Source organism: Desmodus rotundus, chromosome 12, assembly GCF_022682495.2.
Source record: "Desmodus rotundus isolate HL8 chromosome 12, HLdesRot8A.1, whole genome shotgun sequence".
NCBI lineage: Eukaryota > Metazoa > Chordata > Mammalia > Chiroptera > Phyllostomidae > Desmodus > Desmodus rotundus.
The window spans coordinates 87,749,657-87,810,822 of NC_071398.1; the positions used below are offsets into that span (position 1 = coordinate 87,749,657).

General features: G+C 38.4%; 1 protein-coding gene and 1 long non-coding RNA gene across 2 annotated transcripts; one reads left to right on the forward strand and one right to left on the reverse strand.

The window, feature by feature from the left end:
• Positions 1-46,155: 46,155 nt before the first annotated feature.
• Positions 46,156-50,619, reverse strand: LOC123478832 (uncharacterized). Its single transcript, XR_006654193.2, has 3 exons — positions 50,539-50,619; positions 50,186-50,384; positions 46,156-49,140 (listed from the first exon to the last, which is right to left on the reverse strand). It is a non-coding gene; the product is annotated as an uncharacterized lncRNA (long non-coding RNA).
• A 141-nt stretch (positions 50,620-50,760) lies between these two features.
• On the forward strand, positions 50,761-57,890 carry PTGS2 (prostaglandin-endoperoxide synthase 2). The gene is made up of 10 exons (XM_024551487.3): positions 50,761-50,920; positions 51,757-51,873; positions 51,995-52,138; positions 52,665-52,808; positions 53,233-53,414; positions 54,135-54,218; positions 54,345-54,591; positions 54,855-55,141; positions 55,537-55,684; positions 55,838-57,890. Exons 1-10 carry the CDS (start codon positions 50,869-50,871, stop codon positions 56,245-56,247), a joined length of 1,815 nt encoding a protein of 604 aa, XP_024407255.2. The 5' UTR covers positions 50,761-50,868; the 3' UTR covers positions 56,248-57,890.
• The last annotated feature ends 3,276 nt before the right edge of the window (positions 57,891-61,166 follow it).

Genomic DNA, 61,166 nt, shown 5'->3' on the forward strand with positions numbered 1-61,166 from the left:
CCAAGGGCAGCGTCTTCATGACCCCACCCCTGTGTCCTCAGCCACCCAGCTCGGGGCCAGGAGCAGCGCTAGGGCTGGGTGTTTGTGTGAAACAGGCCGGGCTGGGGCGGAATTCCCTGTCTCCAGGGCTGGATCTGACGGTCAGAGGGAGGCGCTAGACCTCCTGGCTCTCTGCCTGGCCCGCAGGGTCTCAAGTGCTTCTCTTCTGCTTCTCAGCCCTCAGACCCTTTAACAGATTTTTCTGGAGACTGTATGTGAGATGAGACAGGTGTGTCCAAGAACAAGAATTCTGTCTTAGTCACCTTTATGCCCACAGCCACCATCGCCCTCTCCTACCTGTGAGGCCTTGCACAGAGCAGGTGGACCGTGGCCCTGGCTTGTGTCCCAGGCTCGTGTCCCAGGCTCGTGTCTCAGCCTTGTGTCTCAGCCTCGTGTCTCAGCCTCGTGTCCCAGCCAGCCTGCTCCTTCGGTGGCCAGGGGCTCGGACACAGGCCCGCAGTGCTGCCACTCATTTCTTCAGAGAATGTGTATGGAGGCCCCTGACCCATACTAGACCCAGGGCTAATGCTGGGGATACGGCTTCGAAAAAACAGGGACCCAGCCCTCTTGGAACTTTGCTCTAGTTGAAGGCAGGGGTGGGTGGTGGGGAGACGGTGAACAGGGACAAACAGTGGACACAGTAAGAAAGAAAAATGTATAGCAGATCAGATGACAATAAATGCCATAGAATAAAATAAAATGTGTGGGGGGAGACAGGCGGGGTTGGAGGGATTGAGAAAAAAGAGAGAGAGAGAAAAATGCATGAACAAAGGATAACAGTGAGGTGATTGACAGGGAAGGGGTGTGGGGCAGGTAGAGGAGGGTAAATGGAGACTTGACTCGGGGTGGTAGACATATCGTGTGGAGTAGTGCACCTGAAACCTGTATAATTCTGTTAACCAGTATCACCCCCCACCAGTAAATTCAATAAAAAGGAAAAGAAATAAAACTGTGGAGGGGAATAGAGGGTGAGGGGGAATGAGTTGGAGGGTTGTCATTTAAATAGGGTGGTCTGGGAAGGCTTCCCTGAAGAGACAACATCTGAACAAAGATCTGAAGGATGTGAGAAGCACACCTGTACCTGGGAGAAGAGTGCTGCAGGTAAAGGGAACAGCCAGTGCAAAGGTCCCGGGGTCGCAGATCGGTGGTATGATGAAAAAGCAGTGAGGAGGCCCATGTGCCTGGAGCAGGTAAGTGAGGGAAGAGAGGTAGGGAAGAGGCCAGATCACCAGGCCTTCGGGACCACAACAAAGACTTTGCCTTTACTTTGAGGGAAGCAGGAGTTGCAGGAGAATTACCCCTTCACTGAGCTATAATTTAGATGCCGTTGTTAGTCTGGAGTTCAATGGCTTTCGGGACTGACAGGCAGTTGTGCGGTGCAAACATCACCATACTCCTGCTGGAACACTTCCAGCCCCTGAGAAAGGTCCCTGCTTCCTTTTTGCGCTAATTCCTGCTCTCACCACAGCCCCAGGCAACCTGGAAGGGGCATTCCCTCTCTGCGGTTTTGCCTTTTCTAAAGGTTTCTTATAAATGTAACCAGACAATAATAACAAAGTCACATCATAGTTAATATGGCTTTTTTTAGTACTCAGGCTCCAGTACTGAATCTCAAAAATTAACTAAGACATAACTCAAAACTACTGCAGTAATTTCTTACAAGTTTGCTTTGTGAACTGAGGCATGAAGAGGCCAAATGAGCCACTATGTCAAAAAATGCTAATTACAACCAGAGAAGAGAAAAGAGGATGAGATATGGAGACCTGTTCTGTATTGCTCCTTACTGTTTGAACTTTTCACCCTTGCTAGAGCTGGCTCCAGTGAATGTAGCCTTGGGTAGGAAATCCCAATGGGCGCAGACTCCCGGGGCAAAAGAATGCCTGGTATGTTTACATTTGATAACATTGTTATAGTTACTAAGGTAGCAGCTGAGGTTTCTGCAGTCTTATAGGATCTCCCATGCTGGTGGCAAGGTTATTTGTGAGCTTCTCAGTTCAATATATTTTTAATGTTGGGTTGCTATAGCATAATAAAAATCAGTGAATTTCCTGGATATCCAGGCTAGTCTAAATTGGTTTTAAATATGATTACATGTGAATGAATAATATTGTGCAGCCCTTTTTTTTTAACCTGTAAGCTGTTTTACAAAAGAAGAATATAGACATATGATTGCACAGTAATAAATGATAGAGGACTAGTTGAATAAATAGTCTTTGTTTCCAGATATAACTATTGGACACATATATTTAAATCTGTAATAGGGCAGACATCAAAAAAAGCAGAAATCTCAATTATTCCCTTAGCTAACTGATTTCTAAACTTTCATCTTTCCACTTATATTTTTTAATGTATCATACAACCTTACAAGGTATTACAAGACAAAACTCAAATTCTGGTATAGAGGGTCTATTTTCAAGAATTCATAGAATGATCAAGATATATATTAATCTCATAGCAAAAGGGAGGCAACACCCTGATCAAGTCCAAACTGTCGAGTCCAAACAGAATAAGATCCAATAAGAGTTCTGCAAAAACAGCACAGCAATAAATGTTAGTCATATTTAATAGACTGTATGAATGGATCGTACAGTCTATTAAATTGTAAAATATTGGAGTAGGGAAATTTGTTTTTGCAGAATTTTCTGCTATCTATTTTGATACTTGGTCCACCAAGAACAACCCTGAGAGAACATCAAGATGGAAGACAGAGTTCATAGAATTAATCGTTTTACTATAAGATACTCAAGAGCAGAGCAGTGAGTTATTCTTAATGGAGAGGGGTGCATGTTGTACCCTTACAACAGGCGAGTTTGGACATTAGGTCAGATCTAGGGAGCCCACAAAGTAATGAGACCATCTGTGGGATGTTTCTGAAGCAAAATGAAGAGTCACATCTAGTAGTTAGTAGGCAGATACTTCAGCATCTTATCAGTAACAATATACATCAATAGATGCATAGTACTGGGTTTTAGTGGGTTTTTTTTCCACCTGAAAAGTAGAGAGTACACTACAAAAACCATCAAGACTCACACTAGAAGGTAAAGCTATTTCTTACATGGAAGATAGCACTTTCCACTATCCCAGAGCTCCCCCTGGCCAGTAGTGGTATCTATTTCCCATGATAGGCAGGGTGGCGTATCACTGAGACCAAGGGATTTGTCATCAGATAAATCTACATTCAAATCCAACTCTGCAGCTTGCCAGCTGAGCTTCCCGTGGCCTGTTGCAGAAGCCATTCCATCCGTATGGCTCAGTTCCTTCTTCAGTGAAATGGAAACCTGAGAGTTGCTGGAAAAATAAAATAACTTGTTCAAAGAGCACAGGGTAGCCCTGGCTGGTGTGGCTCAGTGGATTGAGCACCAGCCTGAAAAAGTAAGGGTCACCGGTTCGATTCCCAGTCAGGGCATAGGCCTGGGTCACAGGCCAGGTCCCCAGTAGAGGACACGCAAGAGGCAACCACACATGGATGTTTCTCTCCCTCTCATTCTCCCTCCCTTCCCTTCTCTAAAAATAAATAAATAAATATTCCTTAAATAAACCCTTTATTAAGGTCTCATTAAGTCACTCACTTGATTGTGCAATATTTCTTACTGGGCCCCAGCTGATAAACTGTGTCCCTAATGACAATTTCTACACACAGTTTACTCGCAGGTATAAGGGAGTGTGTATTTGTGTGTGTGTGTGTGTGTGTGTGTGTGTGTGTGTGTGTGTGTGTGTGTGGCCCTGGATATATTCAGGTTCTTCACTTCCCAAAGGGCAGGAGATTCTGAGCCCAGGGGTTAGGAGCTGGCAGACCAGAGTTCTCAGGTGGACTCTGCCTCTGCAGAGGGGTTTTTGAGCCCAGCTTGCTCCTGCAAGGGGCCCCGCGGCTGCCGGTTGCCAGGGGGCCCAAATGAAGAAAGCTGAGTTGTCAAGGCTGTGTCACATTCAGGGGTTTCAGTGCGCTGGTGGCTTTGGTCAATTTTGCCACGAATACAAATATAATAGCTTCTAAATAGTCTTTAGAATAAAGTTAAGAGTTTATGGAACAAGAATTTTTCTAATAAACGATTTAATAAAACTATAGAAGGAACCAGAAAACCACCAAACCCCCCCAAACATAAAAAGCAAAAATGGGACAAAGACTGGAAGTTCTGTTACTTAACTGGTGTATCAACTCCAGTTAAGGTCAGCATGGGGAAGCAGTGGAAATCTGGAGATCAGTCGGTCTGCACCTGCTCAGGCACACCGGAGTTTCTACAACAAGATTAAACAGCGCTAGCATTTAGAGAGCAGTTAGCAGGGGCCAGCCAATTGTCCTAAGCATTTTGTTTGTTTGTTTAATTCTAACATGAAAGCAGACCCTAAATGTCATCCCTGGACCACTACTGGAGAAACTGGGGCAAGGTAGGGAAGGGTTGAGTAACTTAATAAATAGTAGAACTCCAATTTGAACCCAGGTAGGTCTGCCCGCGGAGTCTGTGCTCTTAACCACTGCATCGTGCTTCTTTTTCCACCTGAACAGTGAGATGCTTGGTGCCACGACCTCCAGGGTGCCTTTTAGCTTGAGTTCTCTATGTCTCTGTTTCATTCCCCACACAGAAAGTTAATAATTTCCCTTTAACATTAGGAATACCCTGATTTCTCGCCGCACTGTCACGCAGTACTGTGCCCATGAGTCCATTAGCCCCACCACTCTCCCCCTGCCTGTCCCGGGGCCATTCATCATAGCGCATCTCCTGTGGTCACGGGCTGTTTTAAATCTTCCCGGGAGCTTACTTCAAACAATGCCCCTACGCGCTTATTTCCAGTCAGTCTAAAAACTTTCTAGTGTTGTCAGAGCTGCTGGGGTACCAAATTTCCACGGGAACCTAAAGGTCCACTAATCCTATGACGACAGGCCACCTGTCGCACGGAGCTCGTGTTCAAGTGCACTTGCTTAGGAGCATCAAAGCTTTCCTATATTTTTCTTTAGATTTAATCTGTACCGTATTTTTTTTCCCATTACCTCTTCATCCCCTTATACCCTCCTCTCCCCAGCAATCATCACACTGTTGTCCATAACCATGAGTCCTTTTTCCTTTTTGCTCAATCCCTCCAGCCCCTGACCTCCCCCACCAACTAGCTGTCCGCCTGCTTTCCATCTACAAGTCTGTCCCCATTTTCCTTGTTAGTTCAGCTTGTTCATTAGACTGCACATAGGAGTGAAGCCACATGGTATTTGTCTTTTCTCTGCTTATTTCACTGAGCATGGTTTTCTCCTTATGTTTTTCATCTCTTCCTTTTATGCCTTTTTACCTGATCCATTCTTCCATTGTTTCCTTCTCCAGACCTTGCTATAGCAAGCCTAAAACTCTCAGCTCAGATGAACAAATTCTTCCTCCTTCCTCCCCAATCGCAGTTTAGTAACCACTTTTTTGAGCTGCCCACTTTTGACCCAAAGCTATATCCACTGCAGCAGAGCTTCGGCATAACTTCTGGACAGGTGACGCCAGTAAACCAAGTGAACCGGCCCATTTTACAATGAGTGTAATCTCTCCTCAGGAGCTAGATTAAAATCAGCTCGCTTATGGGTTAAAAATAACTCAAATATTCCCCTTTCTTTAACAGAACCAGCCTGTACACAAGTTCCCCAGCTGACATAGCATTTTGGAACTTGGTGCTTCCTGGAAAATACAGATGAGCCGCCAAACATTTAATCTGATCAGACTTGAGATAGAGGACAAGTATTTTAAATATAAACAGATGAATTGTTGAGCAAAAAATTTATGAACAGCAGTTATCACAGACTTGAGAATGATTCATTTATGTTCTTCACGTTTCTTTAGATGTGTGGCCAGTGCTGGTGTGCACTTCTTCCAGCTCTGCCAGACGAGTAGGTACAGCATATTCTGACCTATGCGAAGTCGTGTTCAAGATAAGAGTTCAGGAAATGATGGTTCCTTGCTGGGGCCTTTGTATTTTCTTTAACAGTCATATTTTTCAAGCAAACTGAAAAATAGTCTGGAAGCTTTGCTAGAAATAAATGAGAGAGATGCATTCAAGGTCTCAGAGTAGCCCTGGCTGGTGCGGCTCAGTGGGTAACTGGGAACATGCCTAGGCGAAAACACAGAAGTGTTCCAAAGACGGGGAAAAATGGTAAAAGTTTGTATAGAAAAAAGTGCATTCTGAAGAATAATCAGTTCTGCATTCTTAGCCCTGAGATGGGTCCAGACGTCATCAGCTAGACATCAGGCAGTCAGGCTCAAAGGACACCAGGTGATGTGGAAGATGGTGCCAGGACATCTAGTCAGTCCCGGTGGTTTGGATAACAAATGTCAGGTGGATGTACCGGTGAGTCCTTCGGGGTTGATCATTGCCTCAGTGGATAATTAGAAGGTTAGCTGGAGGTCCAGACGTGTCCAAGCATCGACACAGGATGGAACGTTTTTAAAAAGTTGATGCTCCCAGGCTAGTTAGAATAAGAGAACAGTCTGTTGTCATACTTCAAATTTCATAAAGTTAGTAATTTTAGCACCTTGGTTAAAATGACTCCATTCTATGTAGATAGTCCCTAGCTTTGGTCTTCACTCACATTAAAACTTTTTCTTTGACCTAAGTTTGAAGGAAATTGAAAATGTTCTTGGGACCCTAAGCACTGTGGTTACTGTGCCTAACAATAAATTGCCCTCAGAAATCATCTCCCATATTCCATTCTGTATTTTTTCTTTCTTTTTTTCTTTTTTTCTTTCTTTTTTTTTTTTTTTGCCAGAGAATAGCTCTAAAAATTTTCCTTTCATTGGATCACAGAGAACCTTCAAGGACAGCCAGTCATTCAGTGTGGTGATTCCCAGATCCTCAGCCTAGACTTCCAGGCTTCACCAAGTCTTGTTTTGCCCAGCAATTCACCCTGACTCCCAAATGCACCTTTGACTTCTGTTAGGCCTAGTCCTTCCGTTCCAACACTGTGTATTGAAATAGCCTGGGAGGTTTTTGGGTTTTGGTTTTGTTTGGGTTTGAATTCTGATTCCAAAGCCAATCAAATCAGAATATCTGGGTATGGAACCCAGAAAGCAATGAAGCAATACTTTATAAAGTTCCTCAGATGATCCCAATTTGCATACAAGTTTAAGAAGCAGAGCTCTAAGTGGCAACAACAACAGCAAAATCATTCTCCTGTAATGTGCTATGAAGCACAGGATATGATTTTATATATATATATATATATATATATATACACACACACACACACACACACACATAAATATATATATTATAATATATATTATATAATGTAATATATATTGTAATATGTATATATTATATAATGTAATATATACATTACATATATAATCTCTCTCTCTCTCTATATATATATATACACATATATATAGAGAGAGATTATATATGTAATGCATATCTCCCAGATAATATTGTAATAACCTGTTTATACATGAATCTCTTTACCACATGAAAAATTCCAAGCATCATGTCTCAATCATTTTAGTTTGACCCATCACCTAGTTCAATGACTAGCATAGAGTAGACACTCAATAAATGTTTTTATTAAGTGAGTAAGGCTGAATCGGTTGCCACCTGGTCTTAAACTTTTACTTTCCCTTTTCCTTTTTTCTTCCTACTCCAAGGTTCTCAACCCTGAATTCACTAAAATCACCTGAGAGTTTATTACACTATCCTGGGCCCCACCCGGGGCCAATTAAATCAGAATTTCTGAGGGTGGAGCACAGCTAGTTTTTAAAAGATCCTTAGGCAATTCAAATGTACAGCCAAGGTTGAGAACCATTGACTTTTACTCACGCTTTAAGGCCCTCTTTAAGGCTCTACTTTTTCAAGAAACTCTTTTTGATACTCTTCCATATGTGCCTTTCAATTTCTTAAAACCTGTTTGTTCTTAAGAGATGAGTATGTTATTTTAGTCTTAATTATTTTCTTGCAGCACTCGTGTGTAAGTTTTCTCTTTGAAGCTAGCCTTTGAAGACAGGTTTCATACTCTACATGCCTCTGCTTTCCTGGGAGAGAAGAGAACAGTGCTGAGTCTAAATTCCAAAACTTAAAGCTAAAGGGTATGGATTTTAAGTCGAAATGTCATGTTTCTTTAGCCAGGTTTGCCACACACTATTCAGTAGATCTTAGGAAATCAATAAATTGCTGGAAATGTTCAGTGTGCTGTAGTAACCAAGTGATTTTCTCAAGCGATTTTCTCAAGTGATTTTTCTTAAAATCTTTGATTTAAACTAGAACTTGGTTTTGACACCCCACTCATAGTCACTTCCCTGAGAGGCATCATTCAACTTATCAAATGAGAATCAACAGCCTGGTTTCAGCCTGGTTTGTGAAGACCAGCAAAGAGATTCGAAATTCCAATCACATTGCTATCCTCTATATTTCTAACCCTTAACTCATATTTTCCCAGGGGAAGTGAAGGTGGTGCAAGAATTTGGGAGGTACCGACTAGCACTCACCTTGGGCATGTGGACACCTGCCTATGTTATGACCACATCAGAAAATACCATCATGCTTATTAAAAGTGCTGAGTTTTTATTAGTCAGCAAGCTGAGTGGCATGGATTTGGTAACTTAGCAGTTAATAAATACACATTTACTAATGACTGTGAATAATTTTAGTGCAGTACTTTACATACATATTTCAGCTACATATTTGGTAGGACTCTGATGTTTTGAAATTTCCCTTCTCTATTTTTCTCAGCAAGAAAAAATGCACACACCTCATCTGCATTGGAAAGGCAAAACACAAACAAAATGTATGGAAGGATTTGGTCTGTCTGTGATTGACAAATGGACTGGGTAGAACGAACTCAAGAAGAGTCGGAGGCTTTGGCTAGAAAAGAATGATACAGGTTGACCGAAGGGTCTTAATGTTTGCAAACTCTGAACACAGCTAGGCACAAACCCAGAAGTGTTCCCAGGAAGACAGAAAAGTTAAAAGTTCTTAGAGTATAAAGCACATTCTTGAGAACAATCAGCCCTGCCTGCTGACTGATAACCGAGATTGTTATCCCTCACGTGTCAGGCAGTCTGGGTAATGGGTGTCGGGCTGTGTGGACATGTGAGTCTCTCACATGGCTGATTAGAGGGCTGTCTGGAGGCCTAGCACGTGTCCAGCTGTATATCCATGTGCTGACACAGACTGAAAAGTTCAAAAAGTTTCAGTTCTCGGGCCAGAGTCAGAAGAGTCTTTCCTCATGTCTCAGCCTTCATGATGTGAATAATTTCAGCAGCGTGGTCAAAGCCACTCCATGTTATCTATCCCCTATTTCCACTCTTTCCTCAACAGCATTCAACACTTAAGAGGAAAAAGTCACTCATGCATAATGGCATGATGCAGACAAAATCGGAGTTAATTCACATTCAAAAATTTTACTTACCTGAAACTCTTGCTAAGTAAAGTCACCAGAAATGGTGACTAGCGTAACCCTCTATAAAACCTGTGAGTTCTCATCAGGTCTAAAGAATTATATTTTTCAAAGGGAATTTATACATTTCTTCTTATAGTAAAGATACCTGTTTTCCATCATAAATGATGTTCTTTAAATTAGTTTAATCATGATAAGTACAAATCCTTGGAAGTGGCTGATGAACATCTGCTTGGGGAAAAAAATCTGCCAAGTATCAAATCTTTTTAAAATACTCAAACACACAGACATACACAAACATGCATAAATACATCAAAAACAGGAGTTTTGGTTTGTATTTTGACATCCTAGTGGAAAAAATGAATGTGTAATAAAAAGTCCAGTTTGACACTGATCATGCAGATGTGTTTAATGGAATACCAATCCAATTGCTTGTATTAAGTTAAATATTTAGAATCCAGGGTCTTTGCAAACCCACAATTTTTATATACCAAAGGAAATAACGAAAACATAGGAGTTTCTACTGAGTCATTGGTTTCAGTTTTCTTAGAAGAGACTAACCATGGATGGTTTTGTTCATGATTAAGCAAATCAGCAATCTTTTCACTGGTATTCTACACATGGATTCGGTGGCAAAAGGAGGGAAAAGAAAAGATGAGAAAGCAATCTCGTCTCCTTCTCATGTACCTACCAGATAATATTTCTGGAAAAAGATCCAACATGAGCTTTACAATTTTCAGAGCATTTTAATACACATTGTTTTTTATTTCTCTTACAGGATCTGTGAGATGTGCATCGTGTTCCCCATTTACTACAGATAAGGTAAATGAAACTTAAAAAGCGTTAACGATGTCCCCCCAATTACTGCAATGTTTAACCTCAAGTATAGTCAATTTTATAGCTACATTATGCACACCACTTCCTTATAACAGACGTCTAGAGAAAGGTAATACATTTTCATTTCTGCCAGAGGACACACAGTACCAATTGCTTTCCGATTGAAGCCTGGCCACTGTATGATACGGTCAATACCTCTCACTTCTGAAATACCCTGTGATGAGCAAAGCCTTTCACCAAGACTCTCAAACACTCCTGAAATGTCTAGCCCATCCTGGCTGCCTGACTTAGCTCTCTGGTGAACTAGTTAATGACCGTAGTCACCGCTAAGCTGAAGCCCAAAGGTGACTTCACTGAGGACAAAGCGCGTTCATGCTCAGCACAAACGAGTTCCTTCAGTCTTCAGCGGGCGTCAAGTTGGCAGTGTTTCTACACAAAGTGGTTTTTAATAAGTGCTGGTTCCTAACATCATGGTGGTTGTAAATGCTAATAGACTTCCTACCAGGGAAGTAGAAGTGGAAAGTTCTATTTGTCAAACATTTTATCACAGCTCTCGGTCAGCACGGACAATTACCCCAGTTCCCTGAGGCACCTATTTATTCCCTGAGTGTTTAGCAGTTAATGAATATAAATAATACCAAGCCAGCAATTTTCAAAACCGTAAATAATTATTCTTTGGAGAGCTCCTGCTAATGGAAAAAAAATGTAACTGAAAAAGAACTAACATAGCAAAAAAAAAAAAAATTACTGATTAACCAAGACCAAAGCAGAGGTCCAAAACCTTACAACCTGTGTCATCCTAGGATACTATAAATGCAGTCAATTAATCCACAGATGGAGCTTTAAACATAGATGCAAGTTTTAAGCAATTATTTCTTTTCCATCTACGATATTTTTTCTTTTCTTTTTACAATGTTGATTCCTTCTGTAACTCCTTTTAAAAACAGGCTACAGTTAATGTGTATTAACAGGATACCATCTATGGATGATCAGCCAATTTGTCTGGCTTGATATTTCTATAATCATTCTATATTACTTTTTTCAATTAAAAATATTCCATGAAGACTACAAGCTGGTGTATCAAATTGAACAATGAGAAGTCAATAAAGAAAAGCTAACAATTCTCTCCCCTTCTCTCCCCATCGATAGAGTAGTCATTGATTTAACACTCTTCACTAGGGACAAACATATGAAAGTGTCAAAAATATTAAAATGGCATGTTAACTAGGGATTTTATGGATGTCCTAAGAGCTCCTAGAGAAAGGGCAACAATCAGCTAAATACACAAGACCTTGGCTCATAGAAATGACAGTCCTTGTAGAATTGTTTAATTTGCTGATTACTGGAGGACATTTGCCATGGTATGTGTACCAGATTCTTATATTGGTTATTATCTCCCCAGAAAAGACTTTTAAGTTGTATTTACCCCAGAAACAGGGTTATAAAAAGTTGTAATCTTTTGACATATATCTCTGCAAACTTGTAGGAGACATCAAGCTAGAATTCAGTAGCTTTTCTTTAACATAATCTTTTTAAAATGATAGAATAGTTTTAATTTATGTAAAGTTGCAAAGGTAGTACAGAGAATTTCCACATATACCACATCTGGTTTCCCCAATGATTAACATCCTAGATTATGACGGTATGTTTGTCACGAGAACCAGCACTCACATACTGCTACCACTAAACTCGAGACTTCTTTCAGATTTCACTGGGGTTTTTTTTCCTCTAATGTTCTTTTCTGTTTGTTTGCTTTAGGATCCTATCCAGGGCCCCACATTACATTGGGTCATTATGCCCCCTTAAGTTTTCTCTAGTAGGTGACAGCTTGTTTTGCCTTATTTCTGATGACCTGGGCGGTTTTGAGAGGAAACTGAGGTATTTTGCAGAATGCCCCTCACTCTGGAGGGACCACATTTTTTTCGCTGTTAGATTGGGGCTATGGGTTCTGAGGAAGACTACTACCGAGGTGAAGTGTCATCCTCATCGCACAACAAGAGCGCGTGCTATCAACATTAGCATCAGTGAGGATGTTAGCCTTGACATGAACCTTAGCATAGTGTTAACCCATTTCTTCCACTCTAATGTTGCTTTCCCCTCTTCCCAAATTCCGTTCTTTGGAAGCCAGTCGGGAAGTGCAGCCCACACTCAAGGAGGAAGTGGGGAAGGGATGGGATTTAGTACCTTTCTAAAAAGTTTGTTTACATATGTGTTTAGTTGCAAGAAAGATAATTCAGGAGCGTGTAGGGATGGAAGAAAGGCAGAGAGGAAAGAGAAACAGGGGAAGAAAAGTTGAGATACTGGTCTAATTTTACAGCTTTGTAATGTAGACCTTATTATGAAGATGTGGTTATTAGAGAGTGTGTTTAAAAAGGAACTGGGGAGGTATTTGGGAATGGACGTAGGGAAAAGCAAGCATAACCTGATGTAAAAATGAAAAGCCTTGAAGTTGCTATGCAAGTGATTACAAAATATTATTGGTCTCTAGTATCTTCTCAGAAGCCAACTGCATTTTGAAAGAAGCAATAATGTAAATAGCACTTTATTTATTTATTTAGTAATTTATTTCCTCATTTATTCAACCCAAATTCACTGAGCACTTAGTGTATACTAAGCATTCTTCTGGGCACACAAGATAAAGGAGTGAACAAGTCACATCTTCACAAGAAGCAACAGGCCTTGGGAAAAAGGAAAGTAGCAGGGTCACAGAGACAAGGAGATGACTTTGATGGAGCAAGCCTGACAGCAAACTACAGAAAATAAAACAGGGATGGGCGTTAGAGAGAGGCTACTTTATGTTGGGTAGCATAAACTCTGATAATAAGGTCATAGTTTGTGTTGTTATTACTGGTGTTTTGGTTTGTGGATGTTGCCATTCTTGTCTCTATGGCATGAGTCCTGGACCCAAGGCGTGGGAAGGAGGGAAAGCAATATAAGCAGTATGGATCCTACAGTGAATTCTACTGATACTGTTTCTCAATCTCATCCAGATAGAATGATCGAAGATTCTATTCTCAAGCCAGAACCCCGCTATAGAGATATTTAAAGAAGTCTCCATAATTACAAAGACATAAAAGGATTTTTAACACTCCTACCAATGCATCTGAGTGAATATTTTCTAGTGCATTAACACACTTAGTATCTTAAAAAAAAACCCCTAAAATGATACTGCACTACTCAAAATTCCCAAAGAAGTCAGACAATGTTGAACAAACAATGGATGAACTATGGAACTGTATAGCCACCAAAGTTATTTCTCTGAAGTGCCCAATATTCAGGCAGAGGGTAACTTATGGTAATTTGGTTTTGAAAAATGAATCTTTTTACATTGTAGTAACTCTTGATGTTCTTCTACAAATCCCTGTTAAGTAGTTTTAGAGAACTTTTGCTTTTATAGTTTATTATTTTTTGTCACACTGTACGATTACGATCAACCTAGCAAGTTTTATAGGTTTAATGTACGTATATATCTCCATCTGGTCTCTTCCCCTTGCTCCAGTCTCTTTATTCTGGTCTAGCTATGGTGAGTGGTCCCTGGAATTCTTTGACAAGACCTAACCTGTGTGTGCATGTGTGTGTGTGTGTGTGTATGGATATAAATTATATATGTTACTCATACATAATAATGTAATCACATAACCATTACATAATATATATATATATATATATTAGGTCTTATATATCATATATTACATATGAGATATATGTTAGATCTTATATATATCTCATGTCTACATATGAGAGATATCAGCACGAGAAATTGGTATAATTGAACAGATTTGTAATGTAAACCTTAGTATGATGAAGATGCTTTTTTTAAGAGAATCACTTAGCCTATTAAAAATTAACAGTAAATGCCATATGATTTTACTTATATGGTATGTAAGTAAAGAATCTAAAGAACAAAATGAATAAATAAAATTGAAACAGATTCATAGATACTGAGAACAGACCGACAGCCATTAGAGAGGAAGGCCGTTGAGGGACTGGGTAAAAGAGATGAGGGATGAAGAAGTACAAATTGGCAGTTACAAAATGGTCACGTAAAGTACAGCCTAGGAAACATAGTCAATAATAGTGTAATAACTATGTACGGTGCCAGGTGGGTACTGGAAATATCAGGGGGAACACTTCATAAAGTATGTGATTATCTAACCACTATGCAATACACTTAACACTAATAAAAATAATTTTGAATATAAATAATTGAAAAATAAAAATTAAATTAAATATAAAGCATGTAGACAAATGATGTGATCAATAACAAGGGCCTACAGTAAAGCCAAATAAATAAACGTTAACTTCTATAAAAGTTAAAAATTAAAGGTCTGCTCTCGTCTATAGAAATAAATGTAACTAATCTTCAGTGAGTCCTATAAAAAAACCTATAGAGTCAGAATAGTTTTCATTACCAGCACATAGCATTTCCTTTTCTTAAAATTAACATGACCTATACTAGATCCCTATAAAAAATAAAATAAAATGGCCCACGATAATTATTATTGTTGGGGTTTTTTCTGAGTTTCTTTCCTTTGCTTAATTCTTTCACCTTTTTCACCCAACCCACCCCCAAAGCCCCTCCCCTCTGACAGCTGTCAGCCTGCTCTCTGTATCTATGAGTCTGTTCATTTTGTTCATGAGATTCCACATATGAGTGGAATCCTGTGGCATTTGTCTTGCCCGGACTGGTTTATTTCACTTAGCATAGTGATCTCTAAGTCCATCCATGCTGTCACAACATGTAGGATTTCCTTTTTTGTGACTGAGGAGGATTCCACTGTGTAAATGTACCACAGCTTCTTTATCCACTCACCTACTGATGGACCTTCGGGCTGCTTCTAGATCTTGCCTGTTGTAAATAACACTGCAGTGAACATAGGGGTGCTTATATTCTTTCAAATAGGTGGGGTTTTGGGGGGGGGGGGTTGGCTATATACCTAGAAGTGGAATTGCTGGGTCATAAGGCAGTTCCATTTTTAATTTTTTGAGGAAACTTCATATTATTTTCCATAGTGGCTGCACCAATCTGCCTTCCCACCAACAGTGCATAAGGGTTCCCTTTTTGCCACATCTTTGCCAATACTTGTTTGTTGATTCATTGATAATAGCCATTCTGAAAGGTGTGAAGTGATATCTCATTGCTTGAATTTGCATTTTTGATGATTATTGACACTGAGCAACTTTCTTATAAATCTATTGGCCATCTGCATATTCTCTTGGAAGGAATATCTGTTCAAATCCTTTGGCCAGTTTTTAATTTGATTGTTTGATTTTTGGTGTTGTTTTATAAGTCCTTTATAAATTTTGGATATTAACCCCTTATCAGATGTATCACTGGGGAACATGTTCTCACATTCAGTGGGTTGTCTTTTCATTTTGTTGATGGTTTCCTTTGCGGTGCAAAATATTTTTAATTTGATGTACCCCATTTGTTTATTTTTTCTTTTGTTTCCCTTGTGTGAGGAAATGTATCAGAAAAAAAAATATTGCTACAAGATATGCCTGAGATTTTATTGCCTATGTTTTCTTCTAAGATATTTATGGTTATGAGTCTTACATTTACATCTTTAATCCATTTGGGGGTTATTCTTCTGTGTGGGGTAAGAAGGTGTTCTAGTTTCATTTTTTTTTTGCACATATCTGTCCAATTCTCCCAACACTATTTATTGAATAGACTATCTTTACCCCATTGTGTGTTCTTGCCTCTCTTGTCAAGTATTAATTGACCATGTTGGCATGGTTTTATAGCCGAGCTCTGTATTCTGTTTCCTTGGTCTATATGTCTGTTTTTATGCCAGTGTCATGCTGTTTTGACTACTGTGGCCTTGTAGTATAATTTGATATCAAGTAGCATGATTCTTCCAACTTTGTGCTTCTTTCTCCAGATTGCTGTGACTACTCCGGGTCTTTTGTGGTTCCACATAAATTTTTGGAGTATTTATCAGAGTATTTATTCTAGTTCTGTGAAATATACCGTTGGTATCTTAATAGAAATTGCACTGAATCCATAGATCGTTTTGGGTAGTATGGACATTTTAATGATGTTAATTCTTCCTGTCCATACATATAATATATGCTTCCACCTATTTGTATTTTTTTTTCAATTTCTTTCTTCAGTGTCTTATAATTTTGAAAATACAGGTCTTTTACATCCTTGATTAAATGTATTCCTAGGTATTTTTCATGCAATTTTAAATGGGATTATTTTCTTAGTTTCCATTTCTGATATTTCATTATTGATGTATAAAAATTCAACTGATTTCTGGATACTTATTTTTGTATCCTGCTACTTTATTGAATTCATCAATCAGTTCTAGTAGCTTTTTGGTGGAATCTTTAGGGTTGTCTAAATACAGTATCATATCATCTGCAAATAATGACAGGTTTAAATCTTCTTTTCCAATTTGAATGCTTTTTATTTCTTCTTCTTGTCTGATTGCTGTGGCTAGGACATGCAGTGCTGTGTTGAATAGAGTGGTGAAAATGAACATCCCTGTCTTGTTCCTGATCTTAAGGGAAATGTTGTTAGTTTTTACCTGTTTAGTATGATGTTTGCTGTGGGTTTGTTATAGATGGCCTTTTTATGTTGAGGTGTGTTCCCTCTATTTCCACTTTGCTGAGAGTTTTTAGCATAAATGGGTACTGAATTTTATTAAAAGCTTTTTTCTGCATCTATTGATATGATCATGGGATTTTTTTATCCTTCATTTTGTTTGTGTAGTGTACCACATTAATTGACTTGTGGATATTGTACTAACCTTGCATCCTTGGAATAAATCTCACTTGATCGTGTTGTACAATCTTTTTAATATATTACTGGGTTTGGTTCACTAATGTTTTGTTGAGAATTTTAGCATCTATGTTTGTCAGGGATATTGACCTATAATTTTCTTTTTTGTAGTGTCTTTATGTGACTGTAAATAGTGGATAGCTGGTAAGTGTCAACTAATGAGTGACCGTGATAATGAGAGTTTTAACATAAAAATATGACAGACTATATACACTATCTCACATGAAGGAATGGAGAAGAAATGCCCATTACTGACCCTCATCATGTTTAACAACAATTCTGGGGTTTTCACATGAAGGTTAGAATTTTATAAATTAATTTTACATGTGCAATAAATAAGTTTATCTTAAGGAGAGTCACAAAGCTGGGCAGTGCCAGAACTGGAAAAGGTATTCTAAAAATGATCGGTTACATAGGCGCAGCACATGCCTCTGAATCATCTGAGGGTGCCCATCTGAATCATCGTTGACCAAAAGTCAAGGTATGCCCAAGTAGAAACAAGTCTTTAAACACCTAGGACAGGTGGGAGTGAAAGACAGATGCAGCAGAAGAGTACAATTTCTCCCTATTAAAACTAATTATACTGCATAAAATGTCATTGGATAGTTAATTGAAGCAGCTCCTATCATATTCTAAATTTAATTTTAGTCTAACAATTGAAGATGAAACTTATTGTTTTGCTCTACTGACAGGTATGTTACTTCCGATTCTAGAGCTGGCAGGAAGCGTAACGTTCATTCATTCACTTAATCAATCATGCATTATTGAGTCAGCAAACATTTACTGAACAGCAATATTACATCAGAAACCAGGAATTCAGACAAATATGAACATGACCTTTGCCTTCAAGCATTTCACAATCCAGTCTAGCACCTCGCATTCCAGTTGTGAGTGATTTTTTAATTGAATAGTAGTCATTTAATTAATATCTATATGAAAGATTCATCGTTCTGAGTTTGTATACTTAACACGATTCTCCAACTTTCCAGTTCTGTTAATATTTTTTTAATTTTGAGAGTACATTTATAAACCTGGAGACAGTGAAACAAGGAGGGCTTAGGATAGAAGAAGCAACAGGAGAGAGCCTAAGTAGGGCTGCTTTGGCTCTCTAGAAGTGTTACAGCAAGGAAATGAAAAAGGTGGGGCTGGCTCCTTGGGAAGTCAGAGAAAAGGGGCCTTGGAGACGTTCAGGGATTTTGCTGCCCACTGTTCTGGTTGCAAGTGCCACAGGGACTCCTAGAGTTTTAAAAACAAGTACATACCTGAGAGAAGGGCACAGATGCCCTCCAAGGAGTGCTTACCTGTTCTTTTAATATTTATTAGAAAAGGCATCTTAAATAAGTCAGTCAGAGAAAGATAAATACCATATAATTTCACTCATATATGGAATCTAAGGAACAGACTGAACTAACAAGCAAAAGAGAGACAGTCTCATGGGTAGAGAGAAAGATGACAGCTATGGTGGGGGAGGAGGTTAGGGGGTGGAGGGACTGAGCAAAAAGTAAAAGGACTCACGGACACGGACAACAGTGGGGTGATTGCAGGGGGAGGGGGTATAAGGGGACTAAATGGCAATGGAAAAATACAATAAAAATAAATAAATAAAATAGTTCAAGTAATAAGATACTTAAGACCCTAAAATAAAAAGCAAATGTAAAATGTGGGTTTTAAGAAAAGGGTGATGCTCGCCCTGGCCAGTGTGGCTCAGTTGGTTGAAGTGTCATGTCCTAACTGAAGGGTTGCAGGTTTGATTCCCAGGGAGGGCACATGCCTACGTTGAGCATTCAATCGCTTGTCTGTGTGCCACATGCCCCCTTCTTCAGGCATGACCCAGAGGCAATCATCAATGCTTCTCTCTCGCGTGATGTTTCTCTCTCTCTCTTCCTCTCTCTCTCTTCTGTCTCTAAAAGCAATGAAAAAAAATGTCCTCAGGTGAGGATAAAAAAAAGGGTGCTGCTCTTTAAAAGATTGTATAAAATCAAAAGACATTTACTTCTTTTTCTAAAAAGAAATGCATAAATACATAATTGGGAATTGTGCATGTGAATTATTTTAGGTATGAGGCTAATCTCTTATGTATTAGATGCCTAATGAACAGTTAAAATATGGAAACAAAGAAAGCATTACATGAATGATCTTGGTAGATCCAGAAATAAAATGGCCTTAGTGCTCTATTTTATTCCTGGAAAAATTTTCTGAAAATTTTTGACATAAAAAAGGGTATTTCAATGAATTAATTTGTCTAACCCAAATACATTTGTTTTGATGTCTTGTTTTCTAAGTGAATTAATTAATTTGAGTATTTTTCGAATATCAGAAATTCAAATAACCTTTTGTATTTTTTATGGTTACTAGTAGCCACAGCTAATTAGTCATGAATTCACAATCAGTTTGGCAGGGTGATAATGTTCCCCCCATTTGTGTTCTTATTTACTAACCTAAAAGTGCAAGTACCTTACACCATCTTTAGTTTATAATCCTAAATCATTTATTTAAACAATATTGCTGAGCATAAAATATATGAAAGGCTAATCCCATTTAAAGAGTAAGAGATGCCTTGTTTTTAACAAGTTTATAACTAATCAGAGAGAATAAGGCATGCAATCACATTGCCACCAAGCCCAAAGATAGCATTTGAGAAGTCATACAACAGATTATGTGTAGGAAGTGAGTTGAGAGGAGGGGAAGATCTCTATCGAGAGTGAAACAGGAAACAGAAAAGCTTTGGAAGAAGCTAGCCCTCATCGGTATCCAAGGAGGTAGATGAGAGGATACCCCAGGCTGAGGAAAGAACGTGTCAGGAAAAGATGAAGCGTTCCCGTGGCAAGGACATAAGAGAAGATAGAAGATTTAGAAGACAGATTTGGCCCATCGATTTGATTATTTGAATACTATGCAACAGAATTTTGAGTCTAGGCAACAGAAAACGATAGTTGAAGAAGAGAGAAAAATCTTTCAAATTCAATCAAGGAAAAATAAGTAGGTTAAGGAAAAATAAGTAGGTTTAATGCCAAAAACACGATTATTTTTCTACTTCGCAAATTGAGGTCTTGGCATTAAAGATACACTACTTCTCCTATTGGCCAATTATTGATCCACTGTCTCCTCCCCTTCTTTTCATCCTCCAAAGTAGTAGACAATTTACAGGGACTGTCAGTAGTCATCCAAAGGATACTGCTGAAGGTGTGGTGGGGAGGGGCTACTCTAAGTGTCCGTTGTCTTGCCAAAGATACATTAGTTTTTCTAAATCATCGCAGCACCTACATGATAGGACGCATCTCAGTGATTCAGTATATGAGTCACAGCAACTCATTTCATGATCAATGCGTTCTTCATCATCACCGAGGATTTCCATCAGTAGGGGATACGCCACTCAATGGTCTAATATGCAGCCCCTGAAATTTAAAATTTAGAGCTATACAAATTGATTTCAAGGGATTTGCTCAAGGTGAGATAGGTAAAAAATGCTAAGAACTAATTGAGTGCTTCGTGCATGCCAGCACTTTTACATATTATCTTATTGAAAATCATCAACTGAATCCTATTGCTCTTATTTTATTTTTTGACTTTATTGTTATTTTATTTTATGTTATTGTTGTTCAGTTACAGTTGTCTGCATTTTCTCCCCACCTCTCTTATTTTAAATTAAGAAACCAAGGCACACAAAGGTTAAGAAATTTGCCCAGGGTCACACACATAGTAAGTGGCAAAACCAGGATTTGAACACAAGAAGTCTGCATCTTACCCACTACTCTCTTAACTATACTGTTTGTCCAATCAAAGGTTGGCTTTGCTAAAATCTCTATGTGGCTGGTCATCGCATTTTATTTACTACCCAATGACACCATGCCAGCATTAAATACCAGGCTATCAAATGGCTACTTCCAAAGTACTATGAATTATCAGTGTTGGAAATATATATATATATATATTTTTAAAACTGCTTTACTTTAGTTTCTCATTTAGCATATTTGTTGGTAAAGCTGTAGAGAGTCATACTGTACCTGTTACTTTGGACCAGCAAGTTTCAAATGGTTCTATGCTAAAGAAATAGCATTTCATTTTCCCCCCATTGTCCCATTGTTGCTTTATATATTGCTTCCTCCTTTTGCTCTACCCAGTTGGCTGGAATCTAGCAGGTACTATAATTTCTCTCTTTCTTCTTATAATAAGGGTGATGTTTACTACCTAGAATAGTTTTGTTTTAATAATTAACATGTCCAGAACTGAATAGACAGAATGCCAAAAGCATTTAAAGCTAAAATTCATTCCTTCCCCAAACTCCTTCCCCACCTCAGGATAAAAACCTTCAGACTCAAAGTTGGGGAAGAAATGTGAAGAGGGGAGAGGTTCCCTTTCTTTCTATTTCTCTACCTAGTATTTCCAATTATCTTCCTGCTTTGTGCTGAGCCATAAAGCTTCTCTGCGCTGTGCTCAGAGAACATTCTCTAAATAACTTCAATCTTGAAAATCTGTTGCAACTTGTTGATGGCCCGGGACAATGTCAATGTTCGCAAATACTCTTTCTGTACTAGAAAATAAGGTATATTCTACAACTGTTGGGTGCTGTCTTCTACATATGTCAGTTAGGTTGAGTTCATAAACGTGTTGTTCAAATCTTTCATATCTTCCCTTTTTATGTCTGCTTCATCTTTCAGTTATTAATAGAGATGCGTTAAGTTTCTTACAATACTGTACATTTGCCTATTTCTCCTTAGACTGCCGCAAGGTTTTGCTTTATCTATTTTGAAGTATGTTGTTAGGTGCCTTCAAATTTAGAGTTACACTATCTTAATGAACAGAACCTTATATCCATATGAACCAATCCTCTTTATGGTAAATTTTGCCTTAAATTCCACTTAGTATAATAATATAGCTATCATAATCTTTTTGGTTTTTTATAGGATAATCTAATTCTATCATATTACTCTTGATACTTCTGTAACTTAAGTAATATAAGTCGTATTTTAAGTGCTTGTATTGTAAACAGTAATTAAGTTTTGAATTTTTATCCAATCTGACATTCTCTGTCCTTCATTCAGCTGGCGTTTTGGATTTAACCATAGCGTAATTACTGACACATGTGTGTTCAATCTCCTTTTTATTGGTTTTATACTTGTTCTGTTTCTTTTATATACTCCTCAATTATTGTCTTTTGGGAGCTTCTCTCAGCATAATTTATTTCTATTTATGTCAAATAAATGTTGGTAGAAGAGAGTTTGTACATTAAGTGGTCCCTGGTTAATAATTTTCATGCCATGTTACCCACATAAACTCTCTCTTAGGGGACCCAGCTTCAGGAATGCTGGGTCCTCAGAATGGCAGCAATGTGTTTATTTTAAAAGAATCATTTATTGTCCTTTTTAAGAATGAATTTTGAAAAATTATTCCATTTCTTCCCCCACTATCAATTCTTTTACTATAGTTTCAGAGATAAAACTGGAGTTACTCTTGTATCCTTAAAGTTTAATATAAATCTGAACCCTTAACTCTATTGACTCTTCTCCTAACTTATGTCATTGTTATCTTATATTTTAACTCAAATATTATACAGTCCCTAATATATTTGTTGTTGTTGTTGTTTTATGCAGTTATTTTCCACTTAGGTTTTCCCTAGATGTATCATTTTCTTTACTTTCATCCTACTAATGCCCCTATCTTCAAAACTGGAATAATTCTCCTCCTGACAAAAAGTCTTTGTCCACTGCACAGTCAAGAAGACACTCTGTTTTTATCAAGAGCTTTATAGTTTTAACCCTCCCATTCAGGTCTGTCATATGTAAGATTTCATAGGGTATCCATTTGTTCTAGCATTATTAAATTATATTGGCACCTTTGTAAAAATGTCAAGGGATGTGTGAGTCAATTTCTGGGCTCTTTGTTCTGTTTCATTGATCTGTTTATACACATATAAGTCAAAACCAAACACTTTATAAGTCTGAAAATTATTTCATTTTTAAAAATCTTTTAAAAATTAATCCTCACCTGAGGATATGTTTATTGATTTTAGAGAGAGAGGAAGGGGCAGAGAGAGAGAGAGACATAAAAGTGAAAGAGATACATCAATTGGTTGCCTCCCAAACACACCCAGACTGGAGACTTGAACCCACAGCTTATGTGCGTGCCCTGACCAGGAATCAAACCTGCAATATTTTGGTGTATGGGATGACCCTCCAACCAGCTGAGCCATCCAGCCAGGGCTGAAAATAATTTTCAACTTTCTTCTTCTTCATGCTTGTGTTTCCTTTTCTTGGTCTTTTGTATTTTTAGGTACATTATAGAATCAGCTTGTCAATGTCCATTATATATTGATAATATATTAATATACCTATGTATCTGTGTCTATAACTACATATCTAGATCTTGATCTTTCCGAGAGACTGCCATATCTAGTTTTCACCTTCTTATCCTCTCAGTCACCTCTTCTGGAATTAGCAGCCACCTCTAAGAAAAGAGCAGCCCCAAACGCTGAGCTTATCTGTCTGTTTTTTCTTCTCCCCATTGTTGGCCTTATACATCTTCAATACCTTGTTAGCTTTCTCATGTCATTAAGCAGATCATATTAAAATATTTTGACCAGGCTTTCTCATTCCCAGTGGGAGGATTAGTTCAGTTTCCTAGTCCACGGTTATTGGAAGTAAAAATCCCAGTAGAATTTGCATTTTCCTTCTTCTATTCAGTCGGCCTGGGGTTAAAGAATGGATGGGAAGCTAGCAGAGGTAAGAAGTAAGAAAAATCCTGCTTGACTGACATCAACATAATCTGCTATTGGTTTCTTCTCTCTGATGCTAGAGGTAACAACTGTGTCGTTTCCTCCTGAGCATTCCATGAGGGCTTACCATATGGTACCTGCTTTGATTCGGCCAACACACTTCACCCACTAGCATATGGCCTCCTTCTGCAACCACAGGTTCACTTCAGGAGTTTTCTGCTGAGGTTGCCTGGCTTTTTGTTAGATACTTTCTTCAGTGGATCTCTCTCAAAACAATTCCAGGATAAAATTTCTCCTGTAGATTCCATATCTGGTCCTTAAAAACCAGCTTTGGCCTAATGTGAGGGGGATACAGTTCTCAAACACTCCTCAGCTCCTCTTGCATGGAGGGTTTTAGCCAGCTGCTGTCTTCTGAACTTGCTTTTTTATGAATTTGTCAAACATACGTCTCTGTGTCCCTTTCACCCAAGAGATGCACACAAAGTTCTTCAAGTGAACTTCGCAAATCCTCTCTCACTGTGCTTAAAGTGAGGGGGAAGGACTCTCATTGTTCCTCTTGGCTTAGAGATCTTCACAATAAGAATTTGCCTCAGACAAAAGCTCCATGTCAATCAACTCCAAGTGACTTCACTTTCTACCATGTTATATCCGAATGGGCGTGAGGAGCTAAGGACAGGAAACTAACTACTTCCTACCATCTTCTTTGAAGTCCTGCAAAAGGACATCAGCTCTTCATTTTGGAATTTGGGATTAGTTGGCCCCTGTTGCTTAAAGTCTTAGCTTAAATGGAGACATATCAAGTCCCAATGTATAGTGCTTTTACAGGCACAAAGGATGAAGAGAATGAACAATTATATATTACTCACTCCATGCCAGCTCCTATTCTAATTACTTAATAAAATTTTCTGACCAACCAATTACAGCTTTGTGAAGCTGCACTGATGGTTGATTGAAATTCATATTAACATAAATTTTTATCTTAATATTGGATAAAAGAATTAAGAAATAAGCAAATATAGAAGGAATATAAAATTAAGAAACATGGTAAACTAAGACATGTGTTTCATGTATTTTACTTAGAAATAGCATATATTTTGAAACTTCAAACCTTTTCTTACAGTGAAAGTAGATTTTGTGCCTGCAATCTAGTTCATTGCATAATGGGTACATTACACCAGTCCTATTTGTCATTGTGTTTATTTCCTTGTGTCTGTGCAATCACAGTGCCCCTCCCTTTCATTTTTCTTCTTATCTTCATTCCCATAAACTCACTGGCTTGATTCCTCATTACCACTTTCTGCATCAACAAAACAACTTCTTGGTTGATTTTCAGCTTTGGCGTTAGCCTCTTTCAGTTGTCCCTGAACACTGTCACAAGACTAATCTTCACAGCACACTGTTTTCATGTCATTCTTTAATTCACAAACAAAAGTGTACCAACACATCTTACTAGTAGCAGAAGAAGTAATTAAGCACAAATCCAATAATCCTTGACTAGCCATTTGCAAAAGTGAATGATACCACAGCTAGATGGCTAAGAAACACGTCATACAAACCAGTGGAATGTATCCTATTTTTTATTTTGAGCTCAAGTCTTAAGTCCACTTCTCAGTTTTGCAAGAACAAGAATGGTTCCTCTGAATAGGAACTTTCCCATAGGCTGCCTACAATTCCATAAGAATTCCATGAGACAGAAGGGCAAGGGAAAGGTTGGAAAAAAGGTCCTCAACTCAGTTCTCTTCACAGTTTCTTTACTACCCTCACCAAAAGCTCTAGACCTAGTAGAAACCATTTCCCTGAGTTTCCCCCGGGAAGTCAGGACATTTATTAACACATGTTCTACCAAAATAGATTCATGATTCTCATTGTACGGAGAGCAGACCATGCTCCTCCCAGCATCATTTGCATGTAATTGAATAGTAGACATACAAGCAGAGTGCAAAGGAATTGAAAAGTCTTCATAACTATGTAGGGAAAGATTTGACTGTTTCACCCATTCATTCATTTATTCACCCAGTAAATATCTTGAGCAGGAGCATAAGTTTCACCTTTCAGTGTCAGCAGATTTTCTTTCCAACAGGTACAAATGAGAGGCTGTACTAGAAATAAAGGGTACGTTGGGTAACTATCTAAAGGGGGAAAAGCACCGAAGAAAAACTCCTTGAGACAAAGAGACTCAATTTGCCTTTTCAATTCACTAATTCATTCGTTCATTCACTTCATAGGTTCGAGTGCTTATTTTTAATGTCAGAATGTGTTCGGTTTGGAAATTGACCAGTGAAAAAGGATGGTATCTGTCCTTCATGAAGTTAACAATCCAGTGATAGCTAACAGGTCAGGTGACAGGAAGGAAGGAGAAGAGAAATAAGGAACATGAAAACAGAAGGCTTAGGGAGACAGAGATTTCAGAAGGATGTGACATTGGAATTGAACTTTAAAAGAGGAAGAGTTTGGGATGTGTAGGGAATTGAGGGAAAGGGCATTGGTAATGCCACGCAAATGTGTTACGGATGTGTCATACATCCATGAATAAGCTGGAAATTCACATTTTGACTCCAATAAGGTTTATATTACAGGCTTTTTTTTTTAACTTCGGAGAAAAGTTAGGAAAGAAAAATCCCTCAAATGTCTGAGCAGTGACTCAATAAGATGATCTGAAACAGAGTAGAAGCTCAGAGGAGGGACCCCGGGAAGGAATGGGGTGCTTTAAAGATAAAATCCTACTATTTAAATTATGATTTGGGACATCTGTGATTATTGCAATGTTATCTTAAGGGCCTAAAAAATCCCCCCTAAATTCAACTCATACAATACACATACAATAAATAAATTTTCTTTCACCAGCACAAACTTGTCAAAAAGCCAATTCCTTGCCTTTGTACAGACTTAAAAGGCCATAAGAGTCTTTGCCTTGACCATGAGAAAACAAAAGACCCAGAGAAAGTTAAGGAAACAAAATTACACCGAACTTGGTGGCCAGGGCAAGTAAGTAAGATGCAATTCAGTGCTGCATCTACTATTCTAACTGAATAAAGCAAAATATCTCAGGAGGAAAAGTTGGTGTAGAGCTTCATCATAACCATTTTCTTTGCGCAATCACTGTGTTGCGCTAACCTTTAAATTTTCCCTCTACAATTTATAATGCAAGAACAGATAGAACATTTCAGTAGCAGTAAATCTTTGAATGGAATGATTAAAAGCACACAGTTTTATTAATCAAATAATTTTTAAAAAACTCTCCCTAAGGATCTGGAATTTTCCACTTGCCAAGTTCTCACCATGTTAAAATAGGAACGGAAAAACACAGATTATGTTATAACCCTCTTCAAAGAGATAATGCATTCTCATTCAAAATGTATAAAGTTGGACTTCTTTTATTTGAAGTTAATTTTTGTTAATTATAATTCAACAAAGATTTATTGAGGACCCTGTATGTGTATGGATTGTACCAAATGATAAGGATAAAACAGTGAAATGAACATAAAATAGACCAATATCTTACTCTTGTGGCAAAACGGCCTTATGAATAACGTGTCTCACAGTTGTTTTCAAAACTACTTCTTTCAATCCTAAGTCCATGTTCCCTTTCAATGTTTCAGCAGTTTTTATTAAAATTCAAGAGACAGATTATCTAACCACAGATTTGTTCTATATCCTTGCCCTCGAGATACTGACTTTTTAATTTTTGACAACCTGATGGATACAAATGGTAGAATACTGGGTTTGCAATTTGCACATACCTGATAACTAAGCAGGTGGAGTTTCCCATATTTTTATGGGTTATTTGTATTTCTTCCAAGAATGTCTATTTGTCCATATGTTTATTGAGTCATTAATCTTTTTCTTTTTGATGTTTAGGAATTCTTTCTAAATTATGAACCTTAGCTGTTTGTCATCATTTGTATTCTTGTGTATGACACAAAAGGCTGGAAGGCTTGACTTTGCCTGTGCTCCTTAGTGAATCCACTCTCCATGTATATCAGCCTAACTGTTCTCGCCTTTGCATGCTCAGATCAGACTCCCCTTGCCCCAGTTTCCTGTCCTGGATTTCCCACATACCATTAAAGGACATCCATCCTGTCCTAGAAGTCCTAATAATCTTTCCAGCATTTTATTACATTAATATGCCCCAGCACTTAGAGGAGTGTCTGACAGACTGTGGTTATTTAATAGTTTAAGAAAATAAATGAGTGAATGGAGCCGATGGCCCAGGATCTGCCTCTCCCAGTGTGGGGTACTTTATCATTCTTTCATACACAAACACGTGCGTGGTATTGGCTTGTAATAAGCAACCCAGAGACTATAAAGATAAATTTTAAAATAGATTTAAGGCCTTGTGGAGGAAATAACACATTAAAAATCACTGCTAGGGCAATAAGAATGATGGTAGGATGTAACAGTTTGTTTGCTTCTCTCCTGCTTCTTCCCGCAAATGATCCAAGTGGAATTTAAAGCAAAAAACAAAACAAAACAAAACTAGCATAAATGCACAACATTTAAATATGAATGAGAAAATGAGAGTCAAGTACATTTAAATTAAATTAGTATGTCAAAATCAGAAATTTAAATATGTAAGTCATACAATTTTCAGATTTGATGTTAAAGTTACTGGCAAACAAAAAGGACAAGGTTAGACCATAAGCATCAGCTCTTTTGTCAGCAAAAATGGAGAAAACATTACAACATTTCAGACAGTCTCTCCCTAGATCTTAGTTTTAAATAAATTTCCCAAATGACACTTTATGTTGGAAGTGAGAAATAATGTCCTAGCAAACGTCTCCCACACAGCCCTTCAGAATGCAGTGAGTTGTGTGGAGTACTGTCTAGTGCCAACAACAGGCATGTGCCCAGGGTTTGGGCAGAACCTGGGCGAAGTTTACCCCCTCTGCTAACTCCCGTCCTGGGAATCGGGAGGCGAGAGGAATTGCAAAAAGAGAAACGGTTTCAAGTTGAAAAAGAAAAAGAGGGTAGATCAAGAGCCAATACCAATTCTATGGAATGAAGGGTCAGAATAGCACTACGTCCACTGGCTGGCGGGAAAACCAAACAAGTGTAAGCGTCGGGGAGGGTTAGGGGCGGGGTTGTGTGGGAATCTGAGGTGGAGATGGCATGTTATTTCTTTTAACAAGTCACCAGGGCAGCAACTTGTTGCTGCAGTGTTTCTTTGGAAGTCTCTATTTCATGAACTGGCCTACGCAGGTCTTGATGAAACAGGCTTTAGAACATGAAACCCTCTGGCTGATCCCATGCTCCACTCCTCAGGGCTAAGCTGTCTGGGTCAAGTAGTATTTCATAAAAGAGGGCAGGTAGTTCTAGTCACTGACTTTCTCTATTGCACCAGGCATCTTTCATATGTTATGGCACTTAATACTCAAAATATTCCTGTAAATCAAGGTATAATCTTCATTTTTGCAAAAGAAAAAATGAATGATAAGTTAATAGTTACTTATTTAAATGTACTGTTAAGAATGCAAGTGAATAAAACAAAGTGAAAAAAAGAATAAGGTACTAGTCCGAGATGACCAGTGTTTATCTGGTAGAGCCAAGGTTCAAAACCAGGTCTTGTCACGTTAGACAAGTTCAACACACAGTTGGATTGTGCATCACTATTCTTTGTGGTAATCTAGAACTAAACTTGTGCCCAAGGTTTTATAATGAAACTTTACTTTGGACCAGAACCTGCCTTCTAATACTAAAAAAATTATCCAGAACCTCCCCATCATAGGTCTGAGGTTCTAGTTTCTTCTTGCTATCCATGCCCCTCCTCAGAGTGTTGTGAGTCTGAGAGATTGCCCGCTAAGTGAATTAAAACCCTACTCCTTTCTTTCTGATTTTCCTGCGCAATCAGATTGCTAGGAAACAGTCTTTTCAAACACAGCATCCCTTAGAGTTCTCTCTCAGTATTTGCTCCTCATTCATTTAGGATCTAGGGTTTGAAACTCTACTTGTTCTCCCAAAAAGCTATGTTCTGATAACATACACATTGGGCACCACACCTTGCCTAAAAATTGATTTTTTATTAATGTTTTTAGTAGAAGCACAGTATCTCCCTTCCTATATGTCAAAATAAAACTCACTCTAAACTTCATACACAATGCAGAATGCTATTTTTAAAATTAGTTTTTTTACTATCTTCTAAGGCATTTTAAGGAAGATATATTTTCTGAGACAATGAAAACTCTCAGAAGTTAAAACCCAGATTAGTGAGCATTTAGTAAATATTAGGTAGTGAAGCTAATGAGATGAAATATTTTATACTTAATCATCTTTTTTAGTATATGTACTGCCAAAGCAAGCACGAGTAATCATCATCTTTTAATAAAACTTAAGGCACTGTAAGAAAAATATCCATCTCAGCTTTGCTGTTCAGTATTCTGATGTTCTACCCTTCAACAATGATCTATGAGCATTTTAGTGTATGTAAGATGTTTTCCTCTATTCCCCTTACCAGCTTCTTCCTCTCTGTCTCATCATTTCTGATGAATTGTATTGGTACATATAATTTTATTTTGAGATTAATGTCCCACTAGACAATCACACTGAGGAAAAACCTCACTGAGTTCTCTAAAGAAAACAAACTCAGTCATAGAAAATTGGTGTCTATCAGCTGAGCCAGATATACCTTAAAGATATTTCCAATATTTCTCTAATTGTGACTTATTCTAATCAGTTCTGTCATCTAGACTTTATTTTAAAGTAGCTGTGAAACTTATAGGAAGTTTCTCAAAATTTTCAACCATTCTAAATTTTCATATAAAACTGTTAGATTCTTGGGGGATGGTGGTAACCTGAAAAACAGCTTTCTTTACAGAGGGCTCAAATCTTTGATTCTCTGCTGTCCATCAACATCAATTTTTAAAAATTACTATACTGCTGTAATGTAGAGACAAGAATATACACTTTAAAATAGTAAATACATCTTAAAACTTCCAGGTGACTTCCCTCCTCAAACCTTCAAGAAGCCTCTGAAAGATCTAAACCATCTGTGACAGACTCCACCCTTTCAACCTAGCATGTCCCAAAAGACGGCAAGTTTAGTCAGGGGATCCCCTCTCTCATACTCTTTCTAAACTTAGTATTAAATTATGTGCTGACTACTGTAAAAGTGTCCAATATCTACCCCCTCCTCAGCTATCTTTCTTCCTCATTCTTTATCTAGAAAGGATGTGACTTCTTTTTATCTCAGAGACAACTTAGGTTCCTGGAAAATAAGCATCCATATCTTTCAATACTTAGCACACAACAGAAATTTTGTTACTATTTCAGATTTAAGAAAGGCCTGTGGACATCCATACTGTAGTTCGTATTTGGCTCTCTGAAAATGAATGACATGTGAAGATTTATAAAAATACACTTCAAGGCTTATTTAATCAGCCTATTTTGAAAGTCCTAAGAAAGCCTCATTGGTGAGAGAACTAAAAGAATGTAAATTGCTTAACAACAAATTAAAACACAGACACAGAAACACACGCACCACACATTTTGTAATAGAATAATATCTAAATGCATGAAAGTGTAAATAAGGAGCCATATTCTTTGCACTTATAATTTATCTTAATGGTGATGATTTATTTTTTAATTTCCAAACTAATGAAAAATACACACACATGTATTTCAAAATACATTATCTCATCACAATAAAACTCATGACAAAAGCTTTGTAATCTTGTGTATTATTTGTGTTTTACTATTGAGGACATTAAGACTCAGACAAATTAACAGATTTGTCCAAAGCCACAAAGCTGGAGTGTCAAGAGGCGATGCGTCCTCGCTCTTCCGTCCAGAATCTTGCAGTACTCACTCCATGAAAGTTGCCTCATGTTCCCTGCATAGGAAAAGTTCTCAGACATCATCTTAGAACCTTCTCATGGTTCAGAACTTTAGCAAGTTGCCAAGAAAAATGTTTAAATGATTTAGAGAGAGATGCTACATAGAATAATAAAGAAAATGAGCTTTGGAGTCTATCAACTCTTAATTCATGCCCTAACTGGGACAAATTCAACAGTTCACAGAAATTTTATGAAATTATTGGGAGTAATAAAAGTACCTAGCTCATCGCAGGCATTTAAGTAAATGGCAGTTAGAAAAAGAGTGAAATGCATGAGAGCAGAAGTGGAAAATTTGGCTCTTCATCAGAACCACCTGTAGAACTTCAGAAAAATACAGATTTCTGGGCCCCACCCCAGACCTGTAGAATATGAACCTCCACAGATAGAGCTTGTGAATCTCTTTGTATAAAGCCTTTTATTAATCTTATAGAGAATACAAACATTTCTCTCTTGTGCTGGCCTTAAAATAAAGACGGAGTGCAGGGAACATGGATTAAATGGCGTCTATGAGACAGACACCTGGCCAAGCCCTTGACAGCAACCCAAGGAGCAAGAAGTTATTTTTCCCAATTGAAGGAAACAGACACTTGAACAATGTATAAATTATAAAGCCAGAATGAGACCTCAAGCCTATCCAAATCTTCTCACTCCACATATTATTTTTCTACAAGTTCATGTTTACTGCAGCTATGACATATGTTGTCACTGCAGCTGCTGTCAAAGTTAATGTAATTACGGCAATGACGTACTTCTGAACCATTAAATTGTTGATGCTGATTAATGCCACATGAGGTGAATAGAGTGGAAATATACAGCATTGTGTAAATTGTTAGATTTTCTCTTTAAGGACCAGGGTTGTTTACTTTTATTTCTCAAGACCGGACTTCTGAATATAGATCACTTGACTAACGTGAATCATCTCTTCTAACAATATTTAGTATAAATGTAATTTTCAAGGAGAAGATTCCACAACTTAACCTTTTTCAATAAAACCATATGCAGGAAAAGCTCACCCACACAATTACAAAAATGTGCAGTTATAAATTCACGTTACTGAGTACCCACCCTTTTCGTAGAAAGTTTAACTGTTACAATGAGACATTTGCAATGTGATGCTTCAGTGTGATAACTTAGTTTCTACATGGACAGAACTCATGGTAATTTATCACTCATTCCATTATTCATTCAACCACTAGATGAGGTATACATATAAGAATACAATGGTGGCCCTGGCTGCTGTGGCTCAGTGGATTGAGCACTGGAGTGCGAAGCAAAGGGTAGCCAGTTCAATTCCCAGTCAGGGCCCATGACTGGGTTGCAGGCCAGGTCCCCAGTTGGGGGCACATGAGAGGCAACCATACATTGATGCTTATCTCTCTTTCTCCCTCCCTTCCCCTCTCTCTAAAAATAAATAAATAAATCTTTTAAAAAACCCTCTTTATACAAAAAAGAATACAATGGTGAATAAAATCATCAAGGTCCTCCTTATGAAACTTACAGTCTACTTGAAGAGATGGTTCTTACTCATACAATCAAATAAATAAGTACAAAAATGCACCCGTTGTAGAACCACGAAGAAAAGTATACAGAACCATGAGGGGTGTCATGGTTAATTTTATGTGTCAGCTTGGACCACAGAACACATCAAAGTTGGGGCCACTGTGCCATGGAATGCCCAGATATCTGCATAGACTCAGTTTCTGGGTATGTCTCTGAAGGTGTTTCTGGAAGAGCTTAACATTTGAATTAGTAAAGCAGATGGCCCTCCCCAGTGTGGGTGGGCATCATCCAAACTACTGAGGGCCGAGAACAAACATGGGGAGGAAGATTGGGCTCACCGTCCCTCCGACAAACTGCTTGAGCTAGGATGTTGGTCTTCTGTCCTCGGAGCAACTGGTTCTCAGCACCAGCAGCTTTCTGGGGTGTCCAGCTGCTCATAGGACTTCTCAGCTTCCACGATGACATGAGCTAATGCCTTATAATAAATCTCTTTCTATATATTTTGTTGGTTCTGTTTCTCTGGAGAACCCTCAAACAAGGGATTTTAATTGGAAGGATTTTAAGATAAAGTGACACTCAATGCTCTCGGGGGGATAAATAAAACTTCTTAGGTAAACAGGGGTAGGAATAATATGCCAGGCAAAGAGAAGAGTCTGTATACATGTTCGGTTCTAAGAACTAAAGAAAGGTGTGAGTTATAAGGAGAAAGCTGAGATGAGAAGCAGGTGATGCCAGGTTACACAAAGCCTTGTAGGCTGCATGAAGAATTTTGTCTTTATTCTAAAAGCATCTACAAACGTCAAAGGGTTTTTAATACGGGAATGACTTGTCAAATTTTATTTGAAAAAGATCGTTCTGGCATTAAGGAAGAACATATAAAGAGGAAGTAGAAAGAAGGAGATTATGGCTTGACCCAGGTTAGTGGTGGTGGAATTTTGGGGAAAACCCACACAAAGGCTAAAGATATTTAGGAAGTAAAATCATATAGGCTTTTATAACTAGATGGATAGTGATACACTTAACTCAAAGAGCACCAGAGAAAGGCAGATTTGGCGTGGTGGATAAGGACCGAGGGCCACCGGGGCTTTCCAACGTGGCCATGCCAAGTTTGAGATATCACTGTAACAGTCAAGTGGAAATTGTAGGCCTTTAGATATTCAAGTTTGGAGCTCAGAGAAGTCTAGGCCAGAGAGGTAAATGTTTGAGCTGTCGGCATATAACTGAGCCTAGGGAGAGGGCAAAGAAAGGAGAAAAGAGGGTCTTGGATCAAGTGTGAAGGAAGTACAAAGTAGGACAGGTAAGAATGACCCTACAAAGATGAGTGATGAAGAATAGTCAGCGACATAGGAGGGAGGCCATGAGAGGGTTGTTTAGAAAAGTCAACAAAACAAAACAAAACAAAACAAAACCCAGCAGTTTAAAAGAGGGAAAGATCAATAGCAATTTGTGCTGCTGAGAGATTAAATATCATGAGGTCTGAAAACTATACTAAGTTGTTGTATCATTTTACTCCATCTTCCATAATATATGCCTCCTATCTTTGATTACTTTAAATATGTATTTACATATGTTTAATTTCCAATGCATTCTATGACTAACCAGGTATGTGACTCTTTTACAAAGGGGGAAATCTGGGGATCCTGAGAGGTATCAACTAAAACAGCATTCTTCCAGATTATATTTCTCGAATTAGAAAACAAATTGTCACCAGGTACTAATAACACATAGACATAATTTTAGAATCACTGAACTGCAAAATGTCAGGTGGAATCAAAAATTTTTGAAAAGAGATTTCAAAATGTATCCGAGCTAAGTACATTTCTTGTCTAAAAGTTAAATAGGAGGTACACTCATATAACCCCAGTTAGATCATTAAAGAAAAAAAACCCTGACTATTTGCAACATGTAAAACAATATTTAAAAATAATTAAGGAAAACTAAAAGCAAAAAACAGGAAATGACATAGCAGGCAAATGCAAAGATAAAGAAAGTGCTGATAAAATTATTATTATCAAATAAAATTGAATACAAGACAAAAGGCATTAAATGAAAAAAGAGAACTTCATTATTTTAGAGGGCAAGCAAAAACAAATATTCATTTGTTGTAAATCTTTATGAATGAAGCAAAAAACTATTACAAATGATGGAGCAAAACTAAAATAAATTTAACATAAGAATTGATACAACTAATATAATATTGCATGTCAACTGTGATCAAAAAGTAAATTTAAAAAAAGAATCAATACACAGAAAACAATGTTAAGGAACTTCAACTTAACCTCGTTGTATTAGTTTGCTAGGACTGCTGTAAAAATGTATGGAATCCTGGGTGGCTTAAACAAGAAATATTTACTATCTCACGATGCTGGAGGTGAAAAGTCTGAAATCAGGATATCAGAAGGTTGGCTTCTTCTTAAGGCTATGGGTGCATCTGTTCCATGCCTCTCTTAGTTTCTGGTGGTTTGCCAGAAATCTTCGGTGTTCCTTGGCTGGTAGGAGCATGATTCTAATCTTCAAATGGCATTCTCCCTGTGTCTGTCTTGCATTGAAATTTCCCTTTTGCCAGGAAAGCACCATGCTGGATTGCCAGCCTTTTCTTAATTTAATCATCTGCAAAGTCTATTTCCAGATGAAGTCACATACATATGTACTAGAGGTTAGAACTTCAACATCTTTTGGGGGAGACACAATTCAACTCATAACACTTACCCAATCTATAATCAATAAGCTAAAACCATATAGATACTATTTAATGTAACCAACAGAAATAAATACAAAATGTGACTTTTTCAAGGGGTCATGTAGTATTTATAACCATTGACAAAAACCCAAGAGAAATGAAAACATATGCCCGTAAGTAGAATTATATAGGAATATTTTATAGCCACCTTAATAATAATCTCCCCAAACTGAAAATAAAGAAATTTGGTGCATTCCTATAATGGAATATTTCCTAGTAAAAACAAAAAACAAACAAATAAATGAAGGAGTTACTGACACATGCACCATGAACGAATCTCCAAAACATGCTCAGAGGAAAAGGGAATATACAAAAGCACACATACTATTTAATTCCATTTAGAGAACAGGCAAACGCAAGTATTATCCATGTAAAATCATCCATACCTGTAGAGAATTTTTCAAGAGTTTATTTGAGCCAAAATTGACGGTATATTCTGGGAAGCAAGATCTTAAATGTTCCAGAGAATCACAGCGTGGCACTTTCTTGTTTGCATTTGAGATTAAGGAGGGGAGGGATGGAATAAAGATCACATGAATGAGAAAGCCAGGTGGGGGCTGGATTACAGAATAGTTAAGATTGTGAGCTCTCTTGCCAATGGTCATTCACACATGAGCAGAAAAAGTTCAAAAGGGAGCAAGCATTTTAAAGGTGTGTTAACCAAGATGCACAGAAACAATAAACAGGGCTTCTCCTGGCAAAAATAAGCCCTTTTCTGAAGAAGTCATTGCCTGGGGCGTGACTACCCACAATTCCCAGTTATGGATTTATAATCAGATCAGCCTGTGAGGTTACGTTCCATAGAACCCCTTTTTATCCACACTACCTTGGGAAGTTTTGGACAATGGATCCTTCTAAGGGTAAAAGGCGAGAACTGACTGGGAAGTAGCATGAGGAAACTTTTTAAGTTGATGGTAACATTATTGTATATCTTAATATGGTCTGCATTACACCAGTGTATCAATTTGTCAAACTTCAATTAAGGTACACTTAAGATTTCTGTGCTTCGTTATATAGTATAATTTCACCCTGAAAGGAAAATAAAAAAGCTCTGAATGAGTGTTGACTCTAGTTAATATGCATGCTGAAGTATTGATACAAAATGGACTGATTTTTTACAATTTACTTTAAAATGCATGAAAAAATAACAAGAATGGATGAATAGATAGATTAGAGATAAATAGATATGTGAAAAAGTAAGTATAATAAAATGGTAGAATCTAGATGGTGAGTTCTCTGTAAAATTCTGTTGACTTTGCTGCATGTCTAAGAGTTTTCACAAGGAAATGTTTAAAAAACTGACAAAAACCAATAAATGATAAAGTTCAATAAATTATCAAAACTTGATCATACATTCCCTAATCCCAATGTAATAAAATTTAAAAATAATATAAACAAAAGATTAAAATTTCAACTAAAAATATACAAATCAGGGAAATGTTCTCAAAATCAAAATTGCAAAATACCTAGAAAATAAGGATAATGAAAACATTGCATTAAGAAAAGTCTCTTGGAAAACAGACAAAGAAAAAACAAATTAATCTAAACATTCACTCCAACAGAAAAAGACTATTAATAGCAAAAAATAATGAGGAAAGCAGAAAGAAGAAATCAACCTGATAAAGTCAGCAAATAATAAGGCAGGAGAGTGTGTATGGGGCAGTGGAGGGGGGAGGACATAGTAAACAATACATAAACTTGTGATCTACTTTTATAAATAAACAAAGACCTAATAACCAACCAACCATGAGCTAGCAGACCTCATCAAAGGAAAAAATCCCCAACCAACAAAAAATGCAAATAACCACACCTGTATTCTAGATCAGCAATTTTTAGTCAGTGTGCCATGAGAATTTTTAAAACATGCAATACCTGACTATTTGGTCAGGGGCACTGACCTCTCTTCCCTTAGACTGCCAAATATAAAAATGACAGCAGCCAACGCAATAGCTGCCCGGTGTGAATTATCAAAATTATACCTATATTTTTGACAAATTGACAAAAATATAACAAATATTTCGGTGTGCCACAGAATTGTAGTAATTAGTTATGTGTGCCATGAGATGAAAGAGCTTGAAAACCTCTCATATAGATATTGCAATATTAAACATTAAATACTTTGCTTTATTCTATTCAAAAGCCTTTGAATACCTGGATTTTAAAAATCTGTTATTTTCAGAAAATATAAATACTATATTTGAAACTTAAAAAAATGGTAAATTCACTGATTTTCACAGGAAAGAAAAAAATAAGTGGTCAAAGACCTACTTCCTAAAATGGTACCAGAGCTGCAGATAAATTACATCAATTACTCAAGTCATTTCGATAATGTTTTACTTATCCCAGGCCCTACAGAGAGAAAAGAGGCTTCCTGCTTTTGGAGGACCAGTCCCTCTCTGTGGTGACTAAGGAATTCTCCATTCACGAGGCCACGACTCCCTTCTGGCAACGGGAACTGCTAGCCTCGCTCTCCCAGCCTCCTTTGCAGCTGGACAGAGGCACAAAACGTAGCTTCCACGGGCCAGATGTACACAGTGTGGACTGTGAGTCAGCCAGCGACTCGAGGACCAGAGGCCGTGCCAAACAAAATCTGAAAACAGGCAGCAAAACTGCAGCCACTTCTGATTTCCAGGCACAACAGTCGGATTCGGTGGCGCCATTGAGAGTCCTGTGTTCCTTGCATGGGCCATTCGAGGCACAGCGTCTGGCACTCAGCGTTCGCAGAGAGCTGTCTTCTCTGTACCATCCTGAAGAGTGTCGTGGGGGCCTTGCTCCTGCCTGTGTAGCCCCCGAGGCTAGTCCTCAATATTCCTGGAGATTCTCTGGGTCTCCCAACAGGAATCCAGTTTCTAGGACTGTTAGGCAGAGGACGTTTCCATTTCTTCCGATTGCGAGTGTAGACAGATACGCAGTCAAGTACTGGTGACAAAAGCGGACAGAGACATCTTTTGAAAATACAGATCCGTCTCACGTATGTTCTCAATGTTAATGTAAAATTCATTTAATAGCAGCAGCTTATAAAAAGAATAATTCGCCATGTCTCAGAAGGGTTTTCCCAAAGAAGTTCTTTCACTATTAAGAAATTTACTGCTATAATTAATATAATTAAAAGGTCAAAGGAAATAAGCATTATAAATGTCAAAAAAGTCATGTGACAAAATTAAACATCCATTACTGATTCAAAATAATCTTCATAAAACTGAAAGGATAGTTTCTTTAACATACTAAAATACATTTTTTCAAATGCAAATTGTATCATATCTAATTATTACCATACTGTTTGGAGAACTGGATAAAGTAATTAGAAAGAAGAAGAAGAGGTATAAAAATTGAAGAGCAAGTGAGAAATGTCAGTTACTTTAGATGGTATGGTTGTATATCTGTATACTCAAGGGAATCAACTGATATTCAATTGTAAATAAGGAATAATTAAGCTGGCTAAATACAAAATATACAAATATCAACAGTAACAGCTTTTCTTTAATCAACCTTCCTTAGAACCACTTAGGCAAAGGAAGTCAATAAAAGATTTGATTTACAATAGCAACAACTACAAAAATATGTAGGAATAAGCTTAAATGTATAAGAATTATATGATGAAAACTATAGCCAGAGACCTTAAGTAAAGCTGAAAAAAGAGCAATGCATACATTTGGTGGGGGGGCTAGATACAGTTTAGTGTTGTTCAGTTATAAAGTTATTTTATAAGTGCAAGGCAATTTCAATAAGAATACAAATACATTTTTTGAAAGAATAAGACAAACCTACTCTAAAATTTATATAGAAAAATAAAGGTAGAAATAACAGGTAAATAAAGAAATAATGAAGTCCTATCAGATATTTAAATCTGTTCTATAATTACACTATCAAGTAAAAAAGAATAATATAATAAAGTCATTGAGAAAAAGACCCAAGAGATAGAGGAATTTACATATAAGAAAGCAGTATTTTGCAGTAGTGGAAAATGGCAGACTATGCAAAATATGGATAGTTTGGCTCTGTTTTGGCGATTGTTTGGCTACCTGGTAAAGAAAAAACAGCCATATTCCTACCTAATTCATTAGAGCACGACAAACTCCAAAATATCAAATATTTAATGCAAATAAAATGAAAAAGTAAGTTTCATATGAAACCATGAGAAGATTTTAGTGGGGAGGCCATTCTTCATATTCAAGCCATAGAAACCATAAAAGAGTTTGACAAATATGAGTGCATTAAAATAAAACATTCCTAAACAACGGCAACTGTGTATGTATAAACATGAATACATATGCTCGTGTATTTTATATGTGTGTACATGTATGTATGCATGCATAGATGCTGATAACTTTGTGTCAGATAAGAACACACGAGGAGGGTGTCCAGCAGGAGCTCACCCTGAGAAAGCCTGACCTGCTGTGTGGCTAAACCCCGGGGAAAGAGGGAAGGAAGAGGATGAAGCTCATTCTCTCTCATTTGCTCCCCAGTCTCTCCCCATGAGGAACGGCGAGGCATCTCTGCCCGTGGGGCAGTAACTGCTCCAGGGAAAGGAAGGCCCATCCCAAAACCTTGAGCTCCAGGGTCCCTGCTGGGCACAAACAGGCCGTGTCTTAGCTCAGGTTCCTCAGGAAACAGCCTCGGAGGTGCCAGCTTTCACAAAGGAAGGTCATTGGTGAACAATATCCTCAGAGTGGGAAAGGAAGCAGTGTTGGGCAGAGGGAGTCATTGAACTGCAGGAAAGTTGGCCAAGGTGTTAGCCACCAACCCTCCTAGCTGTCGAAGAAATGAGTTCTTCGGTTCTGAAGGCGATCTAGGCCCAGCTCCACAGCATCTCCCACCCAGCCGAAGTACTTTGGAAAAGTCTCGGCTCAGGGCGAAGGTGGACAAATGAAGAAAATCCTTTTCCAAATATATAATTTTTGTCATTTGAGTCTATTGAATGGTCTCAGATTTACATTGTATTCACTGCTGTCTCCCCATACATACATATGAGTACATAGGTTCATACACAGAACAATACCTTAGATTCAGCAGCTGACCAGTTAAAAGATGTTCAATGAATGAATGAATGAATATGACCTAATTAAATTTTCATTTCCTTAAAATATAAAGAATTCTTTCAATCAATTGGCTAATGTCTAGAAGAATTTTTAATGTATGTGTCTTTGGCTTCCTGATTTGTATAGCTAGGATTTTTTTTCAACAGTTACATTTGCATAGATGAGCAAAATACACGTGACAGAATATTACCTGCAGTGTTATTTATAACCTTAAAAGGAGGCGGCAGAATGTGCTGGTAAAGAGCCATCGCCCAAGGCGTAGTTTGTAAGTGTTAAAAGTATAGTGCAAAACAGTGGCTACAGTGTTCTCACGTTTGATCAAAATTAAAAGGATACAAAGATAAAAATAAAAATCAAGTAAAATATCATAAAAACTAAGAGGGGATCTCCTTCGATATTTCTGGTGGCTTATCAAAGATATTTGTCATGCTTTTGCGCTCCTCTGTGGAAACAGTTCCTGACTTCACCCCTTCACAAATGCTGTCATTGCTGTCCGCCATATTTACTTAGGGTTTGCCTTTGTGACACTCACTGCTGGTTCTAGGCCCTCTAAATGTAGAAGCTTTCTAATTTGAAATTTAAAATTTAACAAATAAATGTCTCAATTTACATTTATATATAAGTTAGATAGTTTTCCTTGATTTTCATACATTTTCCAATTTGGTTATTTGCTACCTTGGTTATGTACTTCTGCCAGAGGCGTTATAGGAAGTTTTAAAGATGAGATAAACTTGAGAAAATATTTTCAAAATGAGGAAACTCGAGCTCATGAAGATGAAAGGTGTAACAAAGATTCAGCACTAGCTAGTGCCAGAAGCTGCTAGAATGCCACGTATGCGCGGATGAGATCAGTCAGGTGCCCTCTCTGGTATAAAACCACCTTTCAGTTAGATTCATGAGCAGTGGTTTATTTATTTATTTATTTTTTATGTGGCCTCCTCCCAGGATGGTTCACTGTAAAAGTAATGAGGTTGAAGCCTCAGGCCCCCACCGGACTGGCATCGGCTCCTTCTGAGGCACCAGGAAAAGTCCCGGTCTTGTACAGCCTGGCTGTTGTCCACTCCAAAGATATTCAAGATGAGTCCCTGCATGAGAAAACTTGATATTCTCTGAAACCTCACCAAGCATTACAAAAGCAACTTGATATTTCCCTATGATATATAACCACTTATTTTTGGTAATTAGTGATCATTGTTAATGCCTATAATGCAAATGGGTGGCTGAAGGAACATGGTTCTAAGAATACAAAAGAATAAAAATCATGTACAATCTGTCATTTACCAAATGGTCCCAAGAACACAAAAGAAGGAAAGCAACTCACAATTTGTCCTTTGTCAATCATCTGTGGAATAGTTGCTAAGAGCCAAAGTTTAACAACTACCCCCAATGGTAAGTTCACTCATAAAATCAGTCTTTCATTGTCTGATTGATCTTTGATTCAAAACCAAGCTTTGAATTTTGACTCAGATATAAACTCTGTATCTCCTATTCATGCCTAGTATTTTGTGAAAACATATACAACAATAAAAAAAACCCAAACAGATATTGTGCCCTGGCTGGTGTGGCTCAGTGGACTGAGCTCTGGCCTATGAACCAAAGGGTCACTGGTTTGATTCCCAGTCTAGGGCACATGCTTGGGTTGCAGGCCAGGTCCCCAATAGGGGGTACATGAGAGGCAACCACACATTGATGTTTCTCTGCCTCTCTTTCTTCCTCTCTTCCCTTCTCTAAAAATAAACAAACACAATCTTTTTTTTAAAAAAAAAGAACAGACATTGCATGGAATGAAGGAATATAAGATAGATACGAGATTTACCTCAAAGTAATAAGGTTATGTGAAGCTAAATTCTGGAAACAAACAATAAATGACCTAGTAAATATTAAATGCACCCATTAAGTCACCTTGCCATTTTTGTTTTGCTTATCTAAATCAATTTTTACATAAAAAAATTAGTAAGGAAGTTGGGGGTGAGGCTCTTCTTTAAATAGATTTTTTCCCATTTGCTTCTAAATAAATTACATGGATCACTTATAAATAAAAACAGCTGATTAACAGAGGAAGGTTTTGCTTAAATGCCAAATTAAGAATGCAACGTCTAAATGGAACCAATGGAAACCACAAAAAGGAGACAAGATCAGGACTGTTGAGTGTCATATCAGCCCTGAGATCATCTCTGCAGGAAATCAATTTTCTTTCCAACAACCAGCAGCCCAAGGGTTGTTCTGAGAGTAGTTCAAAGTATAAAGTTAAGAAGATAAAAATGGAAGAGTGGAAATGCCAAGGCATGCAAAGCATCAATGGCATGACACAGTAACGACCAGGTCGTGTCTGAAATCACGGATTTCGGGGAGCCTGAGCATATTGAATTTAGATGTCTTCTGATAATTCAAAGGAGTCCATATATGTTAGTTATTGTCATTACCAACTGACGTGTAGAAGAAGAGACTGAGGAATAGCAAATATAAGACTTGTCCAAGGTTGTAAGGTTGTCTCGCAAACTACATGATTCTTTCATTAAACTATGTTGGAAAGAACAACGGGGTTCTTGATATAAAAAAGATTAAAATACTTTAGAGCACATCAAAGCAGGGTAAGTAGATAAAAAGTACATGATAAGAAGATGGAAGGAAGAAATATAAATGTACTAAAAAGAAGTGCCTTGTAGCTATGAAGAGACTTAGGCATTCTTAGTATAGAACAAAACACAATCTCCTGTCCCACACTCCTTTGGTGACACTTCCTTTCTAAACACATTTTTATTAAAATACTTATTCCTTATTACAAAGTAATAAGCCTTCATTTAGAAAATACAGAAATATCGATGAACAAAAACCTGAAAGTAAAAGTCACCATTAGTCCCACCGCTAAGCCACTCCTAAAAAAATAAGTAAGCAAACAAAGTGCTTGCTAACCACCAGATACCACTGTCTCGCAGACCTCACGGCCCAGGCTCTCCTTGTCTCCCTTCCCATCAGGAGTACTGGTCTTCCCACATTCCGTGCGCATTTCTGACAATGACCATTTTTACTGTACTCCAGTTACGTATACAAAGACATAAAAAGTATAACACTTCTTGGTATTTAATGAGAACTCAATACATAAACACTATTAATAGGATTTATTTATTTTATTATTAGGAATTTTTCAAGAAAAAATGATCTCTTGCTTTTTTGCTTTTTTTGGCTTTTTAAACTAATTTTTTCCTGATTCTTAAGCAATTCTTTGTTGATTTAGTTGATTATGGACTTTGCTTGTTTGCCTATTGGTATGTTTGATTTTTTTCATTTGCAAGTGTTCTTTATTTAATAAATTGTATAATTATTTAGCAAGTCATTTTTCTTAGTGTGATTTTCTTTTTGTTTATCATGAGCACTTTAAAAATATATGAGTATTTAAAATTTTATCTTGTCAACATTTTTGATATAACTTCTGTCTTAATCATCACATATTCTTAGTTATTTGTTTAATATTTTGAGCACAAACCACGAATTAGGCATCTATACTAGCTCCCATACCAGCTGTGAGAGACACAGCGGCAAATTAGAGACAAGAATCAATCTCTCATGATGAGTGTGTTTGAGACAATCAGCAAGTAAATAAATAAATCTTAAAAATTAGATTGTAAAAAATACAATGAAAGAAGCAAACAGGAATATATAATGGAGAGCATAACTAGGGGATACAATATTTGAGTTGATAGCTGAGAATTCAAAAAAAAAGAATCCAGCCATGCAGAAGTGCACCATTCTGGGTAAAGATCACAGCAAATGCAAAGACCTCTGGGAGCAAAGAGTGAGATGTGGTTAAGGCACACAGAGCCCCGTGTGACTGGATCATGGAGAGGGAGAATGAGTTGTGGGAGATAAAGTGGGAGAGGTAGGGAGGGCCTTGTAGGCCATGGCCAAGAGTTTAGATTTTATTTCAAGGGCAATGAAGCTGTTAGACTCGACAGATGGAATGTGATGGCTAACATGACTTTTCTGAAGAGTCTATCTTTAAAAACTAGGAATGTTAAAGCTGACATAAGTTCAGCCTAAGTGCTTTAGGTATTAGCTGTCGGGACTCATTTAACTAGAATTCCACAGGTAGGGAACATGCTAGAAGAAATTAGCCAGGGCTTTATCTCAACGATGCCATCGAGGACCCAGGTTCCTTGTCACATCCTTTTGGTACACCATTGATAGGCTGACTTGAGCCAGGTGACCAGGGCAGCTCCAGGCATCACCGCTAAGGCACTCCAACGGTGTGGGCCATCACCACCGCACTTACCAATGTAGATACCTTTCACTTGGAAACTCCAGGTTTAGGAAATGACTACAAGATGAAGTGAAGTGATTTTTAAAGTTGATTTCACAGAAGACAGATTCACCCACTTATTCAATAAATATACTGATTGCTCTCTAGTAGTACAGTTTCAGGTACTTTGGATATGACAGTGAAGAGGACAGACAAAAGCCCCTATCTTCATGGGATTAATCTATTTGGTGGGGGAGGCAGATAGTAAACAAACTATGTAAGTAAAATATGAATCATATTGAGATGCTCATAAATGCTAATAAATAATAAACAGGGGTGGGTGGCGAGCCTGTTAACTCCTATGGAGAGCGTTAAAGGAAAATTAGTTTTTTGTTGCAGGTAGGTGTGGCTTTCGGTACAGTCAGATGGAAAAGATCCAGGGACAGCTGGAAGAGCGGTTATGAGATTGAGATTAGATGACAGGGCAGATGTCTAGCTTTAGAGGCAAGAACGCCTGAAGCGCTTGTGGACCTAAATGGAAAAGGTACAAACCTCTAAGACAAGAGAGTAGTTTCAAAAAAGTGAGAAAAAAAGGTTTACATGAGTGCTGTTTCCTCAAATGACAAGAACAAGAGAAGAAATAAATTCTCTTTTTTTTTTTTTGCAAGGGGATCATGAGTGAAGAAATGAGCATCTGACATTATTCGGCCTGAAGCATTCAACCTTCAAGAGTTTCTACCGGTGATGATGACTATTAGGCAAACGAATGCGCATTGCCTTCAGCAAAACAGTCTGGTGGCTCACAAGGTGGTGCACGTTGCTTTCTTACATCACTACGAAGAGAGGGAAACATCTGTGAGGGGCGAGCATTAATGTGTGAGCAAGTAAAAAGGAAACAGCTAAAATCCAACGCCCTTATTTAGACACTGAGCTTCTTTTTTCAATTAATAGGCTTTTATTTTCTTGGAGAAGTTTGAGGTCACAGCAGAAATAAACAGAAAGTACAGAGAAATCCCAAATGCCTCCTAACCACCCCCCCCATCCGCCCCCCATCACCATCTTCACCACAGTGGCACATTTGTTACAATTGATAAAACTACATGGACACATTGTTATCATCCAAAGTCCACAGTTTATTGTCATTATTTTGAACAAACTGTTACGTGTTAGATCAATTAAGAATACGAAAAATAAAGATTTTTTTTTTTACTTTCACTTATTCCTTCTCTAATGCTCTTCCTTTCTTTATATAGATCTGAGTGTCTGACATAACATTTTCCTTCTCTCGAACAACTTCTTTTAACATTTCTTGCAAGGCAGGTCTACTGGCCACAAATTCCCTCAATTTTTGTTTGTCTAAGAAAAATTTTCCCCTTCACTTTTCAAGGATAATTTCCCAGGGTACAGAATTCTGGATTGGTGATTTTTTCTGTTTGTTTCACCAGTTTAAATATTTTATTCTTTTCCCTTCTTGCTTGTGTGGTTGCTGAGAAGCAGCAGAACATAATTCTCATCTCTATTCCTCTGGAGTATGATATTTTTTTCTCTAGCTTCTTTCAATATTTTCTCTTTATATTTTATTACAGGAACTTGGGCAAATAAGCCCTTAGGGATGTGTGGTGAGGTGGGGGTGGGGGTGGGGAAGTGTTCTATAGTTCTACAACTAGGGCTCGGTCTTTGAGTGAGCCTGTGCCCCTGACTGTGAATGTCACCAGTGCCTCTCAGTCCCCCATGCCCACACCTTATGTGGAACAGATGGCTGGCAGGGTATTTGGGTGCTTTCCTGTTCACACGTGGAAGCCTTTAAAGCACTGAAGTTGGGCATTTCCTTTCCCCCCACCCCAGTCAATTAAACTCTGATAGAACCCCAATAATTAGCCTCTGGTAAAAGTTACTCTTGAGTGCAGGCCTTATTAAATAGAACAGAATGCTCTGGCCTATTTCAAAATGTTTACTTTCCCCTGCCCCTGCCAATCATCCAAAGGCGGTGGATGTTCCTTCTGCTGGTCACTGTGACAGCCTGATAGAACTTCAGAAAGTAAGAGTCACGAGAGGGCTTCCCCCGCCACGCCCCGCAGAGTGTTTAACTCTCAGACACGCAGCATCCGCCAGCCCTTCCATCACCCGGGGGCGGTGCTGGTTTCCGTGGAGGTGTCTGCTTGGGGGTTTCTGCTCTCCTACGTTGTGCTTCTCCCATGGCCTCTCCACTTCTGGGGGCAGGTTTTATCCTATTACCTCACTTCTCTGAAGGACCTAAGAAGAGTGTCGAGTGTTCAGCTTACTCAATTTTGATTTGTGGTGAGGGTGAAGTGGCAACTTCCAAGCTCCTTGTGTGCGAGATCAGAAGCTGAAAGTCCTAACCCTGGCGTTGAACTGGTTAGTGTGTTCTCGCCGTGTGCACCACCCGTTCCTCTGCTCACACCCTCCTGCACTTCCTTCTCCACTGGGAGATTCCTATCTCCAACACGAGGGCTGTGGTCAATCTACCTCGTCTCATCCGAGTAGTTACAGTAAGACAACCATGAAAAATGAAGAAAAAAGAAAAATTGATGCATCAGGGGTTTCAGTTATTTGACAAAGATGATCAGTGGTTTATGAAACTTAAAAATGAATATTATTTGGTATTTCTTCATTGTCTGATGTGACAACGTTATTTTGTTCATTAAAAAAAAATTTATGATTTTGTTTACAGCCTTAAAATTCCTGTCTGGTGTAGTCAGGGCTGGGTACATACCCAGGATTTACTAAAGGACTAAAGAAGCCTTTTATAAGTAGCATTTCTGCCCTTCCAGGAACAGACATACTCTGTGGCATAACCTTGGTAAAATATCCTTTAAGAATAATGCTGATACAAAATGGCAAAGCTCTTTCACTAGCCAGTGTGCCATGCATGAAAAGGGTTAGGGGCAATCTCCACTCTCTCTGCATGAGCCACTAAATCAACCAAAGTAGAATGGAGCGAAATGGAAAGCGCCTGCGTGCCTGAGATGATGGATGTGGGCACCCTTCCATGTCTGAGTGGCACAACCCTGCTCCGAGCAGTAAGAAATGTCTCTCTGAAAAGCGTGAGCTCATTTGGAATTTTGGGTATGAAGAGTCTTTACTGATGATTTTCTTTTAACTCATAGGAATGGCTTGTCACTTCCATTAATAAATACTGTATTCCTTTTCAGCATATTCCTGCACATTAAATCTAAAACGAACAGCCTTTTAAGAACGTGATGACATCACACATAAAATCTACCTAGCGATCATCACAGCATTAGAGAGAAAAAGAAGTGAAAACTCAAGTGGCAGAAGGGGGCAGTAAAACTCAGCAGAATATTCTGGGAGGCTTTTTCCTTCAAACAGACAATTTCCCAACAAATTTCAGAGACTAATATAAGTACAGCAGACATATCTATTTATCCAGAATACATACAGAGCACTAAATATATACCAAAGTGAGAGCTATAATTTTTACATAATCAAAACCTTGTTTTCTGTGGTATGGTGTATCATGGCATAATAGCCATAGTTTCCAAATAAAACAGGTTTAGCCATTTTGATTTGGTTTGGGAGATTGAATCTCCTCCGACAGCCAGCATCCCAAAATGTACTATTCACTCAGACTTGTGAAAATGTTTTAATGAATCTCATCGTCACAATTCTTCCTCACGTCCATTCTTGGACTTCCTTTCTAAACTGTGTCCGTCTTCAAGTGTCATTTTTCCTCGAACTCTTTCCTGCCTGTGTAGGCACATAGAACTCTCCCCCACTCCACCATGCTATAGAAGTTACAGATTAAACCAAGCAGTTTCACCAAAGAGCTGTTTTTATTGAATTTCCACTCGGAGGCAGATTTCAATGGCTTTCGGTTCCAAGTGGTCTAAACATGAATATTCTCTATGCTCTGTTTGGTCCTCACCTTAGAATTCAGTCTTGGCAAACAACGGGGCGCACTTCTGGATGTGGTAGGTACACCGTTAAGATGATGCAACTTCAAAATGAACTCGGGATTGTAATCCCGTCAAATTGTAAGGCCCTCTCAGCGCCAGAGCACGGATTCTTACAGGGTGGCACAACCTACTCAAAATGAAACAGAAAATTGGATTAAAAGGAATTGTTTTAAACCTCTGTGCTCTGAGTTGAAATTTCATGGAAGACTCAGCACCAGAAATGGGAGTGTCACAAGTGAAATGATTAAATATGACTGGAGGAGGAAGGAGAAAGGCTTTCTGGATGAAGTGGAATTTTAGTCATCTGTGCCTCATGTAGAATGTGTACATTAAGGGAAATGTTAAAAAAATAATTCCAAGTGAGTCTCTTTTTTTTCTTTAAGACTTCTACAAATTGTGGTATCTGATATGGTTTTATTTTAGGTCGTATGCCATTCTTCTCGTTTAATGCTAAGAATGTATGGGTTCGTTGAACTTTTTATTTTCCACTTTGCTGTTGCTAATTTCTTTTTTTTTTTTTACTTCACCTTCACACGCCTTTCCCCACCACTACCAAAAGGTAGATATTAAACAAAAACAGTGGATGAGAAAATTCAAAATTGTTTAAAATCACCCTTCCTTTCCATCCATTCCATCCAATTCCTCATCAAATTATGCTCCAAAAGAAGTACAGAAAATCACCCCTGAATGCAACGTGTACTTCGATCTATTGCCACACCTCATCTTGGAAAAATGGGAAGAAAAGACAAAAAAATTACTGAACTTTAAAAAAATCTCCCTCTTATTTGTATCTCCTGTGAGAGGCTGGTGACCAAAAAGGCTGAAACCGCACGGCAAAGAAATAAATGAATCAAAGCAGATGTTTTGCACATTTAGCATCCCGCAGACGCGGGGCCCCTCGGAGGAGAGGAAGTAGGACGGCGGGGATAACCCGAGCGCAAATGGGCTATTTACAGGCTAACTGCTTGAGAGCGGTGTTGCGGAGAGCAGTTTATCTCCTTCCTCTCCAAGAAGCCAGCAGGGGACGGTGCTTTGGAGAAGTGTATTTCTTAGGGTAAACACGACATAGCTCAAAAGAGAAGTTACAGATGTGTACACTCACTGTAGCTATTATATGTCATTCAGCTAAATAAAAACTTAAAATTTTAAAAAGGTATGGGCGATGCACATACCGTTGGTTAAGGGCTGTCACGAAGAGTAAACCTGACTTGTCTGAAATACGACACGTGTAAGAAATGCAGCCTTTTTTGGCTTTGATCGTTCGGATCTGTCCACACCGCGACTGCCTAGGCAGCCTGAAGGGAATTCCCTACTGGAGCTCTGGAACCCCTGGGCGCTCCTTCCAGTAAACAAACCGCAGTGCCCCGTCACCTAAAACGAGGAGTAAGGAAAGTGAGCTGGCGCAAACCCGAGGTCCCTGAGCAGAAGACCCGGGGCGGGGGGGAGGGGTGGAAGGGATGCGGAAAAGGGGAGGAGATCCAAGCAGGGCTTGTGGGGAGTGGGGGGCAATCCGCTTTGCACCCACCTTGGAGAAGCGGAAAGTAGTTTCCCGAGTTTCCAATTTTGTCTTTTGCGTGGGTAAAAATCCTGCCCCGACCGGCGCTTGCGCAATTAAGTGAGGGGCGGGGTGGGAGGGGAGTTGCGGACCAATAAGAAAAGGTGGAAAGAACCAATCAGAGTTACGTGGGCTGTTTTTCAAGGCTTAAAAGGAAGGTTCGCTCCGTTAGCTTCCAGCTGTCAACGGACTTGAGCGAGCGTCTGAAGTACGCCCAAGAATTCTGTCCACTGCCTCCTCCAGCTCCATCCACTGCCCGGAGCCCACTCGAGGCAACGCCTGCGTCCGCCCGCACCCGAGATGCTCTCCCGCGCCCTGCTGCTCTGCGCCGCGCTGGCGCTCGGCGCTGCAGGTGGGTACCCCGTGCTGCGCACCCCGCGCTCCCCGCTACGTTTCTGCTCTGAGCCCCTGGGGACCTCTTCATTGGGGATACTTTCGGAATGCGGAGGCTGTAGGCTTTGTAAAGAACTTGGACCGTATGAGTCCAAAGGAAGTGGGTGGAAATCCCAGCTTTGCCACCAGCTCTGATCATCACGGGCCGGTTACTTCACCGGTCTGGGTCTCTTTTCTTATCCGCTAAATAGGAATAGTGATACCAATTCGCAGGTTGTTATTTTGATAAGACTGGATATAGTCAATCTATGTGGAATGTTTGCGTGGGTACCCATTGTTACTGAGTGGGAGTAGCTGTTTTATTTAAATACCCTAGTTAGTGCTTTCCTGCCTCAGGAAAGCCCAGGTTTGGGGTTTTTTTTTTAGTGTGTGGTGTGGTGTTTTTTTTTTTGAGATAAGCCAAATATTTTTAAAATAAGCTTTTTCTACTTCGCAATTTTCCCTAAATTTTGATTAAAGCACTAGATCTATCCATTTTAATTTTGAGAGTGCTACCTATGTGAGCTTTGTAATAATGCTAATTTGGACATCTAAAAACTTACTAAGAAAAAACTTAGCAGCATGATTTCCTGGTTGAATAGTCTGTTATCCGCATTTAGAATAGGAAGTTGGTATTGCTACTCTATAACCATTCTGTGAGGCAGGTTTTTAAAAATTGTTTTCCATTGACTACCTGTGTGTTTCTAGAATTTATTATTGTAATGATGACCCATAGTAAGGAAAACAATTCAATATTTAAGTCAAGATTAAGACACCGAAGAACAATTTATTTACTTGGCGTTACTTTTATTTTAGCAAGTCCTTGCTGTTCCAACCCATGTCAAAACCAAGGTGTGTGTATGAGTGTTGGATTTGACCACTATAAGTGTGACTGTACCCGAACAGGATTCTACGGGGAAAACTGTTCAACACGTAAGTTTGCCCTCGGGTGTCCTCGTTTGGAAGGGGGATGCATACAGTTCTCACTTCACAGATTTGAGTCTCAAGATGCGCCCCATTCATTTCACCCTCCTTTTTTTTCCTCTTATGGCAGCTGAATTTCTGACAAGAATAAAATTATTCCTGAAACCCACGCCAAACACAGTGCACTACATGCTTACCCACTTCAAGGGGGTCTGGAACATTGTCAATAATATTCCCTTCCTGAGGAATGCAATCATGAAATATGTGCTAACATGTAAGTACGTTCTCTTTCTAAGGTTGTAAGCTTCCGTGGAGAAAAATGGTTTTTAGAATACTCCACATTGCTACACCAAATCCAAGAAACTTATTTCCAACCTTGTCAAAAGGACTTTTAAATACACCTTTTTAGTGTGCCTTCTGTCTTCATGGCCAAAAATATTGACATTTGGGTCCCGTTCAGGTTAATAAAGTTCTGTCTCACCATCAGAATTCTGCTTACAATCCCGCATACCTTTTCTAAGCTTCTTGGATGGTTATTTGAAAAATCAAGATGGCTAGACCATCTGGTCTTGTATAAAGTAACCAAACTTTATTAAAGATGTATTTTAATGAGTCATTCTTCTTTATTAAGTACAAGTGGCAGTTAGACTTTAAAGTATAATTGTTTTAAAATAGTGTATCTTTGTTGGAATTGAATTCAATCTCTGGTACCACTTCGCACATTTTACAGTAAAAATGAACATTGATTTGCCTTAGCATATGGACACTAATTAAACAATATTTTTTCTTAAAATTTTCAGCCAGATCCCATTTGATTGACAGCCCACCAACTTACAATGCACACTATGGCTACAAAAGCTGGGAAGCCTTTTCTAACCTCTCCTATTATACCAGAGCTCTTCCTCCCGTGGCTGATGATTGCCCAACTCCCATGGGGGTGAAAGGTGAGTGATAGGAAGCAATTAGAGATATATTGCAATGGGGGCTGGATTACCACTTAGAAAATTTGACCCTACATTATCATTTTTTGTTAACAAAAGTATCGTTTTTCTCCCTTTCTTACGGACAGCTATGGAGATTTTTTTAAAGTGGGAGTCTGTGTAAATTATTGCATGAAAGCGAATGGGCATTTTGGTTTAATGTCCTAATGTTTTCAGATCCTTTCATTAAGACTGAATTCGTACTGATTAAACAATAGATAAAATTATTCAATAAGAAATTTTCGCCCCATACCTTAGACGTGTTATTTATATTGGGACCCTGGTCACAATTGTCTCTCTCCTGTCAGTGAGGAATGCGCTGGTAAATTGACAGTATTACCTCCTTCCTTGTCTGCATCGGTGGAATCTTATCTTCCTTATTTTTCAGGGAAAAAAGAGCTTCCTGACTCAGAAGTGATTGTGGATAAATTTATAATAAGAAGAAAGTTTATTCCGGATCCTCAGGGCACGAATTTGATGTTTGCATTCTTTGCCCAGCACTTCACCCATCAGTTTTTCAAGACAGATCTTAAGCGTGGGCCAGCCTTCACTAAAGGACTGGGTCATGGGGTAAGACAGCACTAAATCAGAAATACAGCAAATCGTAGTGAGGTGCTAACATGCAAGGCCATATATTTATTTGCCACACCAAATAATTCACCTTCTTTTTAAAATGTGTCCAGCCTATAAAAACTTTAATGGAGTATTCATTTGAATTCACTGGTTCAGTAAAAATACACACACACACACACACACACAAATATCATTTGTAATTTGGCTCTTAAGCCTTTAGTTCAGAATATTAGCACTACAAAAAGTTGTGTATTTGAAACATTTGTACCCTGATTATGCTGCTTTAAATATTACAAGTGAGATTTTTGCAGCATTATTATTTTTTGGATTTGAATAATATAGCTTCAGTTTTTTGATAGGAATTTTAGATGAGTAATAAATTTTCTGATGCTTTTTAAAGGAAATTACCATACAGCAAAGTGTCTGATATATTTATCAGCTACATAGAACATACTAATGCCTTTAAACACAAAAGACATATGTGTTTATAGCTTCAATAGTCAAACATATTAATTTAGTATTTTGGTTTTTGTATTTAGTAATTTTTGTATTTTGCTTAGTATTTAGTAGTTTGGTTAGGAAAAAATTCTTTTTATTAAAAATTTTTAATTGAGGCAAGATAAATCATCAAATTATTTAATGATAAATTATATCATAGACATTTACATATGAACAACATCAGCAGCAACAAACTGAAATTTTTCTGTATTCTTCTAGGTGGACTTAAATCATGTTTATGGTGAAACTTTGGAGAGACAGCATAAACTGCGCCTTTTCAAAGATGGAAAACTGAAATATCAGGTTTGTCCTATTTGAATGTTAAGATTCAATTATTGACTCACCACTTTACCTGTGTTTTTAAATCTCTGACTACAATTTATTTTTTCACTTCTAAGTTAATGGTTATTTATTATTGCCATCTTTTAGATAATTGATGGAGAGCTATATCCTCCCACGGTCAAAGACACTCAGGCCAAGATGCTCTACCCACCTCACATCCCTGAACACCTGCAGTTTGCTGTGGGGCAGGAGGTGTTTGGCCTCGTGCCTGGTCTGATGATGTATGCCACGATTTGGCTGCGAGAACATAACCGAGTGTGTGATGTGCTGAAACAGGAGCATCCGGAATGGGATGATGAGCGGTTGTTCCAGACAAGCAGGCTAATACTGATAGGTAAGGAAGACGAGGAAATAATTTAAATAAAACCGTTTCTCCCCGGAGAAAACTAGTTCATTAGCTTTGCTATGTTTTAAGCCATTCTGGGGGAGGGTAGTGAATGTAAAATCACATGCTCCATATTAACTCAATCTGTGGGCATGATAAAAAAAAAAAGGAGAAGTGAAGGAATGGCCAGTCAACAAAACTGCATTTTGGTGGGTTGATAGATAGTGATCAGGAAGAATTAATGTTCTCATTTTTTTATTTTGTGCAAACAGGAGAAACTATTAAGATTGTGATCGAAGACTATGTACAGCACTTGAGTGGCTATCACTTCAAACTGAAGTTTGACCCAGAGCTGCTGTTCAACCAACAGTTCCAGTACCAAAACCGCATTGCCGCCGAGTTCAACACGCTCTACCACTGGCACCCCCTCCTGCCCGACAGCTTTCAGATTGATGACCAGGAGTACAACTACCAACAGTTTCTCTACAACAACTCTTTACTAATGGAACACGAGCTCACCCAGTTTGTTGAGTCATTCAGCAAGCAAATTGCTGGCCGGGTAAGCAGTGTTATTGAAAAACAAAATAAAACAGAGGACTGCTCAGAACTACAATTTCTGCCATCGAAATGATGTTCTCTCAAACTGCCTAAGAAAGTGATTGTTTTGCTTTTAAAATTTTTGAAATGAGTAGCTTCACATTCTTTGAAATGTGAAAGCTTTTAGTTTACAGTTATCCCATGACAATATATAACCGTACCTTAAATATAGATATTTTCAAAAGCTTTCTATATAATCTTATAGATTACAGAAATAAATATGTCCAACTTGAATAGTTTAGGTCTCAGCTGGGAGCATTAGGCTTACCTCCTTTGTGCCCAAGGAATGCTTTTAAAATAGAAACTGTAAATATGCCTAAAATTTTTTGTTTTATAAATGTCACTCATTTTCCACAGGTTTCTGGCGGCCGGAACCTTCCAGCTGCAGTCCGGTACGTGGCAAAGACCTCCATCGACCACAGCAGACAGATGAGATACCAGTCTCTCAACGAGTACCGCAAGCGCTTTCGGATGAAGCCCTATGAATCCTTTGAAGAGCTTACAGGTGAGAACCAGTGTCTGGACTTCCTAAAAGACCCAAAGGGCCAAATGGAAAGAACAGAGTGGTTGGAAGCAGGGGAGCCCCGGGGCAAAACTATCTTTTTGCATTTCGTACAGTTTTACATGGGCTGTATCTGTGTTTTTGTCACGTTCTCAGGAGAGAAGGAAATGGCAGCGGAGCTGGAAGCACTCTATGGTGACATCGACGCCATGGAGCTGTACCCCGCCCTTCTGGTGGAAGAGCCCCGTCAGGGTGCCATCTTTGGTGAGACCATGGTAGAACTCGGAGCCCCTTTCTCCTTGAAAGGGCTGATGGGCAATCCCATATGTTCTCCTCAATACTGGAAGCCTAGCACCTTTGGTGGAGAAGAAGGCTTTCAAATCATCAACACTGCCTCCATTCAGTCTCTCATATGCAATAACGTGAAAGGCTGCCCCTCCACCTCGTTCAGCGTTCAGGACCCGCAGCCCACCAAGACCGTCACCATGAACTCGAGCCCCTCCCACTCCAGACTGGATGATATCAACCCCACCGTACTACTAAAAGGACGTTCGACCGAACTGTAGAAGCCTATTGATCATATTTATTTATTTATATGAATGATTTCTTTTATTTAATATTTATATTGAACTCCTTATGTGACTTAACAGTGGCTGTTAAGGAGAAAGGGGTTATACTTGTGAAGATTTTCATGTTACTGATTTAAAGATGTCTTAACTCTAAGTTAAAAGGGAAGAAGACTGTTGTCGTTTGACATCTTTTTACTTGAATTTCAGTTTAGATTGTTTTCGTAAGAGCCAGAGAAAAGACATTTGAAGGTTCAAATGCTGTTACAAGACAAGAGATGCTGCAAGTTTCTCTCTACACTGTCGATACTTAACAGTGTATCTTCCACACTCCATTGGAAGCAACTACCTGCACACCCTTCCACTGATTTTCTTCTAGTTGTTTTGCTAAGAGAAACTTTTCTGATTAGTTTACTTCTTCTATCTTGTTTTCCTGGTTTCTGGATCTGAGTTTGCCCTTCTTTGGACTCTGTATTTTCTTACCTGAACTTTTGCAAATTTTCAGGAAAATCTCAGCTCAGGACTACTATTTAGCTCCTCATATGAGGGATAAAAGAAAACAAAAGCTCTCAAAATGGGCCTTGACAAAAAGAAAAGCCCATGTTTTCAATGAAGGGCAGAAAACTTTATTTATATTTAATTTTAACTGTGTAACAGAAGAAGCTTACCAAGAGGCTTAGAAAAAACCATATAAGAGGTTCTTGACAGGAAGCGAGTTACGGTCCTCCTCTAGTGAATGTCCTTCCTCCTTTGAAAACAAAAGCAAGCAATTCCTGAGTAAGTCCCAGGAAGATAATGCTTCTTCTTTTCCACATCTCATTGTCAGCTGACATTTTCTGGTACTGTATGTTATTTAATTTATTAAAGATTATTATTTATGTTTGTTAGGACATTATTATAAACTGGGTTGAAGCCTGTACTGATTTTTTTTTTCATCATGTCAGGATCACTATATCTTCTTTGGTATTACCTCTTTGAATTTTGAAAACTACAGAAGAAATCATTTGATTAAGATGTGGATGAATTTTCAGGAACATTGAGCTATTAGGCTGGCATTTATGTATTTAAGATTTACCCACACACACCAGCCCACAGAGAACCTCATGTCTCATTAGCCTGGACGTGATATAAGCCTAATGTTTTATACATTTTTTCAGGACCTGTGGATGCTACATTAATTCATTCACTCATAACTTATTGAAGAGACAGTCTTTGCAAAGCACTGTAGATTTTAATATTTTTAATCAAGCACTGATTATGAATAACATTAGTATTTTTGTAAATAATTAAAAGCATGTCTTTTAGGCAGAGGGAGATGAAATTTCATTAAAGAGAAATAACTCAGGGGAATTTTTTTAAAGATTTTATATTTAAAATGTTAATGGTTAAAAAAGAAATAGTCAATATATTAGAAGAGCTTGCACCAAAAAAAAAAAACCTGTTAACTTCTCTGATTTAAAAACTGATTTGTTATTAACATCAACCTGCTGTCTGAACCTAGGAATTCAGAATGTGTATGTGAATTTTTTTGTGCCTCAGACTGTATTTAAATTATGTAAAAATAAGTGTTGAAATATGTCTGTTTATTTTTATATCAAAGAATTGAAAAATCTCTTCTAAAATAAATTCGGACTGTTTCTACATATCTTTGTCTTATGATGTATGATTTCTCTGAAGTGTTATAAGCGCAGGAAGCCATTGTCTGTTCTCTCCCATCTATTCCAAACTAGACCGGCCCTTAATGAAATGGTCCTGCTCTCAGTCACAGAGTCTTCCTAGGATCACTACTTATAATCTCTCATTCACTGCCATGCCGTATTGGGAAACACGTGCTCTGTGCCATAGAAGATAGCAACAAACTTGTGGTCATTGCCTAATCTTGAAGAAGGGAAAAAACTAAGTACACAAAGAATAAGAAAAGAGGTACTAAGGAGGTACACAATTAAAAAAGGAAGTTTAAAGAGGAAGAGATTGTACTTGGGTAAATCACTGATTCCTGGCTCTTTGGCTTCTGTTGAACACCCCTACTCTTGACATCCTGGTGATTTCAGTATCCAAATGGACCACGTGTTGAATGTTTTGCCTGGCCCCTGGCTCTCAGGCAAACCCCCCTGTGTTCTTCATGGCCATAGTCAATCCAGTAGCAATCTTGTTGACTAAATGCCACAAATAAATCCTAAGTCTCTCACTTTTTCTCCAACTCCACTGCTACTAACCTAGTCAATGCAATAATCTCTTAATTGGTTTTCCCTCTTCTATTACTGCCTCACTCCAAACCATTCCACTTGTGAGAGTGGTCATTTTCAAACATAAATCACATCATGCCCCTCCCTTGTTTGAAATCTTCTGGTGGCTTCCTGTTACACAGTGGATCAATCTAAACTCCTTACCCTGTCCTATGAGGGCCTCAGTGATCTGTCACCTGCCTCTCTGTCTGATCTCACCACTGCGATTCCCCATCCTTGTTCCCTGTGTTCCAGCCACGATTCTTCTGGTTTGCTCATTAGCAGTGGTTTCCAGCTGTTGCCCCTTTCTAGAATGTTCCTAGAACATGGATGCTGTAATACATTAATACAAAGTTACTGGCTTAAAACAGAAATTTATTGTTTACATTTCTGGATGTCAGAAATAAGAAATAGGCCTCATGCATTATACATAAGGTGTGGATAGGACTGTGTTTCTTCTGGGCGCGCTAGAAGAGGATCTGCCTCTCAGTCTGCAGCTTCTGGAAGCCGCCTGCACCCCTTGTTTCATAGCCCCTGTGTCTGTCATCAAATCCAGTACGGTAACATCTCTGACTCTGACCTCTCGCCTCTCTCTCAAAACTGCCCCTTTTGATGACCTTGGGCCCACAAAGATAATCCAGGAAAATCTCCCTTCCTAGGATCCTTCATTTTTTCCCATGTGCAAGTCCCTCTGGCCATGTAAGGCAGCATGCTCACAGGTTCCATGGATTAGGGCATGGACACCTTCAGAAGGCTATTATTTTGCCTACCACCTCATACAAGCCAACAATTGCACTCTTCGGCATGTATCCCGGAAGACTAAAAACCTGCATGCGTGCAAAAACCTACACGTGAATGTTCATAGAGACTTTATTCATAATAGATTAAAAAGCTGGAATAATCCAAACGCCCTTCGAAAAGTTACTGGTTAAACAGAACAGTGCATAGTGTGCTATATCTGTACCTCGGAGCGCTAGGCAGCAAAACGAACAAGCTCCTGATACGCGCAACGACTCGGATGGAACTCGAGGGAATTACGGTGAGTGAAAAAAAAAAAAATGCCAACCTTATCAAGTTACCTATTGTAAGATTCTATTTATAAAACATTCTTGAAATAACAAAACTATAGGGGTGGAGAACAGATTGGTGGGTAACAGATTAGGGATAGGAGAGGAGAGGATACAGAGGGTTGTATGTGTCCTAGACAGTAACATTAAAGACTCTGCCTGAGTTTCCGGCCCGCTGCCCTGCAGAATTTGGAGCCACGACTACAACACCAACTCCTACCTGACTCTCCAGCCTGCAAATTTCAATCTTGATTACAGAATAGACTGTGCAAAGAACGGGAAGGCCCACTCTTACCTCGATAGAGGGCTTTCCTTGTTAGAACTGCAGTAAAGATTAGGAATGCACAAGAGCCATCCTAGTCCTTATAGATGGCACATCCAAACCAATCATGGTGTATAGATTTAAATACACCCCACTTATATGAAAGTAACTTATGCAATGACCACAACAATAAATAATGGAGTGAATAATGAAAAATCAAAGTGAATCATTGCAAAACTGAAATACACATAATGGTTATAAAGTTCTTGTGCTAAAGCTCACGCAATTTATTCACAAGAAAGCATTTCAGGACTTCAGTGAAAGGTGATTTATTGTTTATTATGGCACTTACTAATACATAGAAAGATTAAAAATAGACAAGTAAGTAAATGCACACCCCAAAATTAAATTCTAGAGTGATATGTGCCTATTACATATTTCACAATATATGAATGATTACTTTACTAATCCAGAAACTGTTACTTTTAAAGTTGAACCCCTGGTGTTCCCTCACTTCCCTCATTTCATAGACATAGATAGACATAAATAGATACAGATAGATATCTTTGCATGTATTACAACATTTAATAGTTATATCGTAACAAGTTCATATCACAGACTTAGGAAACTCGGAGTTGCTTTTTTCCTATAGTTTCAAAGAAGCTGAGGCTTAAATAACGGGGCCCCAGCTGGGTAGTTGGTTACAGCGTTGTCCAGATACGCCAAGGTTGTCAGTTTGATCCCCGATCAGGGCACGTACAGGAATCAACCAAGGGGAACAATAATCAATCTCTCTCTCTCTCCTCCTTCCTCTCTCTCTAAAATCAGTAAAAGTCACAATTGTCCCCCAACTCTATTTCCAATTCCATTGTACAATTGAAGACTTAAATGTTTGCAGAGCTTAGCTACAGTCTAGCTGTGAAGTAGGGGGGAGTAGTTTAAGATAAATAGTACACAGTTTGGTGAGTCATTCTGTTGTTTAATCTAGACAAAAAGCACTACTTTCGAGGACCCTCGTTAAACATTCAAAAGTGATCAGACTGCTGTCACGATAATGATTCATTTAAATGCCTTGAATTAAGTAGAATTTATTTCAGCATTCTGTGCAAATTCACTCAAAAAATAAATAAATAAATGGCCAAACTGCCTATAAACTGAACCCATGGAAAGAGTTTCATAGACTAGGTCATTATTTGATAAAATAACAGAAGAACAGTTATCTCCAGGTTAGTTCCCAAGCAATTTCTTTCGTAGATGACTTATCACTGAATCCATATGGAAGAAGCGTAGGATTTGGGCTGCCCTTGTGCCTCCCAAAAGCTGTGGACTTCACAGCTTCACCCTGGACTTCATTGCACCTCTGCA

What these genes read in the sequence shown, in the direction of transcription:
- PTGS2 (XM_024551487.3), top strand. Translation starts at nt 50,869, where the DNA reads ATGCTCTCCCGCGCCCTGCTGCTCTGCGCCGCGCTGGCGCTCGGCGCT. An exon ending in CATGAAATATGTGCTAACAT is followed by an intron (nt 52,139 to 52,664) that starts GTAAGTACGTTC and finishes TAAAATTTTCAG; the next exon opens with CCAGATCCCATTTGATTGAC. An exon ending in ATCCTTTGAAGAGCTTACAG is followed by an intron (nt 55,685 to 55,837) that starts GTGAGAACCAGT and finishes TCACGTTCTCAG; the next exon opens with GAGAGAAGGAAATGGCAGCG.